A 72,089-nucleotide genomic window follows, 5' to 3' on the forward strand; every position below is an offset into this window, starting at 1 on the left:
TGTCGGGCTGCATCTCTCCCCTCTCCTCTTAGCCTAACCCTCCTACACAGCCCACAAACCCCACCTAGTCCCTCCTCCGTCCGGAGCCGTCCGATCACGATCCGAGGGTCCGAAAACAGACTAAAACCCCCCTCTCCTTGCCCATTCCTATAAATGGATACTCCCTCCTCCAATTTTGGAAACCCTAGCCATCACCCCTTGTTTTCCGCACCCCTCCACAGTGCCGCCGCCACTTGGCGCCTCCTCCTCCTCCTCCAAGCCACCGTAGCCCGTGAAGCCCATCCAGGGCCTGTCCGGGCCCGAAGCGCCGCCACTGCTCCACCCGCAGTGCCCGATCCAATATGGATCGAGGCAACTGCCTCCGCCCCTGAGCTTCGCCCCGCGTCTGCGCCGCCCCCGTCAGCTCGCCGTACGGCCACCGGTGAACTCGTCGCCGGCAAGCCTCGTCGGAGGACCTGCCAGGCCGCCCCGCCTCTCTACTTTGTTCTCCTTCCCCTTCGGCTCTCACTCTCAAAGTCCTCTCTCTCTCTCTCAGGTGCCCGCTACCGCCGCCTCGTCAGCTCGCCGTTGGCCCCGCCTTCGCCAGATCCGGCCGGGATCCACCGGATCCGGGGACCTGCGACCCGTTCTCGGCCTCACCAACGTCATCGGACCCTGTCGTCGCCAGAGCTTCGTCGCGCTGCCGCCATGTTCTTCTGCCCGTCAGGCGCACGGGAGAAGAACGAAGCCAGCGCTCGCCCCCTCTCGCTCACGTTGACCGTGCCCTGGCCCAGCAGCCTCGCTCGGCCTACCTCCACCAAGTGGGCCTCGGCCCATGGTGAGCAGCTCCCTGGCCTTTCCTCTTTTGGGCTAGTCAGTTTCGGCCCATAGGGTTTTTTTCCTGCTGCTGCGATTTTTACATTTTTCCAGAGACTGTGGTTTTTACAAAAAAGCCCCTCATGTTCATGCATATCCTAACTCACAAACCGTGCATCGGTTTAAAATGTTTTATATATGTAAAATGCTTAGAATTATGTGTAGATTAATAATATGCCACTTTCTTGCCATGTTAAAATGTTTAAAATGATGTTTGCATTATTTTGCTCCTATGCCATGTTAAAAATGCTTTAATTCATAACTATTTAACCGTAGCTCGGTTTTAAATAATCTTTATATGTAAATGGGGTAGAAAAATGCCTAGTTTAACATGGTGACTTTACTTTGCATGTTTAACAACTCTAAAATATGGTTTAGGGCAGAACAGTGCCAAACCTAAAATATGCACATGAGGAGTTTTCGGACTTGTTGTTTGTTGTTCCGGCCTCATTTAAACTTGCCTAGATAGGTAGTTTTCATATGCTTCACCTCTTGCCATGCAAACCAACATTTAATATTGTTGAGTACATAAACGGGAGATAACTAAATAAGTCATGTGGTGTTTTGTCAATATGCAACTCGTTGCATATTGAGCTCCACTTAATTTGTAGTATTCTTTGTGCACTTTGTCATGCCATGTATATGTGATGGTTGTTTACTATGTTGTTTGCTTCTTTCCGGTGTTGCTTCTTTGGGTTAGTTCCGATAACTTCGCGTTTGTGAGGATCCGTTCGACTACATCCGTTTGTCTTCTTCAGGGACTTGTTCTCCTTCCTTGCGGGATCTCAGGCAAGATGACCATACCCTTGAAATCACTTCTATCTTTGCTTGCTAGTTGCTCAATCTATTGCTATGCCGCGATACCTACCACTTGCTATATCATGCCTCCCATATTGCCATGTCAGCCTCTAACCCACCTTTTCCTAGCAAACCGTTGTTTGGCTATGTTAGCGCTTTGCTCAGCCCCTCTTATAGCGTTGCTAGTTGCAGGTGATGTTGAAGTTTGTTCCATGTTGGAACATGGATATGTTGGGATATCACAATATCTCTTATATTAATTAATGCATCTATATACTTGGTAAAGGGTGGAAGGCTCGGCCTTATGCCTGGTGTTTTGTTCCACTCTTGCCGCCCTAGTTTCTATCATATCGGTGTTATGTTCCTTGATTTTGCGTTCCTTACATGGTTGGGTGTTATGGGGACCCCTTGAGAGTTCGCTTTGAATAAAACTCCTCTAGCAAGGCCCAACCTTGGTTCTACCATTTGCCTCACCACCACCTACCCTTCCCTCGGGTCGGCCAACCCGAGGGTCATCTTTATTTTAGCCCCCCCGGGCCAGTGCTTGTCTAAGTGTTGGTCCGAACCGAGCTGCCTGCGGGGCCACCTCGGGGAAACTTGAGGTTTGGTTTTACTCGTAGCTAGTCTCATCCGGTGTTTCCCTGAGAACGAGATACGTGCGACTCCTATCGGGATTGTCAGCACATCGGGTGGCTTTGCTGGTCTTGTTTTACCATTGTCGAAATGTCTTGTAACCGGGATTCCGAGTCTGATCGGGTCTTCCTGGGAGAAGGAATATCCTTCGTTGACTGTGAGAGCTTGTGATGGGCTAAGTTGGGACACCCCTGCAGGGTTTTGAACTTTCGAAAGTCGTGCCCGCGGTTATGGGCAGATGGGAATTTGTTAATGTCCAGTTGTAGAAAACTTGAAGCTTAACTTAATTAAAATGCATCGACCGCGTGTGTAGCCGTGATGGTTTCTTCTCGGCGGAGTCCGGGAAGTGAACACGGTTCTTGTGTTATGTTTGAACGTAAGTAGTTTCAGGATCACTTCTTGATCACTTCTAGTTCACGACCGTGCTTTGCTTCTCTTCTCGCTCTTATTTGTGTATGTTAGCCACCATACATGCTAGTGCTTGCTGTAGCTCCACCTCATTACCCCTTTCCTACCCATAAGCTTAAATAGTCTTGATCTCGCGGGTGTGAGATTTCTGAGTCCTCGTGGCTCACAAATACTTCCAAACAGTTGCAAGTGCCGATGATACCAGTGCAGATGACGCAGCTGAGCTCAAGGAGGAGCTTGATGAAGATCGTGTTCGTTGTGTTGTTTCATTTCTAGTTGATCAGTAGTGGAGCCCAGTCGGGGTGATCGGGGATCTAGCATTAGGGGTGGTCTTTCTTCTTTTGGTTCCATAGTCGGACCTTGATTGTATTCTGGATGATGTAATGCTATATTCATGTATTGTGTGAAGTGGCGATTGTAAACCAACTCTTTATCCCTTTCTTATTCAGTACATGGGATGTGTAAAGATTACCCCTCTTGCGACATGCCTACCGTGCGGTTATGCCTCTTAGTCGTGCTCCGACACGTGGGAGATATAGCCGCATCGTGGGTGTTACAGCTTTTTTGGTAGCGTCTCTTGCATCGGGGGACTATGACAGGTCTGCTATGCGTGAACTAAAGATGAAAGCGTTGAGCATCTTGAAGTTGATCAACAATCTTCAATTGTCAAAGATTAGTCGTTCGGCCAATAAGGTGGCACACTTAATCGCTAAGTATAGCTTTGACAATAGATTAGATGGTATTCTTGTAAATAATGTACCGCCCTGTGTGGTGAATATTGTATCGAATGAGTGTACAGGTGCAACTGGTTAATTAATATACGGTGGTGTTCAAAAAAAGTATAAATTTGGTCAAACACTTTGCAAATGGTTGACGGGAGTAAAAAGGACCAGAGGGAGTATCATGCATGCAGAGTAGGCAAAAAAAATTGCTTGTCTAAAAAAAGGCAAAAAAATGCTCATTTATAGCCGGTCAAAGTCTCAAAGGCCGCGAGCGCGCGAGGGAGGCGAAGGCCGTGGGAGGCGCGACGTTTGACGGAATTAAGTGAAGTTACATCCACGCGCCGGCATGGCGTGCGAAACAGGCAGAAGCTATACCGTCAGGCCTACGATATGGGTCTAGTAGACATGACATCTAGTGGGTCCTGCATAGTTCTCTAGAACTCTTTGGGGGCTTGCAGCCGTTTATCCACCAGGCAAGCCAGCAACCCCACGCCGTTTGCATGCCCTACTCGTCCCCGTCTTCTACATTACAACAGTTCGCTCCCAGTCGTCCCGTCCTTTGACATTAGTTTGCTCCCGGTTTTTTTGCGGGGTACAACAGTTCAACTTCTCCTAACCCTCCTCCAAAATCCATGGGCTCCCAAATCTCCATAGTCGCTGCTGAGTACCAGGTTAGAGCCATCACGGGCGATCAGTTCATCGTCATCTACACATGTGGATCTGAGACGGTGAAAGCATGGCTTGCTCGCTTCCTACGTAGTTCAACAGTTCAATGGATGAGTGGGTCGCTGGGCTAGATGTTGAGTACACCACAATCCTGGGACGAGAGAAGGATCTAAAGGACGAAGAGAGGAAGAAGTCCGCCGTGATCCAGGTTTGTGTACATAACGTTTGCTTGGTCTACCACGTATGCCATGCCAACGTTGAGTGCGAGGATTTTAAGAACTTCCTCAAGGACAAAAGAGTGAAATTCGTTACTGTAGGCTTTAAGAACGACAGGGATGTCCTGCGTCGGATAGGTCTCGTTGTAGGCCAGCCCTTCGATCTCCAGAAGGCAAGCCTGGTGTCCTCCTCTCAACCTTCAATGCTGACCCTGGCAGCAGCCATGATTGATCCTTCATACGCTAAACTGAAGAAACCTCATCACGAGTTTCATCATGCATGGGATTTGAAGACATTTGATGAAGATCACATCCTATACGCAGCAATGGAAGCATACCTTTGTTTAAATATCTACAAGGGTTGGATGAAGAAGCAGAGCCCAGTGTCTGGTTCAAGCAAAGAAGCGTCGGCGAAGAGGAAGAGGAAGAGGGACGAGGACGAAGTCGAGGATGTGGACTCGGACTCCGAGTAGGTGGCAACGCCGTCGCTCATGCTGGTTCTATTGCAGTGTCAAGCAGACTAGTTGCTTAGTTTATTTTCAAGGATGTGTTGTGCTGAGGCCCTAGCAGAACTATGTTTATGTTCTTTCTTGTTATTTGAACTCTTTAGTACGTACAGTAGTACTAGTACTATGTCTTACTACTGTTCTTCTTGCAGTTGGTACTACTGCTCGTATCTTCGTGTTCCTATTGTACTTAATACGTTCGTACTAGTAGTATAATTTGGGTCAGTCGATTTGTGAAAGAAGTTCGACGAAGCGAAGGAAGAAGACGGCAGAAGAGCTAGAACAAGCCCTTCTAGACATCCATGGTGCATCAAACGGCTCACATGAGTCGACTGACCCAAATTGCTCCTTCAGATTGCAGGATCCACGTGGCATTCAAGGTCTCGAAGGTAGATTCCGCGTCCGCACCCGATTTGCGGGCTCGATGCGTGCGCGACCGGCTTCCGCTGCGACAGCCACCATGCGCGCCTCCTTCGCGCGGGCGGAGATGACAATGACACGCTAGTTCCTCCTCGCCGGCGTGCTGGAGCACGCGCTCGTCCTCCTCTTCATACGCTGCATGCATAGACGCCACTCCACCAGCTGCTCGCATGCTTGGCAGTGCGGCGGGATCGCGAGGAGGGAGACGTAAGCGGGCGAGCCTTCGGCTTCATGGCACAGGTATGGCGGCGACACGGTGGTGATGGGCGAGAAATTGTTGGCCGGAGCAGGCGGGCGCCGGCATGCGCAACGGCGGCGGCGGCATATTGATGAGTGCGCGTGTGGGAGCTTACTTTAGTTTTTTATATAAGGTTGGTCAAACTTAAAACAAAACCGTACTAGTACACATAAACATTAGACTTAGGTAGCGCTTTTATTAGTTAGTACCACAGCCACGATACAGAATCCTGTGCAAGCGCGTGAACCGCGGCCGCGTGGTCGATCGAACGGTGCGTCACTGTGTCGCGCTCGAAGGACATCCACCGAACCTTTTTGTGTGTGTGAAAACAATCCTCGAATATTACTCAACTTTTTTTTCCTGTGAAAGTTCTTGACGCTGCAATATTTTCATATATTTGAATTTAGCTCCAGTTCGTGTTTATTTGGATTTGGACGTTTTAGGTGCGCCCTAGTTTTTTTAATACTGATTCTGTGTGTGTGACTGAGAGAGAACGTGTGTATGTGTCCATGTGTGTGTTGTGGCGGAAGGGCAATGTGGAGACGGTGTGCATGTGATACAGACATAGAGAGGTGTAAATGTGCAAATGATTATGCATGAGTGAGACATAGACAGATGCCAATACGTTGTGTATACATGAGAGAACGGTCTTCTAGTTTACTTGTGTGTGTGAGAGAGAGAGAGAGGGAGGGAGGGAGAGACAGATAGAGGAGCATCCGTAACACAACAACCATCTCTCTCGATTCGTCCGTCCCTCGGACGGTCGCATGCAACACATGCATCAACGCGCACATTTTGACACCCTCACCCGGCCCCTGCCCACCTCAAGGCCCGCACAATCTCTTCGTGAATACCCATTTCTCTCCTTAGGTTTGTTTTCTCTCAATATCTAACACACACACACAGACACATGCAGCACAACACACACACACACACACACACACACACACACACACACACACACACACACACTCCCTCGAGCACACAATTCATCCCCATCCAAGGTTATACGGCGACCACTCTCGGTTGTGCTTCTTTGCACCCCAACATGCACAACACCTCAATCTTCAAAGAGGGCATCGAGCAGATCAAAGACGGCAACCACACCACGCTAGAGAATGTCGGGTCATTTGGAAGCAGGGTGATGTGACGACGGCTCACTGACTCCTCCCCCACCCTCTCTCTCTCTTGCAAAAAATTACCAATCCCTCTCTCCCCTGCACAAAATTGTCAATCCCTCAACCCACGAGATCCTTCCCCTCTCTTCCATGTTTTTCCAGCTCTCTCATCAAACATGTTGTCTCTTCTCCTTCCACGTATACAGAATCCAGATGCACACGCATCTCATGTATATTACATGTATCCATCTTTCTCACAGACCTAACTTCTTCCTCTCTCTTTCTCTCTCTATCTCTCTCTCTATCTCGTTAGGTTTGTCTCCTACTCTCTCGTCCACATACATACAATCTTTCCCGCCCTATCTGCTCCATCTTCAAAAGCTCTCTCTGCATGTTTCATTCACACATTGGGATATGTCAAAATGTTGCTTCTATAATGGCTGATGTAGTGTTATGGTTGTTTTTGTTGCATCCTACAAAGTAATAAGTATGAAATGCATTTAGATTCTCATTTGACTGGGATTATGTGAGTTTGAGCATGTTGTGAAGTACTATAGACCTTGTATGCATCTTGGGATTCGACAATGATTGTAACTAGTGAATTATATAGACCATTACATTCGAAGTCAATAGCCTAATATATTTATTTCACAATTTCAACAAATGATTAGTTCACTACAAACTAAGAAAACAAATGTGTACTCCCTCCGTTTTTATTTAAGTCCGCGTATTAGCATTGCTCAAAGTCAAGTTTTGTAAACTCTCAGAAAGCTTATAACAAAAAATATAAACATATACAATAACAAATAAATACCATTAGATTCATTATTGAATGTACTTTCACATCATACATATTTGTTATGGTAAATGTTTATATTTTTCTATAAACTTGGTCAAACTTTAGGAAGTTTGACTTCGGTCAAACCTAATATTGTCACAGCCCTAGAATTGCTTGCCATTAGTTGCATTAAAGCATCCATGCACCATGTTAAACTTCATTTAAATATGAAATGGGGATGCTCAAACCCTAGCACCAGATCAAATCAAACTAGGTCCAAATAAAATATTTTTCAATGACCCAGAATGCCCCTTGGAAATGTTCATGATTTCTGATAAAGGTGAAAACCTCTGTCAAAAATGTTGAACATATTTATAGGCCATTCCTGGAATTTTGAATTAAATCATAAAGTATTTGAATTTGGGCATTTAAACACTATAAATAATTTAAATGCTCAAATAATGCTGAAATTAAATGTGGGCCACTAGAATAATCCAGAGTGTCCACAAATTATTGCAGCATTTTACAAAGTGCTTTAGCATTTTTAATTAAGTCAAAACAATTACAGAAAAATAGAAAACAGAAACTAAATAAAAGAGAGAGAGAGAGAGAGAAGGACTAACCTGGCACTTACCTCGGCCCACCTACCTGTTGCCGGCCCAGCCCACCACCGCCTCCTCCCCTGTCGTCTTCCTCCTCTACCAGGAGGACGAGCGCGTGCCCGACGCGCGCGCGCAAGCGCCGGCCACCTCCTGCTTGCCGCTTCACCCTGGCCCTCTCTAGATGATGCCACGCTACCCCCAAGCCCGTGGGGGTCGCTCCCTCTCTTGCTCGTTCTCTCCCGCGCCCACTCCGCACCATGGACGAAGCCACCGCAAGCTCACCGTCGCCGTTCGCATAGCCACCCCATTCCCCTCGACCGCTCGTTGTGTCTGCGAGATCCGCCACATCGCCCTCTTCGTCCATGCCGAGCCATGCTTCATCGAGAGCCGTGCATCATCCTCACCACCGTCGTCTTCAACCTCGGATGTCCGAGATCGCCGGCATCGATTCGCTCCGTCCAAGCCATCCCCGAGCACGAAGAGCTTCTCTACGGGTTCCCTGTGAGCCCCTCTTCCTTCGCCCCTCTCCCCGCCGTCCTTTTCTCCCCCCAGTCGTGGTTTCCACCTCGGCCGGAGCTTGCTGCCGCCGTCGTGAAGCTCACCATCAGTAGCCACCCCGTCTGGCCAATCCAAGCACGCAGTCGTGCTCCGGGTTTTCTTAGGAAGCCGTAGCGTGCCTCAGGTCGTCCGCTCGTGCACCCTAGCCCTCGCGCCCGTGCAAGCCGCAACTGTGCCGCCGTGGAACTCGACACGGTCGACGTTCCCGGCCAACCTAGCATCGCCCGAGGCCACCAACCGACACGCACCCTTGCTATGGTTCCAACACGCCCAGCCCCGCTTGCTCCCGTCGCCGGAGTTGGCCGGACGGGGAACGCCGCCGCCTCTGCTTACGCCGGCGAGTAACCGCCGGCCTAATCCAGCCATTAGGCACTAATTGCCAATTAGGTTAGCACCTGAGCCAATGACAGTCGGGCCCCACAGGTTTATTTAACCTACTAACAAAATTATTTGGACTTAATTTGATTCCAGTGGACCCACACGTCAGCATTGACTTTGCTGACGTGGCCTTTGACCGGTCCCACCTGTTGTTGACTCGAGCCAGCACTATGTGACTGACCAATGGACCCCACTGGTCAGGTTTGACCTGGTCAGCCACAGTTGACTTGTTGATGTCACAGTGATGCACTGCTGTCGTAGTTAATAATTTTCTGGATTTATTCTTATTCAGGAAATTCCAGAAAATGTTGCAAACTTCTAAAATTCATAGAAAATAATCTATAGCTCAGAATGAAATAAGTTATATATGAAAAATGATCAGAAAAATCCAATCTATCCATCTGTACCATTTTCATGCATGTTAGAACAACTCATGGCTGCTGTTTAGGCCAAATCATATAAATGGCATTTAAACCCTCACATATGGAGTTTGAATTTGAACTTAGGATTCAAACCAACTCCATTTGACATGTTGCTAGTTGCATTAGGTCAAAACACAGCATATTGACATGTCATGATCATGCATCATATTGTGCATTGCATTGATTGTGTTTTCCTTCTCTGTTGCTGGTATTTGTCCCCTCTCAGTAGACGAGGTTCCTACGATGAGTTCGATGACACCGATGAAGACCCATTGTTATCTTGAGAAGTGCCAGGCAAGCAAAAACCCCTTGTTCATTCCGATACAATCCCACTCTCTCGCTCCTGCTCGCTTTTACTGCATTAGGGCAACAACGATTCATCTGTTACTTGCTGCGGTAGTTGAACCCCTTATCCTCTGCATGACCTATCATTGCCAAAGTAAATAGATGAAACCCACTAGCATGAGTAGGAGTTGTTTGAGCCCTGATGTGCCTACTCATTCATGCTTGTTTGTCATGCGTGCTACTGCTTAGAGTTGAGTCAGGTCTTATTCATCGGGGATGAATTGGAACGGTGATGAACATGTCCTACTGTGTGTGAGCTAAGTGTGTGAACACGATTTGGTAAAGGTAGCGGTGAGAGGCCATGTAGGAGTACATGGTGGGTTGTATCATTGAAACCGTTCTTAGGAACTGAGTTCTATGTTTGTGATCCATGACTAGCTACTACCACACATTGGGTCCGAAACCAATGGACCCTCTCGGCTTCTTGATCACCCTTGTCCTCTGTCCAGGAGTTGAAACTAGTTTCTGGTGTTTATAGGATAAGTGTTGGCGGCCGTGCGTAGCGCTGACCATAGGGGTGGGCTATGATGCGGTAGATACACCGTGGCCGGGCATGCCGGGCGCCCGTTTGGTGTCTCGGAACCCTGTACATATCGTTCGGGGCCGTATGTGGAAACCTCGGCCGGACTCCCTGCGGATGGAACCTGGATAGGCGATAAACCTGGACTAGAGACTTGAGTGTTTAGGTAGGCTATGGCCGACACCCTCGTTGGGCTTCCGCTTGAAGGTTGCCGAGTACATGTCGTGTAAACGGCGGTAAGTGGTGAGAGCGTGTGTGAAGAAGTACACCCGTGCAGGGTTAACATCATCTATTCGAATAGCCGTGTCCGTGGTAATGGACTTCTAGGTTGCCTATAATAGTTCATAGACAAGTGAAAGTGGATACTCTAAAACTCGCAAGATAAGTGTGAGTGCTATGGATGGCCTTCTCGTAGGGAGACGGGAGCGGATCCATAGTAGTGTATTGAATGGTGAATATGTGGACTCGTGTGCGCCACCTCAAAAGAGTTGCTTGCAATCGTAGTTCAGGTTAGCCACTGAGTCAAAGCAGTCTTGCTGCAGTTAAACTCCACCACCCCCTTTATAGATACCGATGCATATGTAGATAGTTCTGATGTAAGTCTTGCTGGGTACGTTTGTACTCACGTTTGCCTATTTTATGTTTTGCAGAGAGACGTCAGTCTCGCTATTAGTTCCGTGTGGACTTCGAAGTTTAGCTTGATACCTCGGCTACGATCTTGTGCCCTCGGAAGGATCTGATAGATAGTCAGGCTTCTTAGCCTTTTTCATTTATAGATGTTTGTACTCAGACATGTGAAGCTTCCGCATGTGCTTTGATTTGTATGCTATGATTGTTGGGTCATGAGACCCATGTTTGTAATTTCTCGCTCCTCTGAGCCTAATGAATAAATACTTGAGTCGTAGATTTATGTTGTGATTCCATGTTGTATTTACACATATCGAGCATATTGTGTGTATGATTGAAATGCTTGGTATGTGTGGGATCCGACAATCTAGTTGTTTATCCTTGGCAGCCTCTCTTATGGGGAAATGCAGTCTAGTGCTTCCATGAGCCATAGTAGTCCGCTACAGCCCGGTTCACTGGAGTCCTGCTAGCCCAGCACTACTGCTCAGGACACTTGACTGGCCGGCATGTGTTCCACTTCGTTCCTATGTCTGTCCCTTCGGGGAAATGTCACGGGGTGACATCCGGAGTCCTGCCTAGCCTGGTATAGCCCGGGTTCCCAGAGTCCTGTTAGCCCAGTGCTACAGCCCGGATTCACACGCTGCTGACCGACATGCTCGATGTGATTCATGTATGCCTGTCCCCACAGGTTGGTGCCGCTTTGGGTTCACGACTAGCCATGCCGGCCCGGGTTCTCTGTCATATGGATGCTAGCGACACTATCATATACGTGAGCCAAAAGGCGCAAACGGTCCCGGGCCATGGTAAGGCGACACCCGTGGGAATACCGAGCATGAGGCCGAAAGTGATATGAGGTGTTACCGGCTAGATCGATGTGACTTGGAATCGGGGTCCTGACAGCTTTGGTATCAGAGCCTGACTGCCTGTAGGATTACCAAGCCAAACTGGTCGCAGTTGTGTCTATAAATGCTTTAGTTATGTAAGGGAATTGATTGGGGAAGGGCACGTAAGGCTCATTTTACTCCTTTACCTTATGCCCTTCTGATCTGAGTCAACCTCTTCTTTTCTACGGGGATTAAGAACTAGGCCTTCTCATCTATCTATCAGGATGACGTGTTACTAATCCATAGACCTATAGAATTGATAGTTTCAATTCTCAGTTCAGCTTCTACTACTTCCGTATGTTCATAGCTGGCCTCAGAACCTTGATATTGTGATGTTGAGTGGTTATGCCACCATCTTGCATGATGTTTCAGATCTTTTTGAGCATTTACAGCCGTTATGCTGTTCGAGTCATCCCAGGTTTCTAAATAATCCGATGCACTTGCAAATCTTTCCTCCATGTTCCCGATGTCCTTTTGGGCCAGATTAATCACACTAATTGCTGAGTTGAGGTATTCTATTTCCTCGACATATATGTTGGAGTTATTATTATGACCCAGGTGTCTTAGAAGATCACCTAGTAATCTACCATGTTTTGTGTTCCCGTGTGATAATTCTGGCCACCATTCTCGAAAGCATCCTGTGATGCCATTTAGTATGTAGGTATTCTATTCATGGGTTCTTGAACCCGAGATTCACCCCACTTACCTCATGTTGATAGTGTTTGTTAGTTCCTTTAGGATATTAGTAACCTTTGCGATAGTCCTCGAGGTCCGTGGTACAACGTTCTTCCAATACCATGAACCAATATGGCAGGAGTTCTCTTGAACCAAAATATCACAATCAGAGTACTCTTGAGGAGTTCTCCATTCTATATTGTGACTCTGCCAGTTCAACATTTCTACATGGGTTATCCGGAAGAAATAACATGCTAATCCATGCATCCATAACTCAGAAAATTATATGTTCCTTTGAGTTGTCCCTCTTTAGTTGTATTCTGACCCTCGTCCATCAATTGTTGGTCAAGAGTAGTTGTGCATTGGTGTTACCGATACCTATTATTCATGTGATCTGTCAAGCCATTCTATTCCGGAATGACTAGGAGAAACAAACTCCAGTACCTCATCCATATCTAGGATTGGGTTAAAGCAGTTGTATTCTGCAGATCAAAGTGCCAATCCAGCTTTTGTTCTGTTCTACCTTGGAGTGTTGCCTCCTTATGTCAGAATTGTCATGAGAAATGCACCACCTCCTATGAATTCTTGATGAAGTGATACTTCTTGCCATCATGCTTCATTCCTCGGTGTCGTGTTGTCGCAACCGGAATGCCGACAAAGGAATCATGGTGTGTGAAATCAATACTCCTAGCAACTAGTTGCTTGGTAGTAAATGGACAATATTCTCATTCTTAGCGTGTTGGTTATTGAATCATCATTCTAAGATGGATTGTGCTACCTAGTTCTTATTTACAGTGCACTCTTTGATCAATGAGATAGGATTGTGGCAATCCATCACTCTCTTGGTTCCATCGTCTTGCCCTGAAAAGCAAGAACGTTCTCGAGTTTAGTAACATATCGGTGGTTCGTGATTTTCCGAATATCTTCTCGAAAGTATTACCAGTTTGTCACCTGACCGCTATGTTGAGTTTGTGATCAAATTGGTTTCTTATAAACCACCCGTTTCTCCAAGAATCTGTGTTGGATACCCCTGAGCTGGTTGGTTAAGCTAACAACAACTTGGAGAGTTGGAAGAAAAAACTTGTCTAACTTAGTTCATTTCCAAAGGGATATCTTGTGTTTGTGTGTTTGTTGTAGAAAGATGATTTCTTCATCGGTTGCTCCTCGTGATCAGTTGTTGAACCTATCGTCTTGCCCAAACCTTGATTTGAGTGTGGGCCATCGTCAAATCAAGTTAGAACGAATGATATTCATAATGTTGTCTTACTCGTGGTTGATCCCTCGAGCATACACCATTATATCTTTTGGTCTGACCAATACTATCACATTGTTCACATAATGGTGGAAGTCCAGTGATATGGAAATTCCGATGAGTTGATGTTGAGCCCATCAGCAGCATCTTGTCTCCCCCATGATCCATGTTAAACATTGAGCTAGTGTTGGAAATTTTGTAAGCATTGCCTTCGTGTTCCGCTCGTGAGGTATATGTTTTGGATGGAAGAAGTGACTTCCTCTAATTCATGTGCATTTGGTGTAAGTTGCAGCCATGAATTTGAGAAAGGTTTGTTTTTGCTTCCTTTGGAATCATCCCAAGTCAGTCATTCATATGTGCGAAGTATTCTGTGGTTTGGAGACTTGCAACCTTCATTCCATATGTATTCCCTAGCACACCAAGCCACTGATTGATTTGTACAAGGAAAAGAAGTTCCTTCTTAAGACCCGGGGCTTATACAAGGACTTCGATACCCTCAATGATGGTTCCCAACCTGAACTCGGTAGTGTTTTATTATAAGACTACTATGTGGTCATGCTTGTCCGAGACAGCGTGTTCACATGTTGTAGCAAAACCTGCTCATGTTTTGGAGCTTGCTATCGTAGTTCATTCCCTGAAATCTTGCAACGTCATCTCGTCGATTTGTGTTGCAACCCTTCTTTCCAGGCATGTTGTCTGAAATATCATGTTATCAACCAGATCTGAATCTCAGGCAGATATGATGGTTGGAACATTTCCAACATTTGCATTTTGTTTCCAGCTTGCATGGCCATTGTGCCAGTTTCCCATGGGCTGCCATTCTCAATTGCTGAAGAATGATCATCTTCAGAAGTGGTCCTACCATGGGTCCCATCCATTTACGGTGATAAGCAAAAAAATCATCCATTGCGTTGTCTTTAACAAGGTAGTCCACATCATCCATCCTAATTTGAGTAGGCCATTCCTCCGAACTCCTTCAAACGATCATTTGTGATTGCCTTAGGCCGGCATAAAGAGTTCCAATGATCTTTGTATCAAAAGTAATTCTTTTTGCCACTTGAGGGAATAATTCCATGAGTCCCCTTCCCTGAGGTGCCCCATTAGGTAATCATGGCAACTTATCTCCTCGCTGCTTTGACACTCACTCACCATCTCACCTAAGTTTCGGATTGTTGCCTACCAATTTGGACCTTCATCATATGTTCCTCTACATCCCTCGTGATATGTGTTTTGTGTCTCAGTTCGTGAGATGTTTCTATGTCTCACTCCATGAGTTGATCATGAGTTGCTTGATCTTCGAGGAGATCGACTCTTTAGGGTTTCCCTTCCTTCTCATTGTCATGAGAGGATGAGATTCTCAGAGCAAGATGTCAATGCTAGATGATGAGTGGATCAACATCTTCGAGAAGAGCAATTGGATCATGAAGGTCGTGTTAGCTTTGTGTCCCCTCTGTCTTCTTACCTCACATCTTGAATCTCGGGACGAGATTCTTGTTTAGTAGGGGTGAGTTGTCACAACCCTAGAATTGCTTGCCATTAGTTGCATTAAAGCATCCATGCACCATGTTCAATTTCATTTAAATATGAAATCGGGATGCTCAAACCCTAGCACCAAATCAAATCAAACTAGGTCCAAATAAAATATTTTTCAATGACCCAGAATGCCCTTTGGAAATGTTCATGATTTCTGATAAAGGTGAAAACCTCTGCCAAAAATGTTGAACATATTTATAGGTCATTCCTGCATTTTTGAATTAAAGCATAAAGTATTTGAATTTGGGAATTTAAACACTATAAATAATTTAAATGCTCAAATAATGCTGAAATTAAATGTGGGACACTAGAATAATCCATAGAGTGTCCACAAATTATTGCAGCATTTTACAAAGTGCTTTAGCATTTTTAATTAAGTCAAAACAATTACAGAAAAATAGAAAACAAAAACTAAATAAAAGAGAGAGAGAGAGAGAGAAGGACTAACCTGGCACTTACCTCGGCCCACCTACCTGTTGTCGGCCCAGCTTCACCCGCCCAGCCCACCACCGCCTCCTCCCTTGTCGTCTTCCTCCTCTACCAGGAGGACGAGCGCGTGCCCGACGCGCGCGCGCAAGCGTCGGCCACCTCCTGCTTGCCGCTTCACCCTGGCTCTCTCTAGACGATGCCATGCTACCCCCAAGCCCATGGGGATCACTCCCTCTCTTGCTCGTTCTCTCCCGCGCCCGCTCCGCACCATGGCCGAAGCCACCGCAAGCTCACCGTCGCCGTTCGCATAGCCACCCCATTCCCCTCGACCGCTCGTTGTGTCTGCGAGATCCGCCACATCGTCCTCTTCGTCCACGCCGAGCCATGCTTCGCCGAGAGCCATGCATCATCCTCACCACCGTCGTCTTTAACCTCGGATGTCCGAGATCGCCGGCGTCGATTCGCTCCGTCCAAGCCATCCCCGAGCATGAAGAGCTTCTCTACGGGTTCCCTGTGAGCCCCTCTTCCTTCGCCCCTCTCCCCGCCGTCCTTTTCTCCCCCCAGTCATGGTTTCCACCTCGGCCGGAGCTCGCTGCCGCCGTCATGAAGCTCGCCGTCAGTAGCCACCCCGCCTGGCCAATCCAAGCACGAAGTCGTGCTCCGGGTTTTCTCAGGAAGCCGTAGCACGCCTCAGGTCCTCCGCTCTTGCACCCTAGCCCTCGCGCCCGTGCAAGCCGCAGCTGCGCCGCCGTGGAACTCGACGTCGTCGATGTTCCCGGCCACCCTAGCATCGCCCGAGGCCACCAATCGACGCGCACCCTTGCTCCAGTTCCAACACGCCCAGCCCCGCTTGCTCCCATCGCCGGAGTTGGCCGGACGGGGAACACCGCCGCCTCTGCTTACGCCAGCGAGTAACCGCAGGCCTAATCCAGCCATTAGGCACCAATTGCCAATTAGGTTAGCACCTGAGCCAATGACAGCCGGGCCCACAGGTTTATTTAACCTACTAACGAAATTATTTGGACTTAATTTGATTCCAGTGGACCCACACGTCAGCATTAACTTTGCTGACGTGGCCTTTGACCGGTCCCACCTGTCATTGACTCGAGCCAGCACTGTGTGACTGACCAGTGGACCCCACTGGTCAGGTTTGACCTGGTCAGCCGCAGTTGACTTGCTGATGTCACAGTGACGCACTGTTGGCGTAGTTAATAATTTTCTGGATTTATTCTTATTCAGGAAATTCCAAAAAAATTTGCAAACTTCTAAAATTCATAGAAAATAATCTATAGCTCAAAATGAAATAAGTTATATATGAAAAATGATCAGAAAAATCCAATTTATCCATCTGTACCATTTTCATGCATGTTAGAACAACTTATGGCTGCTTTTTAGGCCAAATCATATAAATGGCATTTAAACCTTACATATGGAGTTTGAATTTGAACTTAGGATTCAAACCAACTCCATTTAACATGTTGCTAGTTGCATTAGCTCAAAACACAGCATATTGACATGTCATGATCATGCATCATATTGTGCATTGCATTGATTGTGTTTTCCTTCTCTGTTGCCGGTATTTGTCCCCTCTCAGTAGACGAGGTTCCGACGATGAGTTCGATGACACCGATGAAGATCCATTGTTATCTTCAGAAGTGCCAGGCAAGCAAAAACCCCTTGTTCATTCCGATACAATCCCACTCTCTCGCTCCTACTCTCTTTTACTGCATTAGGGCAACAACGATTCATCTGTTACTTGTTGCGGTAGTTGAATCCCTTGTCCTCTACATGACCTGTCATTGCCACAGTAAATAGATGAAACGCACTAGCATGAGTAGGAGTTGTTTGAGCCCTGATGTGCCTACTCATTCATGCTTGTTTGTCATGCCTGCTACTGTTTAGAGTTGAGTCAGGTCTGATTGATCAGGGATGAATTGGAACAGTGATGAACATGTCCTACTGTGTCTGAGCTAAGTGTGTGAACACGATTTGGTAAAGGTAGCGGTGAGAGGCCATGTAGGAGTACATGGTGGGTTGTCTCATTGAAACCGTTCTTAGGAACTGAGTTTTGTGTTTGTGATCGATGACTAGCTACTACCACGCATTGGGCCTGAAACCAATGGACCCTCTCGGCTTCTTGATCACCCTTGTCCTCTATTCAGGAGTTGCAACTAGTTTCTGGTGTTTATAGGATATGTGTTGGCGGCCGTGCGTAGCGCTGACCCTAGGGGTGGGCTATGATGCGGTAGATACACCTCGGCCGGGCATGCCGGGCACCCGTTTGGTGTCTCGGAACCCTGTACACATCGTCCGGGGCCGTATGTGGAAACCTCGGCCGGACTCCCTGCGGCTGGAACCTGGATAGGTGATAAACCTGGACTAGATACTTGAGTGTTTAGGTAGGCCGTGGCCGACACCCTCGTCGGGCTTCTGCTTAAAGGTTGCCGAGTACATGTCGTGTAAACGGCGGTAAGTGGTGAGAGCGTGTGTGAAGAAGTACACCCCTGCAGGGTTAACATCATCTATTCGAATAGCCGTGTCTGCGCTAATGGACTTCTGGGTTGTCTATAATAGTTCATAGACAAGTGAAAGTAGATACTCTAAAACTCGCAAGATAAGTGTGAGTGCTATGGATGGCCTTCTCGTAGGGAGACGGGAGCGGATCCATAGTGGTGTATTGAATGGTGAATAGGTGGACTCGTGTGTGCCACCTCAAAAGAGTTGCTTGCAGTCGTAGTTCAGGTTAGCCACTGAGTCAAAGCAGGCTTGCTGCAGTTAAACTCCAACACCCCCTTTATAGATACCGATGCATATGTAGATAGTTCGGATGTAAGTTTTGCTGGGTATATTTGTACTCACGTTTGCCTATTTTATGTTTTGCAGAGAGACGTCAGTCTCGCTATTAGTTCCGTGTGGACTTCGAAGTTTAGCTTGATACCTCGGCTACGATCTTGTGCCCTCGGCATGATCTAGTAGATAGTCAGGCTTATTAGCCTTTTCATTTATAGATGTCTGTACTCATACATGTTAAGCTTCCGCATGTGCTTTGATTTGTATGCTATGATTGTTGGGTCATGAGACCCATGTTTGTAATTTCTCACTCCTCTGAGCCTAATGAATAAATACTTGAGTCGTAGAGTTATGTTGTGATGCCATGTTGTATTTACACATATCGAGCATATTGTGTGTATGATTGAAATGCTTGGTATGTGTGGGATTCGACAATCTAGTTGTTTATCATTGGCAGCCTCTCTTATGGGGAAATGTAGTCTAGTGCTTCCATGAGCCATAGTAGTCCGCTACAGCCCGGTTCACCGGAGTCCTGCTACCCCAGCACTACTGCTCAGGACACTTGACTGGTCGGCATGTGTTCCACTTTGTTCCTGTGTCTGTCCCTTCGGGGAAATGTCACGGGGTGACATCCGGAGTCCTGCCTAGCCTGCTAGAGCCTGGGTTCCCGAAGTCCTGTTAGCCTAGTGCCACAGCTCGGATTCACACGCTGCTAACCGACATGCTTGATGTGATTCATGTATGCATGTCCCCATAGGTTGGTGCCGCTTTGGGTTCATGACTAGCCATGTCGGCCCGGGTTCTCTATCATATGGATGCTAGCGACACTATCATATACGTGAGCCAAAAGGCGCAAACGGTCCCGGGCCATGGTAAGGCGACACCCGTGGGAATACCGAGCGTGAGGCCGCAAAGTGATATGAGGTATTACCGGCTAGATCGATGTGACTTGGAATCGGGGTCCTGACAAATATGCAGAGTTTACTACTACTACTCGCTAGTTGCTTAGCCGAATCACTCAACACGCCACACGGGGAGTCCAGTGTCACAAAATTTTGAGGTCGGCGGGAAAATCTCCCACGACCCTGATTCGAGCAGTGGGAAGTTACCATCATAGCCCTCGGAACAGGCCTACGGATGACGCTTGGCAGGGGATTATTTTCGTAATTTCAGGTTCATCCTACCCAGCCAACCCCACCCCGGCACCCAGAGTAGTACACCTGAATACTCCCCATTTTCTATCCCCACTGCAAAATAGACTTCTCCACAGCACCGCAACCTTCGTGCTCCTCCGCTTTACATCGGCGCACTCATCCACCACAGCGCATCTGCCTCATCGACGACCTTGTACGCCGCACTGGAGCCGGTCCACCTTCGTCGTCGTACACGGAGCCTCTTCCCCGGCATCGTCTTCCACGGTCTCGGATCTGCTTCCCGGAAGACGATGCCAAGCGCAGAAGTACCACCATCGTGGACAATGAACTGACTCCCATTGCCGACCATGACTCACAGAGGCCGCTGCGACCATTGTTCTCCTCCTCGATTGGTAATGTGTGTAATGAATCACTTAGCAGTACATGTGCAGTTCCAATTTTGTTCATACCTACCCTTCAAATTTCCTGGGTGCTATTGTTCCCGTAAAAGTAATTGGTTATAGCCTCCATTGTCCAACAGAATATCAGCTTGTAATTGTGTGTCGCTCCTGTATCGCGCTGTGCTTGGGTAGGTTTTTCATCTGCAACCAGTAGTGTAGCAAATGATGGAAAGGTTTTTAGAACTAGCAAGATGCCCATGCGTTGCACGCATCAAGATGCATTTGTATGAGTAGTTTATCTTGTGGGAGAAAAGGATGAACGAGGGAAGGCCTTATTTGCAAATCTGGAGAGGGGTATGGGTATCTTTTTGCAAAATTCCCATTTGTTTCCTTCCTATCTGTCAGATATAAATCGGACGGCCTATATTGCAAGAAAAAAAAGTATAGAGAAAAAAGTAGACAATAAAGGAAGTAGAGATAAATATTAAATATTAAATATAAAATAAATATAACAGTAGAGAAGAGAGTAGAGATAGCATGTTGAGATTTTTAAAGCGCCACGCATTGCGATTCTGTTGGAGATGCTCTAACATGGCAGACGAGTGCTTTAATGTTGCCCACAAGATGCGCGAGTATTACTAGTAGTATATTTTTCTTGCCATGTTGAGATTTTAAAACCACGAGTGCGAACATGCACAGATTTTAAAACCAGCCGCCTCCACACTCCACCAAATCCCCATCGGGATCTTCCCCAATCCAGTTCCTCCTTGTTTCCCTCTCCTGCCAGATCCAACCAGCGGCCCCGACCAACTCCCTTGATCTCCGTCGTCGCCCAACCACAGCAAAGCTGTGCCTCCTTCCCTGCCCTCCTATCTCTTCGTCGTCTCTTTCGGTCTCTCTCGCTCTCTCTCAAATTCTCTCTCTCTCTTGCCAAGTACAGGAGCAACAGGAGGTCGCCCCTGCTGCCATGGCCACCGTTTCCATCGCCGTCTCAGGACCCGCCATGGAGGACCCCGTCGCCCGCCAAGTACCTCGCCGGAGTACCCGACCACGTCCAGGACCAAGTCGCCCCTCTCCCTGCTCTTCCACTCTCCGTTTCCTTCCCTGGCTTCTCTCCTCTCTACCTCACCCCTCGTTCTCTCCCTGTACCAGGTACAGGAGTTCACCTGCAACCCCGCCGGCGTCAAGGAGAAGCTCCGTTGGCGGAGCACTGCCGCCGGTGGCCACCTCCATCAGGGATGCCATGGACGCCCGCCCTGCAGGAGCTTCGTCCATTCCTCTGCCTCGCTGCAGTCGCCCTCTTCTGCGACGAGCACCGTGCGCCGCCGTGTTTCTTCTGCAAGGCCAGCTCCACCGAGCCGAAGAACATCCTCGCGCCGCTGGAGCCGTCTCCGCTTCGATTCGGCAGAGAACGGTACCCCGACGACCTCCACCGCCCAGATCCGGCCATCTCTGGCGCCTACTCGCTGGTTCCCGCCGACCCCATCGCTAGAACCTCCCCGATGCCGTCTTCTGCATCACCGTGAACCTGCCGCTGTTTCTGTTGCGTGTTCTTCAGTAACGAGCAGAGCACCTCGCCTTGTCGTTGCGTTGACCCGCACGCTACTCGCTGGACCGCACCTCCCCTCCTCGATTCGATCCAGCCAACACCAGGCCTCCCTCCTCCCACCGACTGGGCCAGGCCCAGGGTGAGCAGCCCCGAGCGCCCCCTCCTCTTGATTTTTTTTCTCTTGTTGGGCTGCCCAGTTTCGGCCCATGCGTGTTTTTTTTTCCTGTTGTGTTTTTTTCTTTTATCCCAGAGATTGCATAATTGCAGAAAAACCCTCAAACTTCATGCATATCATATATCTCAAACTGTGCATCATATGGAAAACTTTATATATGAAATATGCTCAGAATTGCATCTAGTTTCATAATATGCAACTTTCATCCATGTTTAAAATGTTTAAAATGCTGTTTGTTTAAATTTGTTTAAATAACTGGCTAAAATGCTTTATTTCATAACTAAATAACCGTAGCTCCGAATTAAATAATCTTTATATGTAAATGGGGTAGAAAAATGCCTAGATTTACATGGTAGCCTCATATTGCATGTTTAACAACTCTAAAATAATGTTTAGGGCAGAACAGTACCAAACCTTAAATTATGCATATGAGGATTTTCCGGAATTGTTGTTCGTTCCTTCCGGCCTCATTTAAACTTGCCTAGATAGGTAGTTTTGTTGTGCTTCACCTCTTGCCATGTTAATCAACATTTAATATTGTTGGTTACATAAACGAGAGAGAACTAAATAAGTCATGTGGTGTTTTCTTCAATATGCAACTCCGTTGCATAATGAGCTCCACTTAATTTGTAGGATTGTTTGTGCACTTTGTCATGCCATGCCTCATTAAACCGGACATGCGTCATACTTGTTTGCGCATCGTGCCATGTTGTTGTTGTGGTTGTTTACTGTGTTGTTTGCTTTCTTTCCGGTGTACTTCGTCTTGCTAATCCGGTAACGTCATGTTGTGAGGATTCGTTCGTCTACGTCTGTTTGTCTTCTTCATGGACGCGTTCTTCTTCCTTGCGGGATTTCAGGCAAGATGATCATACCCTCGAAATCACTACTATCTTTGCTTTGCTAGATGCTCGCTCTTTTGCTATGCCTATGCTACGATGCCTACCACTTGCTTTAAAGCCTCCCAAATTGCCATGTCAAACCTCTAACCCACCATGTCCTAGCAAACCGTTGATTGGCTATGTTACCGCTTTGCTCAGCCCCTCTTATAGCATTGTTAGTTGCAGGTGAAGATTGAAGTTTGTTCCTTGTTGGAACATGGAGATGTTGTTCCTTGTTGGAACATGTTTACTTGTTGGGATATCACAATATATCTTATTTAATTAATGCATCTATATAGTTGGAAAGGGTGGAAGGCTCGGCCTTATGCCTGGTGTTTTGTTCCACTCTTGCCGCCCTAGTTTCCGTCATATCGGTGTTATGTTCCCGGATTTTGCATTCCTTACGTGGTTGGGTAATAATGGGAACCCCTTGACAGTTCGCCTTAAGTAAAGCTCTTCCAGCAATGCCCAATATTGGTTTTACCATTTGCCACCTAGCCTTTGCTTTTTCCTTGGGAGTCGCGCTCCTGAGGGTCATCATTATTTTACCCCCCCGGGCCAGTGCTCCTCTGAGTGTTGGTCCAACTGAGCGATGTCCGAGCCTACCAGGGGCAACTTTGGGCTGGCTTACCCAACGTCTTGCTCATCCGGTGTGCCCTGAGAACGAGATATGTGCAGCTCCTATCGGGATTTGTCGGCACATCAAGGTGGTGTTGCTGGTTTATTTTTACCCTATCGAAATGTCTTGTAGAACCGGGATACCGAGTCTGATCAGAATGTCTCGGGAGGAGGTCTATTCCTTCGTTGACCGTGAGAGCTTGTGATGGGCTAAGTTGGGACACCCCTGCAGGGATTGAACTTTCGAAAGCCATGCCCGCGGTTATGGGCAGATGGGAATTTGTTAACGTCCGGTTGTAGAAAACCTGAATTTGACCTTAATTAAAATGAATCAACAGCTTGTGTTACCATGATGGTCTCTTTCCGGTGGAGTCCGGGAAGTGAACACGATGTTGGAGTTATGTTTGACGTAGGTTGTTCTAGGATCACTTCTTGATCATAGTTTCTCGATCGTGCTTTGCCTTCTCTTCTCGCTCTCATTTGCATATGTTAGCCACCATATATGCTAGTCGCTTGCTGCAGCTCCACCTCATACCTTTTACCTTACCCATAAGCTTAAATAGTCTTGATCGCGAGGGTGCGAGATTGCTGAGTCCCCGTGACTCACAGATACTTCCAAAACAAGCTTGCAAGTGCCGATGAGTCCGTGCAAATGACGCAAACAAGCTCAAGGAGGAGCTCGATGAAGATCTTGTCCTTTATGTTGTTCCACTTCTAGTTGATCAGTAGTGGAGCCCAGTTGGGGTCGATCGGGGACCGTGTCGCATTTGGGGTTCTTCTTTTATTTTGGTTCTGTAGTCGGACCTTGTTTGTATCTGGATGATGTAATGTTTTATTCATGTATTGTGTGAAGTGGCGATTGTAAGCCAACTATGTATCTCTTTTCCCTTATGTATTACATGGGTTTGTGTGAAGATTACCTCACTTGCGACATTGCTTTCAATGCGGTTATGCCTCTAAGTCGTGCTTCGACACGTGGGAGATATAGCCGCATCGAGGTCGTTACAGGTGGGGGCCGGTGGTCCGGCCGGCGGCCCGTGCGGTGTTCTGTATGGGAAGAATCAGAGACGAGGAGGAGGAAGAGTTAGGAGACGTAGGATCTTCATCCAACCGCCTGAAATGGTCGAGAGACAGCTGGGAGTTGCATTCTTAATGCGCTCTGGTTCATCATGTGTGGGCACTGCGCAACCAACATTTTATTATCCAAAATCTGCTTGCTCTTCTTTACCATGTTCCTCTTCCGTTCTTCTTTAATATGTACTCTCTCCTTTCCTAAATACAAGTATTTGTATAGATTCCACCATGGACTACATATGGAGCAAAATGAGTGAATCTACACTCTAAAATCTAACTGGATACATCTGTATGTGATCCATAGTGGAAATCTCTACCGAGACTTATATTTTGGAACGGAGGGAGTATGATAGTAGTACAGTATATTCCTTGTACTGAAGATGAGCAGGGACATTTGCAGTGTAGAGGTCTATACGGTCGATTGTGATGGACACTTTGAGCGTCTTTGATTCGTAGGATCTTGTAAACATAGGAATAGGATTTGTAGTGGCCTGCCCACTTGAATCCTATAAGAATAGCAAGGAAATGCGGGGAGCTGTGTCGCCTTTGAGAGTTACACTGATATTAACTGTACCGCACCTTCACTTGAAGAGAGCTGGTATCCGAAGCCTTTCTAGCCGTACCGGCAATACTAGCACATATATTCCGCAAGTTCCACTTTGCTGATTTTACTCTGATGCTTAAGGTTTTCCCATTATATCTGCACTATGATCTGTGTAGCTGCTTTGTGTCGCACTAGCAACAGTCCACTCTTGAAGCTAAACACTGCAATGACTTACAAAATTGGCACCAAGGCATTGAGTGCCATTCTAGATGCAATGAAACTCATATGCTCCCCACCTGTTGATTCTTGTTCAGAATATGATCCTAATGACTATTCTAACCTCGAGGAGTCAAAGGCAGATGGCATGTCCTATTCACCCATCAAGGTGCCTATTCTAATTTGGCAATGTTTTATTGATTGTGGGTATCTTGCATATGTTGTCTTGCATTTCTTCTACTTTGTTGCACCGCCATCTGCTTAGTTTACTCATCATATATGTCAAGATGCCATGCCCATCCATTATCAATACATATTTCATCTGTCATCATACCATGTTTTTCGACTCAAATGCTGTTCTTGTGCATCAGACATCAAAAAGGAAGAGGGTGATTGCCGAACCTGAAGGGGCACCAGCAAAGTCCTTGAAAAACATGGTGGTGCCGGAGAAATCAGACAGCACCCCACTTATATTGGCTGTACAACCACTGACACAAAACGTAGGACCGACTCCAGTAGACTGTGCCCATACTTCACTGGCCACACCACTAGCCCCACCACACAGGACCTGCACTCCAGCAAAAGGTATACCGATTTCATTTGCCATAGCACTAGCTGTTCCACAGAAAAATCCCACTCCAGCAAAAAGTGCAGCAAGTCCACCGGCCGAAGACCTATCCCAACTGCAGAGATGGCCAATTCCTGCAGATTGGAACCCCATTCCATTCATTCCCAGTTTAAAAGACAATGCTTTCAATGTTGTTAGGGAAAAGGTGCATATATTTCCATCATGGGAAGATTATTGTCAAGACAAACACCATTTTCACATATTCCTGTCCAACTTACGTGTCAGTGCTATTATTCATGGTTATTATTTTCCTGTTTTCTGCTGATTGAACACATCAATGATTTACATTACATTGTTGTAACTAGGCGAGGGTCAATCTGGATAGTCATGACGAGCAAAGCTTGCTTGTGCTTTTCAAGGAAGCATTGCAGTAGTATCGGTGTTGGTGTCAAAACCGGCGGATCTCGGGTAGGGGGTCCCGAACTGTGCGTCTAAGGCGGATGGTAACAGGAGGCAGGGGACACGATGTTTTACCCAGGTTCAGGCCATCTTGATGGAGGTAAAACCCTACGTCCTGCTTGATTATTCTTGATAATATGAGTAGTAGAAGAGTTGATCTACCACGAGATCAGAGAGGCTAAACCCTAGAAGCTAGCCTATGGTATGATTGTATGTTGTCCTACGGACTAAAACCCTCCGGTTTATATAGACACTGGAGGGGGCTAGGGTTACACAAGGTCTGTTACATAGGAGGAGATATACATATCCGTATTGCCTAACTTGCCTTCCACGCCAAGTAGAGTCCAATCCGGACACGGGACGAAGTCTTCAATCTTGTATCTTCATAGTCCAACAGTCCGATCAAAGGATATAGTCTGGCTATCCGAAGACCCCCTAATCCAGGACTCCCTCAGTAGCCCCTGAACCAGGCTTCAATGACGATGAGTCCGGCGCGCAGTGTTGTCTTCGGCATTACAAGGCGGCTTCCTCCTCTGAATACACCACAGAAGAGTTTGAATACAAGGATAGTGTCCGACCCTACAAAATAAGTTCCACATACCACCGTAGAGAGAATAATATTTCCACAAATCCAATTTGCTGACACGTTTTGGCAGCATGACATCATGCCATGGCCCGATAATTATTCGAACCGTTTTTCCTTAACCAGCCCCGCACATAACGCGAGCTGGTTTCTTGACACGTCTTGTCAAAGCAGAGATCATGTTCCCCTTATTACGGGATTCTCATTAATACGGACGTGGGTAACCCAACCGTGCCTAGGACTCCTAGATTTTAGGCAAGTCCCAAACGGCCACGAGGAGGACGCTTGATATTCACCCTCTTTATAAAGGGACAAGGCTTTTACTTTTTCCCTCCCGTGCTCAATCGAATCCTTCCCCGCACCGAGTTCTGACACCCAAAGCCCAGGTCAGGTGCTTCAGACCTTCAATCATGTCCGGATCCAACCTTCAAGGCCGGTGGATGCCCTCCTCTGTCACGGAGGAGGATATCAAGAAGTTGAGGGAGGCCAGATACCTGACCGCCGAAATTTCGCATAGGCTGCCCGCCGGAGGGCAGGTCATCCCTACTCCTGAACCCAACAAGAGCATTGTGTTCGTCTCCCACTTCCTCCGAGGACTAGGCCTCGCTCTGGATCCCTTTGTTAGGGGTCTTATGTTCTATTACGGGCTGGATTTTCACGATCTGGCCCCGGACTCCCTTCTTCACATCTCGTCATTTATTGTTGTCTGTGAGGCCTTCCTCTGCATTACCCCTCACTTCGGCTTGTGGCTCAAGACCTTCGATGTGAAGCCGAAGATGGTCGAGAGACAGTACACAGCGTGTGGAGGCGCTTTAATAAGCAAAATTGCTGATACTCCATGGCCAAAGGGTTCCTTTCCAGAGGTGTCCAGATTGTGGCAACGGGAGTGGTTTTACGTCACAGCTCCCCGAAGTGCCAAGTGGGTAGCTGCCCCCACCTTTCGCTCGGGCCCTCCACCATAACTGATGTCATGGATCAGCAGGGGACTGAGATGGGGTCCAGCCAAGGACGTGCCAATATTGCATAGCCGCATCCGAGATCTCTTCGAGGGAGATTTCATTTTGGTTATGGTAATGCAAGTCATGCTGGTTCGTCGAGTCCAGCCTTGCAAACGCCGGCCCCTCCGCATGTGGGAGTTCAACCCAGAAGGACCGCACGCTATTCAGAATTTCCTCGGCATGACGCACGAGGAGATGTACAAATCGTTCTTTGGACCCCAAATAGAGTGTCCGGACACTACCGAGGACGTGGGCCTGAGTAGCAACCGCACCGCTGCCCAAGTAAGTAATCCCATGGCCGAACACACCTCCTTTTATTTATCACGACATTATTCTAAAGAATCGCTCTTTGACCAGGACTAGATAACAAAGGCGAAGATGATCCGGTGTTTGGCCCCCCTTCCTGAAGGCTTGGACAATCCGGTGCTGGAAAAGATGCTCGAGCCAGCACCTTGTCTGGTGCCCTCAAAGGAAGATGAAGGGGGAATAAAGAGGGTGAAAAGTAGGCCTCCGTCGCTACCTATTCCAACCGAGGGAATGAGCGCCTCCGCGAAGGAGGATAACCGAGGGGAAGAATCTGACATTCTATCTCCCGGGGAAGGAAGAGGACTACCTTCTAAGATTCGGAAATCAAGGTTTCCAAATGGGAGAAGAAATCTCCGCCAGAGGGTCCTGCCTCGGAGGGTGTTCTTGCCACACAATGTCTGTGCGGGGATCAGCCCTCTAACGAGCTGTAAGTAATCAAAAGGTATTTAATAGTGAAGATATCCTACCTTACTTCTGAGGAGAATATCCGAAGTATTTATCTTGCAGTTCGGATCTTAGCCCTTCTCAGCTGAGCTCGTCTTGGGGGATCTTCTTCCGGAGATGATGGAGAGCGAAACGCCTCCCCCTGCCACCCCGCCTTATGAAGTGGCGACCCTGAGGTGTCGTCGTGGAGGGCTTCTCTCAATCCAACAAGACCATAAGGTAATCCTATGGCCACCCGAAGTCCTCAGTATCCGGCTCTCAAAGAGAGCAATCAAAGGAGTCCGACACCGTCTGGTGCGCGGTCGGATGTACAGAGGGATCTGCTGGAGAAGGCGGTTATCTTAGAAGAGCACCGCACATTGATGGGTATGGTGATTGAAAGGATTTCGTCTGCCGAAAGCGGGCTGCATGAAGCCTTTATGAGTCTACTGATGGGTTTTGAGGTACGTGAAATGATGCATTTTTTTGAAAGTACCGCACATTTTTAGATGTGCCCTGTGTAGATAGTAGCTCCTGAGACTCTGGTTGTCGTCGAGAATGGCGGCAAACAGAGGATCATAGTCCCAGGCAATAACCAGACTGCCTTTATGTGCAGGTGGTCGAGGCTCCGGTGGCTAGGCGGACAGATGGGTATGCCAAACTAAAGCGGCAGCTGGATGCGGCAGATGCCAACATCGTGCTTGTCAACGAGCGGCTTGACGAGGCACAGGGTGAGTGGCCTTTCTAGTGATCTTCACATAATAAGAGCAGCATGATGCCAGTATCTTTAATATGTTGTGACTGCAGATGGAGCGGCTACCATGGAGGCCCTTTGGGCGGAGCTTGCTCGATCCAAGGAGCACGCAAGGAGTAGCAATGCGGCTGCTTTGCAAGAGGTCGAAGAGTTAAGGGCCGAACAAGCCGCGCATTGCGAGAGCAAAGAGAAAATGGCCAAGATGGCTGTAAAGTTAAAAGATACTGCCGACCGTTGCCAGCTTCTTGAAGAAGAAAACCGGGGCGAAGGCGACAGACCTGGAAAACGCCACGATGCGACCAAAGATACCCGCTCTGCGATGAGAGCGAAAAAGGAGGAGCTGCGTCAAGCCGGGGATATCGCGGCTGGGAAACCCTTCATGCTGCGGAGGAAGTTTGGAGATCCTCAGTATGCCCCTCTAGACCGGATGTGGAGTTCGGCGGACGCATATATGGACTTGGCGGCGAGTGCTGTCGATGCGGCCGAATACTTCCGAGATCAAACAGATTGTGAAGTGGACAAGCTATTCTGGTCACAATTTATCGTTCCAGAGCATCCGCTTCCATTGACTGATCGGCTTGCCGAATGGGCCGAGCTGAATAGATTGTCCGGACTCGCCATGAGGTTTGTTGTGGACCATCTGTGGTCGGAAAGGCCAAAGACGAACAGCTATTTTAGTTTGGTGCAGCAGTTACTTGGTGCGGTGCCGCGCATTAATGTGATGAAGAGGTCGGCGTGCATAGAAGGCTCGCGAATGTCCCTTGCCCGTGTCAAAACATACTGGGCGGAGATGGATGCCACCACTGTTGCGGTGCAGGGTTCGGCCATAGGCCGAGTGGCTGCCGAGCACTATTTTGAAGAAGTTCTTGAAGGCGCTTGTTCGATAGAGGCCTAGTGCTCGAAGAATATTATGTTTGAGTGACATGTATTCCCATTGTAAAAACAATGTTTTATTAAATTTATCAAGGTCGTATTAATACGTTTGCCCGAAAGTATTATGATGCCTCCTGTGCGGCCGTTTATGTATATATGTATATAACCTGAAAGATTGCAGTCATTGGCTTCAGCCCCCATGCGTATAATGCGGGGGTGTTCGCAGAAGACGCGTGTTCACACTTGATCCAACGTCTTGGTCCATTAAGGAGGTGATAGCGCAGCGAACTAGGCAACTGGACTATAATGCTTTAACACTTTCACTTAGCCAGAGGAGTTTGACAGTGGGGCTACTATATAGCCCCTGGTGGCCCCGCACTCATCCGAATTCGGGGTGAGTACATGCCTGGCCGGGAGACGGCCCTTCGTTAACGCGGAGGAATCCTGAAGATTCCGATAGGTCATCGAGTGGTTGACGAGTCTCACGCTATATCATGACAGTCAGTTTTCGGCTTTCTCTACTGAGGTGCTCGTCCAGATGAACCAGGGCACAATCGTAGTAGTTCTCCTGGTGCCGCCTTAGCCGATAGAGCGGAACGTAAGGCAGCAAAACACAGGAGCCGGGCAAACCCAACATTTGACCAAAGACATGATTCGGAGATGATGCATATAAGGCCAAACTCGCGACGCCGAACACTCCCTAAGGTATTCGGTCTTTATGTTGTAAACCGGGCCTAAACACTGCCCTTTGTAATAAGCCCCTGGTGTCCAGGTACATGCATTATTCTGACGTGGCCACATGCCAAGACGTCAGCATCCTTCTCAATTGTACTGAGAATCTGAGGGATGTGTATCAACAAGAGACAGTAAAAAAGGTTTACGCAGGGTCTTAATCTAAAAAGAATCCTTGGAACGGGTCCCTGCTGCACGTCTGCGCCTGTGTCTCCGTTGTGCCGTATCCTGGACGGGTGTAGCACGATGGTCATCTGTAAATGAGAGGAACTTAGTTGAAAAGTTGTCGTGCAAAAAGGTAGGTTATACTAAAGAAACCATGTAAAATTCAAGATGAGTAAAATTGAGTATGATTGCCACTTGTGCGCGCACGTTGAGCCCCTTGTATTATAATAGGGGTATAGCCATCAAACCTGTATCAATTACATATAGCTGTACCAGACTCGTCCAACTGTGTCCATGGTCTTAATGACCTGTCAGATGCTTTAGTTGGTGAGGCCGCTTAGTGTGCGGCTGCCAAGGCAGCCGCACGGTCTTCCGCGCGCAGGGAGCGCTCAATATTTCCATTTATTGTAATGATGCTGCGTGGACCGGGCATCTTAAGCATGAGGGAAGCGTAATGCGGTATTGCGTTAAAGCGAACGAAAGCTTCGCGTCCGAGTAGTGCTTAATAACCACTTTGGAACGGAGCGATGTGGAAGGTTAAATTTTCGCTGCGGAAGTTATCGGGGAAGCCGAATATAACCTCTAGTAGCAGGGAGCTCGTGCAATGGGCTTCTGGGCCTGGTGTTACTCCTTTAAAGGTAGTATTGCTATGGCTAATTTTTGCTGGGTCTATCCCCATGTTGCGGACTATGTCCTGATATATCAGGTTTAAACTGCTGCCGCCGTCCATCAGGACTCGTGTGAAGTGGTATCCGTCAATTATTGGGTCTAATACCAAGGCAGCCCATCCTGCACGCCGGACACTTGCTGAGTAATCCCGATGGTCAAAAGTGATCGGTTGGGACGACCAGTGGCAGAACTCCGTGGTGATAGGCCCTAGGGCATGTGTCTCTGGGAGTGCCGCTTTGTTTCTCCCCTTTATCACGTATAACACGTTGACTGTTTTGACTTCTGGTGGGAATTTCTTCTATTCCCTGGTGCTTTGCTTGTGAGGCTCGTCCTTGTCTTCACTTGGTGTATCCTGCCCCTTATGTTCGGCGTTGAACTTGCCGGACTGCTTGAAGACCCAACATTCTCTATGGGTATGATTTGCAGGTTTATCGGGGGTACTATGGATCTGACATATTTGGTCCAGAATCTTGTTTAGGCTGGACAGTTCGTCTCTGTTGTCTTTGGAGGGCGGCTTTTGCTGACCTGGCCGAGAGCTTCTGAATCTGGCCTTTACCGCCGTGCTCTTCGGGCTGTCTTCTTTATTCCGGTGCTTGTTTTTGCTGCGTCGTGATTTGTCGTTTCCGTCCCTGACTTCGGATGTACTTGGGTCGCTGGTGCTGCATCGGGCTAACCAGCTATCCTCGCCCGCGCAAAAGCGGGTCATGAGGCTTGTTAATGCTGCCATTGTTCTCGGCTTTTCTTGGCCGAGGTGTCTGGCGAGCCATTCGTCTCAAACACTATGCTTGAAAGCCGCTAAGGCTTCAGCGTCCGGACAGTCGACTATTTGATTCTTCTTAGTGAGGAACCTGTTCCAAAGCTTTTGCGCTGACTCTCCGGGTTGTTGAGTTATATGACTTAAATCGTCTGCATCCGGTGGTCGAACATAGGTCCCTTGAAAATTTGCCCGAAAGGCGTCTTCGAGCACTTCCCAGCTTCCAATGGAGTTTTCGGGGAGGCTTTTAAGCCAGTGCCGAGCTGTCCCTTTGAGATTGAGGGGTAAGTACCTGATGGCGTGGAGATCGTCTCCTCGAGCCATGTGGATATGGAGGATATTGTCCTCAATCCAGACCCCAGGGTCTGTTGTTCCGTCATACGCCTCTATGTTTACGGGTTTGAATCCCTCTGGAAATTCATGGTCCAGCACCTCATCGGTGAAACATAGGGGGTGTGCGGCACCCCTGTATTTGGGAGTACCATGGTGTTCGGATGTTTGTTGTGTTGTATTGCATACTGGAGCGCGCTTACGTGGCCCGTATATGGATCTGGTTGCGCCATCCTTTTGATGCGAGCCCTCGCGTGGATCGTGTACTGGCTTATGTGCGGCGTCGTTTGCCGCTCTATATTGACCACGAGGTCGTCTATCCGACCAGATGGTCGTTTTGTTTTCTAATTGCGGGGGATCTAAGGCCTCCTCATCGAATTCAGCTAGGAACTTTCGCTTCTGGTAGCTCTTTGTGTGGCGATTACCGCCGTACTTTGCTGCAGTGTTGAGTACTTCACTCCATCTGATTCTGAGCGTGTCTTGCGCAGCCCTGAGCCTTTGCTTCTTCTTTTTCAGACTCCTCGCAGTGGCAACAAGCCTTTGAATGGCACTCTGTTGCTTCGGACGCCTGTCCGGTGTGATGTCGTCCAGACTGTTATCTTCGACGGAGTCGGGTTCTTCGGTTTGATTCTCCGTGTTGCCCTGGTTGGGCGATGGTTCACCCTGCTCTATCGTTGGGTCTATATGACCGTTGTTTCTGTCGAGGCGGGATTTGGAGCGGCGCTTACGCCGCCGCTTTGACTGCTTCTCGAGGGAACAACCCTTCGTTGCATCCTTCCGTTCCTCGTCGTCGTTTTCTTTGGGTGTGTCCACCATGTATACATCATATGATGAAGTGGGCGTCCAGTGCCCTGTGGGCAGTGGTTCCTATTCGTCTCCTGCATCGTCATCCATACCATCGATGTCTTCGGAGTCGAGGTCGAGCATGTCGGTCAAATCGTCGACAGTGGCTACTAAGTGGGTGGTGGGTGGGTGGCGAATTTCTTCGTCATCCGCATCCCAATCCTGCCGGCCATAGTTCGGTCAGGACTCTCCTGACAAGGAGAGAGACCTTAATGAGTTTAGTATGTCGCTGAAGGGCGAGTGCTGAAAGATATCCGCGAAGGTAAACTCCATGATCAGCGCCCAGTCGGATTCGATAGGCACGGGCGCAGGCGGTTCGGAGTCCGTGGCCGGGGAGGAATCCGGTAGTTCGGCCTCACGTCTCTCGTGAAGGGTAAGGTCGATACTCGGCTCGATCGCCGATGAGAGTGCGGACTCCGTGCCGGGGTCTATCCACCGGCCCATGGATGGCGCAGCTGGCTCCGAATTGAGGGTCGGAGCGGTTGCCGGTGCGATCTCCTGAACACTATCTGATGGTAGAGCTAAATCATACTCATCATGACCGTGTAGCGCACAAGGCAGGGGCTCGAATCTGTCGAAGATCAAGTCTCCGCGGATATCGGCCGTGTAGTTTAAGCTTCCAAACCTGACCTAATGGCCAAGGGCGTAACTCTCGATCTGCTCCAGATGGCCAAGCGAGTTGGCCCGTAGTGCGAAGCCGCCGAATACAAAGATTTGTCTGAGAAAAGTCTCACCCTGGACTGCATCGCTATCGATGATCGAAGGAGCCATCAAGCCTAACGGCGACGACACAGCGGAACTCTCAATGAAAGCACCAATGTCGGTGTCAAAACCGGCGGATCTCGGGTAGGGGGTCCTGAACTGTGCGTCTAAGGCGGATGGTAACAGGAGGCAGGGGACACGATGTTTTACCCAGGTTCGGGCCCTCTTGATGGAGGTAAAACCCTACGTCCTGTTTGATTATTCTTGATAATATGAGTAGTACAAGAGTTGATCTACCACGAGATCAGAGAGGCTAAACCCTAGAAGCTAGCCTATGGTATGATTGTATGTTGTCCTACGGACTAAAACCCTCCGGTTTATATAGACATCGGAGGGGGCTAGGGTTACACAAGGTCGGTTACAAAGGAGGAGATATACATATCCGTATTGCCTAGCTTGCCTTCCACGCCAAGTAGAGTCCAATCCGGACACGGGATGAAGTCTTCAATCTTGTATCTTCATAGTCCAACAGTCCGGCCAAAGGATATAGTCCAGCTGTCCGGAGACCCCCTAATCCAGGACTCCCTCAATCGGTGTTACCTGAGGAAATCACACTTTGATGGCAAGTCTATAAACGAATTTCCGGTGAAGTCTCCTGTGCTAAATTTAGAATACATTGAATGGAAAAACCTTGTTATGCACTAGTCTCGTTCCCAGGATGAGGTACTGTCTATGAAATCACATGAAAATTTGAACTTCTACTTTTCCGCATGTGCCTTACATATCTTTTTTGCAGGAAATCTGCTCGAAGAAGAATTCCGGTTTGACAAGAACGACAGGATATCTCAAATATGCTGCCCGCTGCTTTGCTCTTGTTAGTACCTGTTGTCCTGTATCACTGTACTTGCATACTTACCTGGTTCATTATGTGACAGCAGTATGCATGATAGCTTGCTTATCAATTGTTCGCTCCAAATTATCTGATCCGTATGAATTGTTACATTAGTGTACAATATATCCAATGCCAATGTTTTTTAGCTTTGCATTGTTCTTGTAAGTACATGCTGTCCTTTATCAGTGTACTTATAATGACAGGTAGTTGTTCATGTACCATCACTCTGCAGCTTATTTTCCTTTGCCCTCCATTTTCTACACATCAGATCTATATTTACTCTTACCATAAGGTTGGTACTGAACAAGTTTAGCTGTGCATTGCTCTTGGCTGTACCTTTTGCCTGTATCGCTGCACTTACATTTATAGCTACTTGGTTATGTAGCATCACTCTTCATCTTATCTTAAATATTCTCCATTTTTCGTATATTATCACATCTATATTTACTTTTAATAAAATGTAGAATAAAGGCAATGCTTTTGAAGAAGATTCTATGGTAAACTTCTTGAATTGCCCCCCCCCCCATCAGCATGGATAAGGCCTTTATAGAGCCTGTCTTCACCAATAATGTAAGTTTGTCCATCTCAAGCCTTCAAACTTTGTTGTATATATTTGGTTAGGCATGACTGCAATAGCTGTTTATTTTTGGTGTTTGCATCAAATTGCTTGTTTAAAGTTTATTATGTAGTTCATAAACAAAAGTTTGTCCTTTCTCAATTTAAGTTTTCAGTTGTACAACCAAGTTCCTTCTTCATACCATGTAAATTAAACTATACAGAGCAAGTGATCTTCTTTTGCACTTCATGTATGCTTCTGTTCTTCATCCGTAATCCAGTCGTGTGGTGAACCTACCCACTATAGCACAATGTCATATTTTGCAATGTCTTAACTATGAACAATGTCATATCATTCTACTATTATTTAAACCGTCTCTTTATTTGTTAGTCTGAAATGGTATAAATTGACAGCACACTAACCATAGGTACTTATGAGTTCTTGATCTGTAATCCAGTGGTGTCGTGAGGCTGCCAACTCCATCACAATGTCATTTCATGCCATGTCTTGACCTGAACAATACCATATTGTGTTCAAGCAATTTTAAACTGTGTCACTTTATTCGCTAGTAAGAAATATGATGAATTGTCAGCACTGATACTTTTATGTGCAAAACCTGTCATCTGTCTGCTTGTTTATCTTTCAGAGTGAGGAAGATATAAGTGTTGAACAAGCGCAGTCTCATCATATTGCTCAGCTGCTTGCACTGCAGCTCCCCAGCAGGGCTAACCTTTCTTGAACTCTATTGAAGTGCTGTCGGTTTTGTATATTATTTTGTCGGCGTGTTTATTTGCACTGGTGGCGATCTTTGATGCCCAGTGTATGTAATCTGTTGTCTGCTTGTGCTTTATTACCATAATGGCGAACTTTGATGCCCAGTGGATGTAATATGTCGTAATTTCATTATTGTATAGTCTAGGTTTTTTCTTATTCACGATGCTGCAATTATTTTATTGTATATATATATATATATCCTATCTTTGCAGTAAACCGGCCAATCAGTAAAATTACGGTACATAATTGGGTCATCATGCAATCACGATGTAGGTTGGGCCTGAAATGTGCCGAACAGCTCATGGGCCAGCAGCAGCCCGAAATGAACCCCAACCCATGACTGTGCGAATCAAATCACGAGCTTTTAACAGGCCAAAATTATCTCGGTCCTTGTTTGGCCCAATCAGATATCTGCCGCGAGCAGGCCGGATGCAAACCGTGCAGTAGTTAGGCCCAACTATATGACAGGCTTTTAACAGGCCGAAATTAATATAGGGCCGAAATGTTAAAAGGGCCCTTAACAGGCCAAAACTAATATCAGGCCAAATTACTAAGTGGGCCTTTAGCAAGTGGGCCCAAAAGCATAGTGTCCAGTTGATGGGCCATAATTGAGCCCAAAGCCTCTTAAAGGGTCGGACCTGATCTAGGCCGTAATTTGGCCCAGAACATGGTAGGCTTTTAATGGGCCGGATCTCATATGGGCCACTATTAGGCCCGGAGCATGGCAGGCCATTAATGGATCGGATCAAATATGGGCCGGCATTTGGCCCAAAACATGGCAGCCAGTTAATGGGCCGGCCTACTAGGGTCCTCAAAATCTTATGGGCCTATAGCTGGGCCGGCCCATTAATGTCAGCGAAATCTCGTGGGCCTTTAGCTGGGCCAGCCCATTATGATCCACAAGAATCTTCTGGGCCTTTACCTGGGCCGGCCCATTATGACACACAAAAATCTGATGGGCCTTTACCTGGGCCGGCCCATTATGGCCCACAAAATCTTGTGGGCCTTTAGCTGGGCCAGCCCATTATGGTCCGCAAAATCTCGTGGGCCTTTAGCTGGGCCGGCCCATTATGGTCCGCAAAATCTTGTGGGCCTTCAGTTGGGCCGGCCCATTTAAACTTGATGGGCCGGTCCACGTGTCAACATATCATAGGCGCGTCTCGCCCATTGGATGAGTGACACCTGTGCCAACGCGGACCTGACACGTTTCTCCTCCAGCCAATGATGATTTTACACGTGGAAAATCCCCATTGGTCGGGGCTTTTAACGGGTTATCGGATCCAAAACCCAACCCGATAGCTTAATGGCGTTCCGTTACGGTGGATGCCACGTGTCGGTCACCCTTGACAAAAGCACTTCTATGACGCGCGATTTATCGTCATGGAAGTGGACACATCCGTGATGAAAATTTTGGTAATGTCATGGAACACTTCTACGACAGCACATGTATGACTATCTTAATTCTGTCATAAATTTGCCATGGATGTACATGCATGACAAAAAACGCGACCTACTGTGACAAATACGTATCATCACGGAAGTGTATTTTTTTTGTAGTGTTGATGTGTATTTTACTAGTGTTCGAAGTAACCCCTAGGTATTTGATACCGGTTCAGTTGCTAAGATTAGTAACTTGAAACAGGAGTTATAGAGACTAGTTAAAAGCGAGGTGACGATGTGTGTTGGCAATGATTCCAAGGTTGAGATGATCACCATCACACACTCCCTCTACCTTCCGGATTAATGTTGAATCTAAATAAATGTTATTTTGGTGTTTGCGTTGAGCATGAATATGATTAGATCATGATTATTTCAATACATTTATTCATTTAAGTTAGAGAATAGTTGTTGTTTTGTTTACATGAATAAAACCTTCTATGGTCATACACACAATGTGCACGGTTTATTGAATCTCGATCATAGTGATACACATATTCATAATATTGAGGCCAAAAGATGCAAAGTTGATAATGATAGTGCAACACATTTGTGGCACTGCCATTTAGGTCATATTGCTGTAAAGCGCATGAAGAAACTCCATGCTGATGGACTTTTGGAATCACTTGATTATGAACCATTTGATACTTGCGAACCATGCCTCATGGGCAAGATGACTAAAACTCATTATCCAGAACAATGGGGCGAGCTAATGACTTATTGGAAATAATACATACCGGTGTATGCGGTCTGATGAGTGTTGAGGCATGCGGCGGGTATCGTTATTTCCGGACCTTCATAGATGATTTAAGTAGATATGGGTATATTTGCTTAATGAAACACAAGTCTGAAACATTTGAAAAGTTCAAAGAATTTCAGAGTGAAGTGGAGAATCATCGTAACAAGAAAATAAAGTGTCTATGATCTAATCGCGGAGGCGAATATTTGAGTTACGAGTTTGGCATTCATTTAAAACAATGTGGAATAGTTTCACAGCTCACGCCACCTAGAACACCACAGCGTAATGGTGTGTCCGAACGTCATAACTGTACTTTATTAGATATGGAACGATCTATGATGTCTCTTACCGATTTGCCACTATCATTTTAGGGTTATGCATTAGAGACAGTTGCATTCACATTAAATAGGGCACCGTCTAAATCCGTTGAGGCGACGCTGTATGAACTATAGTTTGGCAAGAAACCTAAGCTATCGTTTCTTAAAGTTTGGGGTTCCGACACTTATGTCAAAAAGGCTTCAGCCTGATAAGCTCAAACCCAAATCAGAGAAGTGCGTCTTCAGAGGATACCCTAAGGAAACAATTGGGTACACCTTCTACCACAACTCCAAAGGCAAGATCTTTGTTCCAAGAATGGAACATTTCTAGAGAAGGAGTTTCTCTCGAAAGAAGTGAGTGGGAGGAAAGTAGAACTTGATTAGGTAATTGTACCTTCTCTCAAATTGGAAAGTAGGACATCATAGAAATCCGCTCCTGTGATGCCTACACCAACTAGAGAGGAAGCTAATGATGATGATCATGCAACTTCAGATCAAGTTGCTACTAAACCCCGTAGGTCGACTAGAGCACGATCCACACCAGAGTGGTACAACAATCATGTCCTAGAAGTCATGTTGTTGGACAACAGCGAACCTATTAACTAGGGAGAAGCTATGATGAGCTCAGATTCCGATAAATGGTTTGAGGCCATGAAATCTGAGATAGGATCCATGTATGAGAAGAAAGTATAGACTTTGGTGGACTTGTCTGATGATCGACAAGCCATAGAAAATAAATGGATCTTCAAAAAGAAGACTAATGTTGATGGTAATGTTATTGTCTACAAAGCTCGACTTGTCGCGAAAGGGTTTTTTGACAAGTTCAAGGGGTTGACTACAATGAGACTTTCTCACCTGTAGTGATGCTTAAGTATGTCCAAATCATGTTAGCAATTGCCGCATTTTATGAAATGTGGCAAATGGATGTCAAAACTACATTCCTTAATGGATTTTTTATAGAAGAGTTGTATATGATGCAACTAGAAGGTTTTGTCGATCTTAAAGGTGCTAACAAAGTGTGCAAGCTCCAACGATCCATCTATGGACTGATGCAAGCATCTCGGAGTTGGAATATATGCTTTGATGAGGTGATCAAAGCATATGGTTTTATACAGACTTACGATGAAGCCTGTATTTACAAAAAAGTGAGTGGGAGCTTTGTAGCATTTCTGATATTATATGTGGATGACATATAATTGATTGGAAATGATATAGAATTTTTGGATAGCATAAAAGGATACTTGGATAAGATTTTTTCAGTGAAAGACCTCGGTGAAGCTACTTGCATATTGAGCATCAAGATCTATATGGATAGATCAACACGCTTAATAGAACTTTCACGAAGCACATACCTTGACAAGATTTTGAACAAGTTCAAATGGATCAGTCAAAGAAAGGGTTCTTGCCTGTGCTGCAAGGTGTGAAGTTGAGTAAGACTCAAAGCCCGACCACGGCAGAAGATAGAGAGAGAATGAAGATCATTCCCTATGCCTCAGCCATAGGTTCTATAAAGTATGCCATGTTGTGTACCAGACTATTGTGTGCCTTGCCATGAGTTTGGCAAGGGGGTACAATAGTGATCCAGGAGTAGATCACTGGACAACGGTCAAAATTATCCTTAGAGAACTAAGGAAATATTTTCTTGGTTATGGAGGTGATAAAGAGTTTGTCATAAAGAGTTACGTTGATGCAAGCTTTGACACCGATTCAGATGATTATGAGTATCAATCTGGATAATATTGAAAGTGGGAGAGATTAGCTAAGAATAGCTCCATGCAGAGCATTGTAGACATAATTTTTTTGCAAAATAGATACGGATCTGAATGTGTCGGACCTGTTGACTAAACTTATCTCACAGGCAAAACATGATCACACCTTAGTGCTCTTTGGGTGTTAATCACATGGCGATGTGAACTAGATTATTGACTCAAGTAAACTCTTTTGGTGTTGGTCACATGGCGGTGTGACCTATGGGTGTTAAATCACATGGTGATGTGAACTAGATTATTGACTCTAGTGCAAGTGGGAGACTGGAGCAAATATGCCCTAGAGGCAACAATAAAGTTGTTATTTTATATTTCCTTATTCATGATAAATGTTTGTTATTCATGCTAGAATTGTATTGATCGGAAACCTAAATACATGTGTGAATTCATAGACAAACACTATGTCCCTAGTGAGCGTCTACCTGACTAGCTCATTGATCAAAGATGGTTAAGGTTTCCTAACCATGGACATGAGTTTTCATTTGATAACAGGATCACATCATTAAGAGAATGATGTGATGGACAAGACCCATCTGTTAGCTTAGCATTATGATCGTTTAGTTTTATTGCTATTGCTTTCTTCATGTCAAATACATATTCCTTCGACTATGAGATTATGCAACTCCCGTATACTGGAGGAATGCCTTATATGCTATCAAACGTCACAACGTAACTGGGTGATTATAAATATGCTCTACATGTATCTCCGAAGGTGTTTGTTGAGTTGGCATAGATCAAGATTAGGATTTGTCACTCTGAATATCAGAGAGGTATCTCTAGGCCCTCTCGATAATTCACATCATAAGCTTGCAAGCAAATGACTAAGGAGTTAGTCATGAGGTGATGTATTATGGAATGAGTAAAAAGACTTGCCGGTAACGAGATTGAACTAGGTATGAAGATACCTATGATCGAATCTCGGGCAAGTAACATACCGACACACAAAGGGAATAACATATGTTGTCATAACGGTTCAACCGATAAAGATCTTCATAGAATATGTAGGAGCCAATATGGGCATACAGGTTCTGCTATTGGTTATTGACCGGAGAGGTGTCTCGGTCATGTCTACATATTTCTCGAACCCGTAGGGTCTGCACACTTAACGTTCGATGACGATATTGTATTATATGAGTTGTGTGATTTGGTGACCGAATGTCGTTCGGGGTCCCAGATGAGATCACGGACCTGACGAGGAGTGTTGAAATGGTTCAGAGGTAAAGATTGATATATAGTACAATAGTATTCGGACATCGAAAGTGTTCCGGAGGGTACCGAGTACATATCGGGTCACCGGAAGGGGTTTCGGGCACCCCCGGCAAAAGATATGGGCCTTATGGGCCAAGAGGGGAAACACACCAGCCACCAGGGGCTGGTGCACCCCCCATATGGGCCGAACCAAAGGGAGAAGGAAAGGGGAAAGAGAAAGGAAAGTGGGGATTCGGCCTCCCCCTTCCCTTTCTCCCCTCTCCTCTTTCCTTCCCCCTCCGGTAAATAAGGAAGGGGGGCAAGCGGCCAAGGAGGAACCCAAGTAGGATTCGGTCCTACTTGGGGCACCTCCTGGCCTCTCCCCTCTCCCTCCCACCTATATATATGTTGGGGCGCCCCCTAGCACACCCCAGACAATTGTTAGTCGTGTGCGGCACCCAGCTCCACCGTTTACTCCCACGATCATATCTTCATAGTGCTTAGGCGAGGACCCGCGAGGATCACTTCACCATCACCATCACCATGCCGTCGTGCTGACGGAACTCATCTACTACCTCGACAACTTGATGGATCAAGAAGGCGAGGGACGTCACCGAGCTAAATGTTTGCAGAACGTGGAGGTGCCGTGCGTTCGGTACTTCATAGGTTGAAGCGCGAAGAAGGTCGACTACATCAACCGTGTTGAGAAACACTTCCGCTTACAGTCTACGAGGGTAAGTAGACACACTCTCCCCCTCATTTCTATGCATCTCCATGGATAGATCATTGTGTGTGCGTAGAATTTTTTTGTTTTCCATGCAACGATTCCCAACAGTATGTATCATTGCTATTAAGTATAACAAGATGGGGTCTATTCCTACATGAATAGATCTTGTCTACATTATGTCATCATTATTATTGCATTACTCTGTTTCTCCATGAACTTAATACACTAGATGCATGCTGGATAGCGGTCGATGTGTGGAGTAATAGTAGTAGATGCAGGCAGGAGTCGGTCTACTAATCTTGGACGTGATGCCTATATAACGATCATTGCATGGACATCGTCATAATTATTTGAAGTTCTATCTATTTCCCAATAGTAATTTGTTTACCCGCCGTATGCTATTTTTCTCGAGAGAAGCCACTAGTGAAATCTACGGGCCCCGGGTCAATTCTTTATCATATTTGCTTTGAGATCTATTTTTATTCGCTTTTATTTTCAGATCTATTATTCCAAAAACCCAAAAATACCTTGCTGCAATTTTTTGTTATTTATTTTATTTTGCATTTCCGCGAGATCTATTTATCCAATTTACTACAAACCAATCTATCTTTTACCCAGGAGGGATTGACAACCTCTCGTACGTGTCGGGTTGCAAGTATTTGTTCTTTGTGTGCTGGTACCATTTACATAGTCTTGTGTGGTTCTCCTGATGGTTCGATAACCTTGGTCTCATCACTCAGGGAAATGCCTACCGTAATTGTGCTGCATCATCCCTTCCTCTTTGTGGAAATACCGACGTAGTTCAACCCGCATCAGTCCCCAACGTACCTATAATTTATGAAGTGTCCATGCCATGTTTACAACAATTTTATATGGTTTTGGTATGATTTGCATGGAATTAACCCAGAATGATGTTGTTTTTAGCAGAACTACCATGGTGTTGTTTTTTGTGCAGAAATGGAAGTTCTCCAAATGAGCTGAAACTTTTTGACGATTTTTTTGGAACAAAAGAGGCACTAGAAGCTTCGTGGGAGGGCCAGAAGAGCCATGAAGTGGGCACAACCTACCAGGGCGCGCCTGGAGCCCAACCCCTGTACACGTGGGTTGTGCTCACCTCGAGGCCCATCTTCGCATGAAACCAACGCCAAAAAATATTATAAATACAGAAACCTCCAAAAATAACCCTAGATTAGAAGTTCCGCCGCCGCAGGCCTCTGTAGCCACGAAAAACCAATCTAGACCTTGTTCTGGCACCCTGCCGGAGGGGGAAATCACCACTGGTGGCCATCTTCATCATCCCTATGGCCACCATGATGAGGAGGGAGTAGTCCACCCTCGAGGCTGAGTGTTTGTACCAATAGCTATGTGTTTAATCTCTCTCTCTCTCTCTCTCGTGTTCTTGATTTGGCATGATCTTGATGTATCGCGAGCTTTGTTAATATAGTTGGATCATATGGTGTTTCTCCTTCTCTATCTTGTTGTGATGAATTGAGTTTTCCCTTTGAGATTTTGTTATTACCGGTTTGAATACTTTTGTGGATTTGAGAACACTTGATGTATGTCTTGCTATGAACACCCATGGTGACAATGGGGTATCATATTGATTCACTTGATGTGTGTTTTGGCACTCAACTTGCGGATTCCCAAGGTGACATTGGGGTAATCTATGCATAGGGGTTGATGCACGCTCTCGTCTTTGTTTCTCCGATAGAAATCTGGGGGTACTCTTTGACGTTCTTTGTGTTGGATTGAGTATTATGAATCTAAAATTGTTTGATGCATATCGTATAATCAACTCACGGATACTTGTGGTGACATTGGAGTATCTAGGTGACATTAGAGTTGGTTTATGTGTATTGCATGGTGTTATTTTAGAATGAACTCTTGGTAGATCGATCGGAAAGGATAACTTGGTGTTACCTTAGTGAGAACTCTTGGAAAGGTTGATCAGAAAGAATAACTTTGAGGTGGTTTCGCACCCTACAAACAATTTCTTCTTATGATCTCCGCTAGATAGGAACTTTGGAGTGATTCTTCATCACATGTTGAGGGATTGTTATGTGATCCAATTATATTAGAATTGTTGAGATATTGCACTAGCGAAACTACGGACCCTAGGCCTCATTTTCAAGCATTGCAATACCGTTTGTGCTCCGTTTTGTCAATCGCTACCTTGCTGTTTTTATTGTTCCTATTACAAAAATCAATATCTACTATCATTACTACACTTGTATCACCATCTCTTCGCCGAACTAGTGCACCTATACAATTTACCATTGTATTTGGTGTGTTGGGGACACAAAAGACTTTTTATTATTTGGTTGCATGGTTGTTTGAGAGAGACCATCTTCATCCTACACCTCCCACAGATTGATAAACCTTAGGTCATCCACTTGAGGGGAATTTGCTACTGTCCTACAAAACTCTGCGCTTGGAGGCCCAACACGAGTCTACACTTGCGAGGGGGTTAATCATAAGAGGGAGGCTTGTTCAAGTAAGAATTACACCCAAGCACCGGTCCACCCACATATCAAATTATCAAAGTAGCGAACGTGAATCAAATAACATGATGAAAGTGACTAGATGAAATTCTCGTGTGCCCTCAAGAACGATTTGCTTATTATAAGAGACCGCTTTGGCCTATCCTTTGCTACAAAAAGGATTGGGCTACCTTGATGCACTTTATTTACCGTTACCGTTACTTCCTAGTTCGTATTATCTTTCTATCAAACTACCTATTACCGACAATTTCAATGCTTGCAGAAATTACCTTGCTAAAAACCACTTGTCATTTTCTTCTGCTCCTCGTTGGGTTCGATGCTCTTACTTATCGAAAGGACTACGATTGATCCCCTATACTTGTGGGTCCTCAACATGCTGCCATGTATGGCCTGTGAATCAACTCCTTCGGTATGTTTGCGGGGGGGTGAGAAACTCCTTTTGATGTGTCGACGTGACTTTTCGGGCTATCCCATTGAAGGAAATATGCCCTAGAGGCAATAATAAAGTTATTATTTATGTTTCCTTATATCATGATAAATGCTTATTGTGCAGCTAGAATTGTATTAACCAGAAACTTAGTACATCTGTGAATACATAGACAAACAGAGTGTCACTAGTTTGCCTCTACTTGACTAGCTCGTTGAATCAATGATGGTTATGTTTCCTAACCATAGACATGAGTTGTCATTTGATTAACCTGATCACATCATTAGAGAATGATGTGATTGACTTGACCCATCCATTAGCTTAGCACGATGATCGTTTAGTTTGTTGCTATTGCTTTCTTCATGACTTATACATGTTCCTATGACTATGAGATTATGTAACTCCCGAGTACCGAAGGAACACTTTGTGTGCTACCAAACGTCACAACGTAACTGGGTGATTATAAAGGTGCTCTACAAGTGTCTCCAATGGTACTTGTTGAGTTGGCATAGATCGAGATTAGAATTTGTCACTCCGATTGTCGGAGAGGTATCTCTGGGACCTCTCGGTAATGCACATCACTATGAGCCTTGCAAGCATTGTGACTAATGAGCTAGTTGCAGGATGATGCATTACGGAACGAGTAAAGAGACTTGACGGTAACGAGATTGAACTAGGTATTGATATACCGACGATCGAATCTCGGGCAAGTAACATACTGATGACTAAGGGAACAACGTATGTTGTTATGCAGTTTGACCGATAAAGATCTTCGTAGAATATGTAGGAGCCAATATGAACATCCAGGTTCCGCTATTTGTTATTGACCGGAGACGTGTCTCGGTCATGTCTACATAGTTCTCGAACCCGTAGGGTCCGCACGCTTAACATTCGGTGATGATCGGTATTATGAGTTTATGTGATTTGATGTACCGAAGGTAGTTCGGAATCACGGATGAGATCGGGGACATGACGAGGAGTCTCGAAATGGTCGAGACATAAAGATTGATATATTGGACGACTATATTCGGACATCGGAAAGGTTCCGAGTGATTCAGGCATTTTTCGGAGTACCAAGGAGTTACGGGAATACAGGGAAGAAGTATTGGGCCTCATGGGACAAGTGGTGGGTTAGAGGAGGCAGGGCACACGGCCCCCCTAGCCCAAACCGAATTGGACTAGGGGGCCGGCCCCCCTTTCCCCGTTTCCTCCCTCTCCTTCCTTCTCCCTCTCCTCCTTCCTTTCCTCCTCCTAGTAGGAGTAGGAAAGGGGAGTCCTACTCCTACTAGGAGGAGGACTCCTCCTCCTGGCGTGCCCTAGGAGGGCCGGCCAGCCTCCCCCTTGCTCCTTTATATACGGGGGCAGGGGGCACCCTAGAACACACAAGTTGATTGTTCCAAGCCGTGTGCGGGGCCCCCTCCACCATAATCCACCTCGATCATATCATAGCGGTGCTTAGGCGAAGACCTGCGTCGGTAGCAACATCATCACCGTCATCACGCCATCGTGCTGACGGAACTCTCCCGTGAAGCTCTGCTGGATCAGAGTTCGTGGCACGTCATCGAGCTAAACGTGTGCTGAACTCGGAGGTGTCGTGCGTCCGGTACTTGGATCGGTCGGATCGTGAAGACGTTCGACTACATCAACCGTGTTCTCATAACGCTTTCGCTTACGGTCTACAAGGGTACGTAGATGATACTCTCCCCTCTCGTTTCTATGCATCACCATGATCTTGCGTGTGCGTAGGAATTTTTTTGAAATTACTATGTTCCCCAACAGTGGCATCCGAGCCACGTCTGTGCGTAGATGTTATATGTACGAGTAGAACACAAAGGGTTGTGAGCGTGGGTATATACATATTGCTTGTCGTCACTAGTTGATTCTTGATTCAGCGGTATTGTTGGATGAAGCGGCTCAGACCGACATTACGCGTACGCTTACGCGAAACTGGTTCTACTGACGTGCTTCGCACACAGGTGGCTAGTGGGTGTCTGTTTCTCCAACTTTAGTTGAATCGGATTCAATACCAGCCCGTAGCAGTCACGTAAAACTTGCAACAACAAAGTAGAGGACGTCTAACTTGTTTTTGCAGGGCATGTTGTGATGTGATATGGTCAAGTTGTGATGAGATATAAGTTGTTGTATGAGATGATCATGTTTTGTCGAAGTTATCGGCAACTGGCAGACGCCTTATGGTTGTCTCTTTATTGCATAAGATACAAGAGCCAAATAATTGCTTTACTTTATTGCTATGCGATAGCAATAGTTGCAAGAGCAATAGTTTGTGAGATGACCATGTGATGACACGTTGATAGAGATCAAGATGATGGAGATCATGGTGTCATGCCGGTGACGATAGAGATCATGACGATACTTTGGAGGTGGATATCAAAGGCGCAAGATGATCATGGCCATATCATGTCACATATTTTGATTGCATGTGATGTTTATCCTTTATGCATCTTATTTTTCTTAGTTCGGCGGTAGCATTATAAGATGATCTCTCACTAAAAAATTCAAGGTACAAGTGTTCTCCCTGAGTATGCACCGTTGAAAAAGTTCGTCGTGCCGAGACACCACGTGATGATCGGGCGTGATAAGCTCAATGTTCTAATACAACGGGTGCAAGCCAATTTTGCACACGTAGAATACTCGGGTTAAACTTGACGAGCCTTGGAACACTGAGACCGAAAGGTCAAGCATGAATCATATAGTAGATATGATCAACATAGTGATGTTCACCATTGAAAACTACTCCATTTCACGTGACGATCGGTCATGGTTTAGTTTATTTGGATCACGTGATCACTTAGATGATTAGAGGGATGTGTATCTAAGTGGGAATTCTTAAGTAATATGATTAATTGAACTTTAATTTATCATGAACTTAGTACCTGATAGTATTTGCATATCTATGTTGTAGATCAATTGCTCGCGTATAGCTTCCCCGTTTTATTTATGATATGTTACTAGAGAAAACTAAGTTGAAAGATGTTAGTAGCAATGAAGTGGATTGGATCTGTGATCTGAGGATTATCCTCATTGCTGCACAGAAGAATTGTGTCCTTAATGCACCGCTAGGTGACAGACCGATTGCAGGAGCAGATGCAGAAGTTATGAACGTTTGGCAAGCTCGATATCACGACTACTTTATAGTTTAGTGCACCATGCTTTATGGCTTAGAATCGGGGCTTCAAAGACGTTTTTGAAACTCCACGGAGCAACTGAGATGTTCCAAGAATTGAAATTAGTATTTCAGACTCATGCCCATGTCGAAAGGTATGAGGCCTTTGACAAACACTTTGCCTACAAGATGGAGGAGAATAGCTCAGCTAGTGAGCATGTGCTCAGAATGTCTGAGTACTACAATCACTTGAATCAAATGGGAGTTAATCTTCCAGATAAGATAGTGATTGACAGAGTTCTCTAGTCACTATCACCAAGTTACTAGAACTTCGTCATGAATTATAATATGCAAGGGATAACGGAAACGATTCCCAAGCTCTTCGTGATGCTGAAATCGACGAAGGTAGAAATCAAGAAAAGCATCAAGTGTTGAGGTTGACAAGACCTGTAGTTTCAAGAAAAGGGCAAACGGAAGAAGGGGGACTTCAAGAAGAACGTCAAGCAAGTTGCTGCTCAAGTTAAGAAGCCCAAGTCTAGACCTAAGCCTGAGACTAAGTGCTTCTGCTGCAAAGGGACTGGTCACTAGAAGCAGAACTGCACCAAGTATTTGGCGGATAAGAAGGATGGCAAAGTGAACAAAGGTATATTTGATATACATGTTATTGATGTGTACTTTACTAGTGTTTATAGCAACCCCTCGGTATTTGATACTAGTTCAGTTGCTGAGATTAGTAACTCGAAACGGGAGTTGCAGAATGAACAGAGACTAGTTAAGGGTGAAGTGACGATGTGTGTTGGAAGTGGTTCCAAGATTGATATGATCATCATCGCATACTCCCTATACTTTCAGGATTAGTGTTGAACCTAAATAAATGTTATTTGGTGTTTGTGTTAAGCATGAATATGATTTGATCATGTGTATTGCAATACAGTTATTCATTTAAAGTCAGAGAATAATTGTTGTTCTGTTTACATGAATAAAACCTTCAATGGTCATACACCCAAGGTGAATGGTTTATTGAATCTCGATCGTAGTGATACACATATTCATAATATTGAAGCCAAAAGATGCAAAGTTAATAATGATAGTGCAACTTATTTGTGGCACTGCCGTTTAGGTCATATTGGTCTAAAGCGCATGAAGAAAATCCATGCTGATGGGCTTTTGGAATCACTTGATTATGAATCAGTTTATGCTTGCGAACCATGCCTCATGGGCAAGATGACTAAGACTCCATTCTCCAGAACAATGGAGCAAGCAACAGACTTGTTGGAAATAATACATACTGATGTATGCAGTCCGATGAGTGTTGAGGCTCGCGGCAGGTATCGTTATTTTTTGACCTTCACAGATGATTTGAGTAACATATGGGTATATCTTCTTGATGAAACATAAATCTGAAACATTTGAAAAGTTCAAATAATTTCAGAGTGAAGTGGAAAATCATCATAAGAAGAAAATAAAGTTTCTATGATCTGATCGTGGAGGAGAATACTCGAGTTACGAGTTTGGTCTTCATTTGAAACAATGCGGAATAGTTTCACAACTCACGCCACCAAGAACACCACAGCGTAATGGTGTGTCCGAACATCGTAACCGTACTTTATTAGATATGGTGCAATCTATGATGTCTCTTACCGATTTACCACTATCGTTTTGGGGTTATGCATTAGAGACTGATGCATTCACGTTAAATAGGGCACCATCTAAATCCGTTGAGACAACGCCATATGAACTGTGGTTTGGCAAGATACCAAAGTTGTCGTTTCTTAAAGTTTGGGGCTGCGATGCTTATGTGAAAAGGTTTCATCCTGATAAGCTCAAACCCAAATCGGAGAAAAGTGTCTTCATAGGATACCCAAAGGAGACAGTTGGGTACACCTTCTATCATAGATCCGAAGGCAAGACATTCGTTGCTAAGAATGGTTCCTTTCTAGAGAAGGAGTTTCTCTCGAAAGAAGTGAGTGGGAGGAAAGTAGAACTTGATGAGGTAACTATACCTGCTCCCTTATTGGAAAGTAGTTCATCACAGAAATGTGTTCCTGTGACTCCTACACGAATTAGTGAGGAAGCTAATGATGATGATCATGTAACTTCAGATCAAGTTACTACCGAACCTCGTAGGTCAACCATAGTGGTACGGTAATCATGTTCTGGATGTCATGTTACTTGACCATGATGAACCTACGAACTATGAGGAAGCGATGATGAGCCCAGATTCCGCAAAATGGCTTGCGGCCATGAAATCTGAGATGGGATCCATGTATGAGAACAAAGTTTGGACTTTGATTGACTTGCCCGATGATCGGTGAGTCATTAAGAATAAATGGATCTTCAAGAGGAAGACGGACGCCGATAGTAGTGTTACTATCTACAAAGCTCGAATTGTCGCAAAATGTTTTCAACAAGTTCAAGGTGTTGACTACGATGAGATTTTCTCACTCATATCGATGCTTAAAAGTCTGTCCGAATCATGTTAGCAGTTGCCGCATTTTATGAAATCTGGCAAATGGATGTAAAAACTGTATTCCTTCGTAGATTTCTTAAAAGAAGAGTTGTATATGATGCAACTAGAAGGTTTTGTCAATCCTAAAGGTGCTAACAAAGTGAGCAAGCTCCAGCGAACCATCTATGGACTGGTGCAAGCATCTCGGAGTTGGAATATATGCTTTGATAAAGTGATCAAAGCATACAGTTTTATAAAGACTTGCGGTGAAGCCTGTATTTACAAGAAAGTGACTGGGAGCACTACAACATTTCTGACAAGTATATGTGAATGACATACTGTCGATCGGAAATAATGTATAATTTTCTGGAAAGCATAAAGGAGTGTTTGAAAAGAGTTTTTCAAAGAAAGACCTCGATGAAGCTGCTTACACATTGAGCATCAAGATCTATAGAGATAGATTAAGACACTTGATATATTTTCAATGAGTACATACTTTGACAAGATTTTGAAGTAGTTCAAAATGGAACAGTCAAAGAAGGAGTTCTTGCCTGTGTTGCAAGGTGTGAAGTTGAGTAAAGACTCAAGACCTGACCACGGCAGAAAATAGAAAGAGAATGAAAAGTCATTCCCTATGCCTCAGTCATAGGTTCTATAAAGTATGCTATGCTGTTTACCAGTCCTATTGTATACCTTAGCATAATTCTGGCAAAGGAGTACAATAGTGATCTAGGAGTAGATCACTGGACAGCGGTCAAAATTATCCTTAGAGGACTAAGGAAATATTTCTCGGTTATGGAGGTGATAAAAGAGTTCGTCGTAAAGAGTTACGTCGATGCAAGCTTTTTGCATCGATCTAGATGACTCTAAGTCTCGATATGGGTACATATTGAAAGTGGGAGCAATTAGCTAGAGTAGCTCCGTGCAGAGCATTGTAGACATAGAAATTTGAGAAATACATACGGATCTGAATGTTGCAGACCCATTGACTAAATTTCTCTCACAAGCAAAACATGATCACTCTTTGGGTGTTAATCACATAGCGATGTGAACTAGATTATTGACTCTAGTAAACCCTTTGGGTGTTAGTCACATGGTGTAGCGACCAGACCTCAAACAGTCTGATCTCTATGCTCCGGTGTCATCCCTGGATCAGTAATGCTGACACCACACAGTACTCGGAGGATTTATAGCAGAGTAGCAATCACACACTTATTACATTGAGTGTCTCAAGAGAGAACTTATTACAATAAATATGGCTTAAGGTCATCTAGTGACGATAACAGCGGAAGGCTTGGAAGATAAGTGAGTCCATCAACTCCAACGGCATCACTGATTATAGAACCACGACCTAAAACTCCTTAATCGTCGTCTGAAAAGTCTGCAACATTAACGTTGCAGCCCGAAAACGGATCAGCACATGGAATATGCTGGCAGGGTAACACATAGAGAATAATGGAATGCAACAGCTATACTATATGCATATTTGGCTGGTGGAAAGCTCTATGGTTACTGTTTTTGCGTAAAGCCAATTTTTCCCTACTTCAAAGGAATAAAATTAATTACTATCATGGTGGTTGTTAAACATTGAGAATGGTTGACAGCATTCTCAATCCCAATTAAATAACATCATTAAAATCCCACAAAATTAATTTTAGAGTAACATGTTGAGATTCACATGATAATCCAAGGTACTAGATACTCAAGATGTCCATAACCGGGGACACGGCTAACCATGATTAGTTTATTACACTCTGCAGAGGTTTGCGCACTTTTCCCCACAAGACTCGATCGCCTCTGTTTGGTTTCTCGCACTGCAGGGTGTTTGAGAGAGACACAGTCTTTCAAAAGCGCTAGCACCTTACGACGGGTAGACCGGTACACCTACTTTCCCCTACATCTGCTAGTCTACCACTGTAAGAGTTCGCACAACTTAGTCAACTATGCCAGAGCCCATAATGGCTTGTGGCTGCACACGGAAGTTTCTAGTATGAATAATCTCATGATCCCTTTGGGCCTGGGTGGCGGTCCAAGAAAAACAGGCAAGTCCTGGTAACCCCAGGTGCCTCAATCCACCCAGATGTGTGTTAGGTTACCACCTTAGATAAACCCTTAATTATCAATCTCACATCTATCATGGATATCACTCACCCAATCCACGTCTACTAGCATAGCATGGCATAATGAGGCAAACGTAGAAGTAACTCCCAAAGGTTTGGTAATAAACAGGTAATAGGTACTACCTCATCTACTTCCCATCCCACAATTTAATTACATCCTAATCATGCAATGTGTGAGGATTGATCTAATGCAAGAAAACTGGGTTGTAGAAAAGGTATGATCAAAGTGTTACTTGCCTTGCTGATGATCCGCGAAACCTAGAGATTCGAAGTAACAAGCGGCGCACTCCGGGTATTCTATCGCAGACAAACAACAAGCATACAATAAGTACTCATCTAATGCACAGGTAAAACTCAAATAGAAGATCTAACCAGAAAGTTCAACTTAAGAACCCTGGTTGGCAAAAAGAATCAAATCGAACGAAGCAAAAGAAATCAAACGGCGAAAGAAAACAACTTCGTTCTAGTAATCTGGATCTAGGGCAAATTTTACAGTAGCAAAAACTTGTTTAAGTTGATTATTCGGAAAGAGGGTTCGAGGCGAAACTCCAGGCGCTTGAATCGCCTGATTCCAATAAACGAGCGAAAAGTTATACTAAAACGAAAATCGGATCAGGAATCGCGATCAGAAAATAACCGCGGAAAATCTGACGAAAAAGAAAAATGACGAACAGAATTTTTTTTTTAAAAAAAACTGCACGGAAAACGAGGCAGCGACGAACCTCGAAAGGCGCGCACTCCGGCGGCGGCGGCAGTGGCGGCCTGGGGCTAGGGTTAGGGTTCGGTTCGGTGGGCTGGCTCTCTCCCTCGGGCACTATATAAAGGCCCCCGGCCGGCGGTGTCCAGGCCGAATACGGCCCGTAGTCGGTTCGCGTTTTTTTTCCGCTCGGAAGAAAAATAAAAAGAAATACTAAACGGACTCCAAAAATCACGAAATAAATTTTGCCGGGTTCCTAAAATCAAGCCCGATAAAGTGAACATTTATCTGGGCCCATACTACAATTTTGAAAAACGCACATTTTTCCTAAATTCAAATAAAAATATCGAAAAACTCCGAAATAAATCTTATTTGATTTTTTTATTAAATCCTCAATATTTCTATATTTTGGGAAAGTCATTTTATTCCCTCTCTCATATTTTTGTAATAGAAATAATTGATGATAAAATAAATAAAATCAAATGATCCTGTTTACATAATTTGAAAAAAACTCAAATATGTAAATAACGAAATCCCCAACTCTCTCCGTGGGTCCTTGAGTTGCTTAGGATTTTCTAGGATCAAAACCAAAAGCAAAATAAAATATGATATGCATGACGTCCTAATGTATAACATTCCAAATTAAAAATTTGGGATGTTACAAACCTACCCCCCCTTAAGATGAATCTCGCCCTCGAGATTCGGGTTGGCTAGAAAATAGGTGAGGGTGGTCCTTGAGCAAATCTTCCTCTCGCTCCCAGGTGGCTTCATCCTCCGTGTGGTGGCTCCACTGAACTTCACAAAACTTGATAACCTTGCTGCGAGTAACTCGGCTGGCAAACTCAAGAATCTTGATTGGTTTCTCCTCATAGGTCAAATTGTTATCCAACTGAATTGCCTCTAATGGCACTGTGTTTCTCAAAGGTATGTCAGTCATCTCCGCGTGACACTTCTTCAACTGAGAAACGTGAAACACATCATGCACTCCGGCCAATCCTTCTGGCAATTCCAACTTGTAGGCCACTTCTCCCATACGCTCCAAAACTCGATATGGCCCTATAAATCGTGGCGCTAACTTCCCCTTAACTCCAAATCGCTTAATCCCTCAAAGTGGGGATACTCGAAGATAAGCTCTATCTCCGACTTCGTAAATTGTCTCCTTGCGATTAGAATCTGCGTAGCTCTTCTGTCTGGACTGGGCTACCTTGAGCCTATCGCGAATCAACTTTACCTTCTGTTCAGACTCTTTAATCAGATCTGGTCCAAACAACTAGCGGTCTCCAACTTCGTCCCATGACAACGGTGTCCTGCACCTCCTTCCGTACAAAGCTTCGAAAGGTGCCATCTTCAAACTGGTCTGATAGCTATTATTGTAGGAAAACTCTGCATATGGCAAATTATCGTCCCAACTAGATCCATAATCTAGCGCACAAGCTCTCGGCATATCCTCCAAAATCTGATTGACTCTCTCAGTCTGTCCATCTGTCTGCGGGTGAAAAGTTGTACTAAACTCTAGCCTGGTACCTAAAGTCTCATGCAACTGCTTCCAGAACTTTGAGGTAAACTGGGTTCCTCTATCTGATACGATACTCCTCGGAACTCCATGCAAACATATGATCCTGGTCATGTAAATCTTTGCCAACTTAGCACTGGTGTAAGTGGTCTTTACTGGGATGAAATGAGCTACCTTCATCAATCGATCAACTACGACCCAAATCGAGTCATAGCCTGAACGAGTCCTTAGCAACCCCATGATAAAATCCATGCCTAGCTTATCCCACTTCCATTTGGGTATCGGCAATGGTTGCAACAATCCTGCTGGCTTCTGATGTTCTGCCTTTACTCTCTGACATACATCACAAACTGCTACATACTCTGCAATATCCTTCTTCATTCCGGTCCACCAGAAAATATCCTTCAAATCCAAATACATCTTGGTATTTCCTGGGTGAATCGAATATGGTGAGTCATGTGCCTCTTGCAGAATCAGCTTCCTGATCTCCGGGTTATTTGGCACATAAACACGGTCTTCAAACCATAGGGTGTCGTGCTCATCCTCACGAAATCCTTTAGCTTTTCCTTTGCTCAGTTTCTCCTTTATAGCGGCAATCTCTTTGTCAGTTTTCTGAGCTTCTCTGATTCTATCCATCAAAGTAGGCTGAATCTCTAGTGCTGCTACATAGCCTCTCGGAACTATTTCCAAACATAGTTCACGAAAATTTTCTGCTAACTCCTTGGGTATTTCTCCCGTCATTAGCGTATTGACATGACTCTTACAGCTTAATGCATCCGCTACTACATTAGCTTTTCCGGGATGGTAATGTAATTTCATATCATAATCCTTGATAAGCTCCAACCATCTCCTTTGTCTGAGGTTCAACTCCTTCTGCGTGAAAATGTACTTCAAACTCTTGTGATCCGTGTACACCTCACAATGATTTCCAATGAGGAAATGTCTCCATGTCTTCAATGCATGCACTACGGCTGCTAACTCCAAATCATGCGTAGCATAATTCAATTCATGGGGCTTCAGTTGTCGTGAAGCATACGAAACAACTCTTCCTTCCTGCATAAGCACTGCTCCAAGTCGTCGACGTGAAGCGTCGCAATACACCTCATAATCCTTGGTTTGATCTGGCAAAATCAACACTGGTGAGGTAACCAAACGGTTCTTCAACTCCTGGAAACTTGCCTCACACTCCTCGGTCCATTTGAACTTAGTATCCTTCTTCAACAACTCCATCATAGGTTTTGCAGTCTTTGAGAAATTCTCAATAAATCTCCAGTAGTATCCTGCGAGTCCAAGAAAACTCCGGATCTCTCCAACTGTTGTTGGTGCTTCCCACTTGGTCACGGTTTCGACTTTAGCGGGATCTACTGCTATACCTTCTCTAGATATAACATGTCCGAGGAATCCTACTTCCTTCAACCAAAACTCACATTTGCTGAATTTGGCATATGACTGATGTTCCCTGAGCTTTCCAAGTACCAAACGCAAATGCTCCTTATGCTCCTCTTCATTCTTCGAATATACAAGGATATCATCAATGAACACTACGACAAACTTATCCAAAAACTCCATAAACACTTTGTTCATCATGTTCATAAAATAGGCAGGCGCGTTAGTCAGTCCAAATGACATAACGGTATACTCATATAGTCCATATCTTGTGGTGAATGCTGTCTTCGGGATATCCTGTTCTCGAATCTTCAACTGGTGGTATCCTGATCGCAAATCGATCTTGGAAAACACTTTATCTCCTTGCAATCGGTCAAACAAATCGTTGATCATTGGTAGTGGGTTCTTGTTCTTGATCGTTACTTCATTCAATCCTCGATAATCAACAACCATCCTTAACGATCCATCCTTCTTCTCCACTAAAAGTACTGGCGATCCCCAAGGCGAAGAACTTGGGCGAATATATCCCTTATCCAGTAACTCCTTAATCTGCTTCTTAATTTCCACCAAATCTTTTGCTGGCATCCTATATGGTCTCTTTGATATTGGCCCAGTGCCTGGCAATAGCTCAATCAAAAACTCAATGTCTCTATCCGGTGGCATGCTTGGAAACTCTTCGGGAAATACATCAAGAAAATCCTTTACCACTGGTACTTCCTCCTGCACAACTCCTGATAAAGAATTTACTTGTGTCCTGTTTGGCGCATGTCGGGATACATACTTGATCCTTCTTCCTTCTGGCGTTGTGAGCAAAATTGTCTTACTGGCGCAATCGATGTTTCCTCCATACATCGACAGCCAATCCATACCAAGAATCACATCCAGACCTTGGGATTCCAAAATAATGAAATCCGTTGGGAAAACATGCCTTCCTATACTTAATGGCACTTGAAAACATCCTTGACTGGCCATGTACTCCGCTCCTGGTGAGCTTACTAGCATAGGTGTTTGAAGAATCCTAGTGGGCAAACTATACTTTTCCACAAATCCCCTTGATATGAATGAATGTGATGCACCAGTATCAAAAAGAACGAGTGCAGTAAATGACTTAACCAAAAACTTACCTATTACTGCATCGGGCTGAGCTTCAACCTCCTCCACATTAACGTGGTTCACCTGTCCCCTATTGAAAGGGTTCGGCTTCTTTCCAGAACTTCCATTTCCGTTTTGTCCTTCAGGACAGTCATTTGCATAATGTCCTGACTTCGAACACTTATAGCAAGTGACGTGGCTCAAATCCTTCTTGGCTGGGGTTGAGGGGGTGCTGCGGTTCTGTCCATTACTTCCTCCATTCCCATTACCATTCTTGGTGCCATTGTGATTGTGCGAGCTACCTACTCCATGGGTATGCTGAAAATGTCCTCCTGGTCTAGGGGTAAAACGGGGCTTCTGCTGAGCTCCTGAATTATACTTTCCTTGTCCATACTTCCTCTTGCGGTTCTCAATTTGTTGCTGCTTCCCTTCAATCATAAGACCACGATCTACCAACTCCTGGTAGTTGTTGAAGGTGGCTACCATCAACTGCATACTCAACTCATCATTCAGTCCTTCCAGGAATTTCTCCTGCTTAGCTGCATCTGTAGCAACGTCATCTGGGGCATAACATGCTAGCTTACTAAACTCCTCCACATACTGGCCAACTGTCCGTCCTCCTTGGCGCAAGTTACGAAACTCACTCTTCTTCATGGCCATTGCTCCTGCTGAAACATGGGCGGTACGAAAAGCTTACTGAAACTGGTCCCATGTGACAGTGTCGACTGGGAAGGTGGCTATGAAATTCTCCCACCAAGATGCTGCGGGTCCTTCTAACTGATGTGCGGCAAACTTAACCTTCTCCACATCTGTGCATCCTGCTGTGGTCAACTCCCTAGATATCTTGCGGAGCCAATCATCTGCTACTATCGGCTCGGTGCTACTGGAAAACACCGGCGGATTCAGCCTAAGAAAATGGGCTAAGTGGTCAACAGGTGGTGGTGGTGGTGGTGGGTTGTTGTTGTTGTTCCCCTGATTCTGATTCTGAACTAGCAACCGCATCAAGGTGTTCTGCTGCTGGATCAACTGGGTGAGCTCCGGCGGAAAGGCAAATCCGGGGTCATGTCTCGGAGGCATCTAAGGGTTTAGAAAAGATGAGATATAAGAATAGAGGGGGTCTAAAGGGAAAACACTACCCATATGCACATGAGGCAAAAGCACACAATTCACTTCAATCAATCAAACAAAGGCATACAATCGATCTAGCTATCGCAAAAGTGCTCGGACTACTATATTTACATGGTGGACTACTACTACTGATGAGGTGGTCTACTAGAAATATTCTACGGTTGTAGACTCCATGATATATGCCCCTGCTTCATCAACATAGTCATCATTGCTACTATCTTGTTCCGAGTCGGTGGCGTCAATGATGATGTAGTCCTCTGGGCTAATCTCCTTGGGTTCCTCGTCTTCATCTACTGGTGTCGGGCCTCCCATAAATATTCCAATCTTCTTGATCAGATCGTCATTCTTCTCCACCAATACTTCAATTTCTTCTTCATAACCTTCGCGTGTAGCCTTGAGTTCTTCCTCCAGTTCCTTGATTCTAGTCTTAGCCTTCTTCAGATCTATCATGTCGGCGCACATCTGATTCTCCTGTCGTCGAATGTGCTGGTTTAACTCCTGAATAAAAGCTGCAATTGATCTATCCTTCCTGGTGCTGATCATCTCCCAGTGTTCATCTCGACGCCCACAAATCTGGTAGATAGTATCCTTGAGATCCTTGCGGTAGACTTCTCCAATGCGTCCCATGGCAATGTGAGCTGCCATGCTCTTTCCTAGACTCCAAGTTGGTGCATCAAAAGAAAACTCTATGGGCTCAGTGACTGGCATGAACGTCCTTCCTGGAACTTGAACTTGTATCATCCAGCGCTCTTCTTCAGGTAAAGTGGCGTTGTAGGTTCCCGTGAAGCTTGGTATTCCTATGTTCAGGTATCTAGTGACTTCCTTCAAGTGGCGTCCAAAGGGTGTATCTTCATCCGGTTGGGTGAACTTGTTCCTTGCATCCGCCATCCTAAGAGTAGAAAAGATGAGAAGTCAGAAGAGAGGAGAGTGAGTAGTGATCTAGGTCTTCAGCTTAGTGGTCGTGTCCTACAGTCAGCGTGTGCTCTGATACCATCTCTGTAGCGACCAGACCTCAAACAGTCTGATCTCTGTGCTCCGGTGTCATCCCTGGATCAGTAATGCTGACACCACACAGTACTCGGAGGATTTATAGCAGAGTAGCAATCACACACTTATTACATCGAGTGTCTCAAGAGAGAACTTATTACAATAAATATGGCTTAAGGCCATCTAGTGACGATAACAGCGGAAGGCTTGGAAGATAAGTGAGTCCATCAACTCCAACGGCATCACTGAGTATAGAACCACGACCTAAAACTCCTTAATCGTCGTCTGAAAAGTCTGCAACATTAACGTTGCAGCCCGAAAACGGGTCAGCACATGGAATATGCTGGCAAGGTAACACATAGAGAATAATGGAATGCAACAGCTATACTATATGCATATTTGGCTGGTGGAAAGCTCTATGCTTACTGTTTTTGCGTAAAGCCAATTTTTCCCTACTTCAAAGGAATAAAATTAATTACTATCATGGTGGTTGTTAAACATTGAGAATGGTTGACAGCATTCTCAATCCCAATTAAGTAACATCATTAAAATCCCACAAAATTAATTTTAGAGTAACATGTTGAGATTCACATGATAATCCAAGGTACTAGATACTCAAGATGTCCATAACCGGGGACATGGCTAACCATGATTAGTTTATTACACTCTGCAGAGGTTTGCGCACTTTTCCCCACAAGACTCGATCTCCTCCGTTTGGTTTCTCACACTGCAGGGTGTTTGAGAAGGCGGATGACCGAGACACCGTCTTTCAAAAGCGCTAGCACCTTACGACGGGTAGACCGGTACACCTACTTTCCCCTACATCTGCTAGTCTACCACTGTAAGAGTTCGCACAACTTAGTCAACTATGCCAGAGCCCATAATGGCTTGTGGCTGCACACGGAAGTTTCTAGTATGAATAATCTCATGATCCCTTTGGGCCTGGGTGGCGGTCCAAGAAAAACAGGCAAGTCCTGGTAACCCCAGGTGCCTCAATCCACCCAGATGTGTGTTAGGTTGCCACCTTAGATAAACCCTTAATTATCAATCTCACATCTGTCATGGATATCACTCACCCAATCCACGTCTACTAGCATAGCATGGCATAATGAGGCAAACGTAGAAGTAACTCCCAAATGTTTGATAATAAACAGGTAATAGGTACTACTTCATCTACTTCCCATCCCACAGTTTAATTAGATCCTAATCATGCAATGTGTGAGGATTGATCTAATGCAAGAAAACAAGGTTGTAGAAAAGGTATGATCAAAGTGTTACTTGCCTTGTTGATGATCCGCGAAACCTAGAGATTCGAAGTAACAAGCGGCGCACTCCGGGTATTCTATCGCAGACAAACAACAAACATACAATAAGTACTCATCTAATGCACAGGTAAAACTCAAATGGAAGATCTAACCAGAAAGTTCAACTTAAGAACCCTGGTTGGCAAAAAGAATCAAATCGAACGAAGCAAAAGAAATCAAACGGCGAAAGAAAACAACTTTGTTCTAGTAATCTGGATCTAGGGCAAATTTTACAGTAGCAAAAACTTGTTTAAGTTGATTATTCGGAAAGAGGGTTTCGAGACGAAACTCCAGGCGCTTGAATCGCCTGATTCCGATAAACGAGCGAAAAGTTATACTATAACGAAAATCGGATCAGAAATCGCGATCAGAAAATAACCGCGGAAAATACGACAAAAAAGAAAAACGACAAACAAAATTTTTTTAAAAAAAAACTGCATGGAAAACGAGGCGGCGGCGAACCTCGAAAGGTGCGCACTCCGGCGGCGGCGGCGGCGGCCTGGGGCTAGGGTTAGGGTTCGGTTCGGTGGGCTGGCTCTCTCCCTCGGGCGCTATATAAAGGCCCCCGGCCGGCGGTGTCTAGGCCGAATACGGCCCGTAGTCCGTTCGCGTTTTTTTTCCGCTCGAAAGAAAAATAAAAAGAAATACTAAACGGACTTCAAAAATCACGAAATAAATTTTGCCGGGTTCCGAAAATCAAGCCCGATAAAGTGAACATTTATTTGGGCCCAAACTACAACTTTGAAAAACACGCATTTTTCCTAAATTCAAATAAAAATACCGAAAAACTCCGAAATAAATCTTATTTGATTTTTTTATTAAATCCTCAATATTTCTATATTTTGGGAAAGTCATTTTATTCCCTCTCTCATATTTTTGTAATAGAAATAATTGATGATAAAATAAATAAAATCAAATGATCCTGTTTACATAATTTGAAAAAAAACTCAAATATGTAAATAACGAAATCCCCAACTCTCTCCGTGGGTCCTTGAGTTGCTTAGGATTTTCTAGGATCAAAACCAAAAGCAAAATAAAATATGATATGCATGACGTCCTAATGTATAACATTCCAAATTGAAAATTTGGGATGTTACACATGGAGATGTGAACTAATCACATAAAGATGTGAACTATTGGTGTTAAATCACATGAGGATGTGAACTAGATTATTGACTCTAGTGCAAGTGGGAGACTGAAGGAAATATGCCCTAGAGGCAATAATAAAGTTATTATTTATATTTCCTTATATCATGATAAATGTTTATTATTCATGCTAGAATTGTATTAACCGGAAACTTAGTACATGTGTGAATACATAGACAAATAGAGTGTCACTAGTTTTCCTCTACTTGACTAGCTCATTGAATCAATGATGGTTATGTTTCCTAACCATAGACATGAGTTGTCATTTGATTAACAGGATCACATCATTAGAGAATGATGTGATTGACTTGACCCATCCGTTAGCTTAGCACGATGATCGTTTAGTTTGTTGCTATTGCTTTCTTCATGGCTTATACATGTTCATATGACTATGAGATTATGCAACTCCCGAGTACCGAAGGAACACTTTGTGTGCTACCAAACGTCATAACGTAACTGGGTGATTATAAAGGTGCTCTACAGGTGTCTCCAATGGTACTTGTTGAGTTGGCATAGATCGAGATTAGGATTTGTCACTCCGATTGTCGGAGAGGTATCTTTGAGCCCTCTCGATTATAAAGGTGCTCTACAGGCTCGCAGGCATGCGGGGTGACATGCTGGGCCAGAGGCGGGAAGCAGGGGGAGAGGCCATGGCCGGAGCAGCAGCAGGACGCAAGCACGGCTGAGCGGAGCCACCACGGGGCTGCGAGCTGGATGGGGCCGCGGCGGCACTGGCCAGCGCGGCGGGCACGCTGGCATGCGACAGCAGCGAATGCGAGTAGGGGCGGTAGGGAGTGCAGAGCATGCGGGTGGCAGCGGTGAGGCCGCGCAGGGCAGGGCGCGCCCGTGGGCGGAGCAAAGCGGGACAACGGACACGTGCGGAACGAGGGCGTGCGCGCGAGCGTGTGGGAGACAGGGGAGAGAGAGGAGGGGTGTGTGCTCACGGTGGCTGTAGGGGAGTGGCAGTGGGGCGCGAGGAGGAATACGGGGATGACGCGTCGCAGGGGAGGCAGACCGTCATGGTGGCTCCGGGCGGCGATGGACAGCGACGGGCCGTCGGGGGCGACGCGACAAGCGCGGCGAAGGGCGCCGCTAAGGGAGAGGGGAAGGGGCGCGAGGATGAGGGCGGGGCCGGTGAGGCGGCTTCGAGCGATGGCCACGGGGTCAGCTGTGATCCGATCTGGATCAGGAGGGAAGAGGGAGAGACGAGGAAGTGGGGGGGAGTGCGGGGTGGTTAGGGTTACGGTGGGAGGGGGAGTGGGTTACTAGGCAGGGGGTGGGCCGGCCCATTCGGGCGGCTGAGGCCAGCTGGGCCACTTGGCCTAGCCGGGGGGCTTTCTGTTTTTTTTTCTTTTCTATTTTGTATTTTCCTTTTCTTTGATTTATTTTTCTTTTCTGTTTTGGTTAATTGTTTGGGCACCAAATGAGTTTTGTAAAATACGAGAGCTGGCCCCCAAATCACAGCACAATATATCCTACCACCAAATACTACTTTGTGGTAAATATCATTTCATATTTATTTTGTATTAATAAAAAGGTTATTAAATAATGTTTTCAGCCACTGTTTGAGGTTGTTTAAGTCACTTATCAAATTTCAGTAATGTTGCTTACAATTTTATCATAGCCTCTGACTTATCTACTATTTATTGAACATTTTAGTTTTAATATTTGAAAACTTTTATTGTTTGCTTGATTTTGAATTTGAATTTGAATCGGTTTCAAACTAAAGCGAGATTAGCAACTATAATCGAGGTGACGTGGCATCATTAGCAGAGGATCACTGTAGCTTAATTACTCGGGCGTCACAGAAACCACCTCAAAGCTATTCTTTCTGTTCAATCTATTCAAGAGTTCATACTAAAATAACACAAAGCTATTCTTTCCGTTCGATCTATCCTGGGGTTCGTACTAAAATAGCACCAAAGCAAATTCATATTCATAATACACAATCCAACACAAAGAACTTCAAAGAGTGCCCCAAGATTTCTACTGGAGAAACAGACAAGAACGTGCATCAACCCCTATGCATAGATTACCCCAATGTCACCTCGGGAATCCATGAGTTGAGTGCCAAAACATATATCAAGTGAATCAATACGATGCCCCATTGTCACCATGAGTATTCAATTGCAAGACATATATCAAGTTTTCTCAAATCCATAAAATTATTCAATCCAATAAAACGAAATATCAAAGGGAAAGCTCAGTTCATCACAACAAGATAGAGATGGGAAAACACCATATGATCCAACTATATTAACAAAGTCCCCGATACATCAAGATCATTGCATCTAAAGAACACGAGAGGGAGAGAGATTAAACACATAGCTACTGGTACAAACCCTCGGCCCCGAGGATGGACTACTCCCTCCGCATCATGGTGGCCGCTGGGATGATGAAGATGGCCACCGGAGATGATCTCCCCCTCCGGCAGGGTGCCAGAACGGGGCTAGATTGGTTTCTCGTGGCTACAGAGCCTTGCGGCAGCGGAACTTCTGATCTAGGTTAACCCCAAGGGTTTCTAGAATTTTTGGGAATTTATAGGGTAAAGAGGGGGTGCGGGAGGCCACCGAGGTGGGCACAACCCACCTAGGCGCGCCTGGCCCCCCAAGCGTGCCCTGGTGGGTTGTGCCCCCCTCGGGGCACCCCCCAGGTGCTTCTCTGGCCCGCTGTGGTCTTCTGGTCCATAAAAATGCACAAAAACCTTCACAGTTTATGGACTCCTTTTGATATTGATTTCCTGCAATGTAAAAAACAAGCAAAAAACAACAACTGGCACTGGGCACTGGGTCAATAGGTTAGTCACAAAAAATGATATAAAGTTGCTATAAAATGATTGTAAAACATCCAAGAATGATAATATATCAGCATGAATACTTCATAAATTATAGATACGTTGGAGATGTATCATGCCCCTCCAGGTCGGCCGCCTCCTCCCCTCCTCCTTTATATACGGGGGCAGGGGGCACCCCAAAGCACAATAGTTGTTCTCTTAGCCGTGTGCGGTGCACCCCTCCACAGTTTACTCCTCTGGTCACAGCGACGTAGTGCTTAGGCGAGGCCCTGCGTGGATCGCATCACCATCACCGTCACCACACCGTTGTGCTGACAAGACTCTCCCTTGACCCTCTGCTGGATCAAGAGTTCGAGGGACATCATCGAGCTGAACATGTCCTGAACTCGGAGGTGTCGTACGTTCGGTACTAGATTGGTTGGATCGTGAAGACATTTGACTACATCAACCACATTAACCTAACGCTTCCGCTTTCGGTCTACGAGGGTACCTGTACACACTCTCCTCCTCTTGTTGCTATGCGTCTCCTAGATAGATCTTGCGTGATCATAGGAATTTTTTTGAAATTGCATGCTACGTTCCCCAATAGCACGCCCTATTGCCTTGTTGTCTCTTGTAGGTCTTCTGGTCCTCCCCAAAGCTTCTAGGGTCTCTTATGTCCAGAAAAAATCATCAAAAAGTTTTGTCGCGTTTGGACTCCGTTTGGTATAGATTTTCTGTAAAATAAGAAACAAGCAGAAAACGGCAACTCGGACTAGGCACTGAGTTAATAGGTTAGTCCCCAAAATGATATAAAATTTCATATAAAGTGTCTAAGAATGTTAATATGATTGCATGAGACAATCAAAAATTATAGATACGTTGGAGATGTATCAAGGTATCAAAATATACATCTCCAGTACATTTTAATTTTACAGCATATTGTAGCTGCACTACATTGGTGTTTAAGTACACTTTTGACTTTCATACAAGATAGGAGAAGCAAAATGATGCTACTGTTCGTCCAACTCCATTACGTACAAGAACTAGAGCAGCCATAGATGATTCCCTATATGATTCCCAAATGGCTGCACATCATGATGACGAGGATATGATACAAGATTTCTAGCTCACGCCAGTAGATAATCTGACCTCTCGACATATCACCCCCTGTAGACATTTTAGATAAAAATCATGAAGCAGTTGATCCCGAGGAAGAAAATGAGCCTATGAACATCTGCACACAACATCTAGTAGAAAGAACAAACGTTCCAAGGAGAAGAAGAGGCGAGGTGAGCATGGACCTACTTTATTGCATGGTTTAGAAAGAGATATACAAAGGACCGGAGCTAGGATGATGAGTTGACTCCATGGAGGGAGCAAACATGCCTATTGACCCTCTACAATCAGCAAAACTTAGTTCAAAGGTTGATTATCAAGTCAGAAATAAGATCCTTGATACGTCTCCAACGTATCTATAATTTATGAAGTATAAATGCCATGTTTGAAACAATTTATATGGTTTTGTTATGATTTTATAAGAACTAACCCGGACTGACACTGTTTTCAGCAGAACTACCGTGGTGTCGTTTTTTGTGCAAAAATATAAGTTCTCAGAATGGGATGAAAATTTACGGTGATTTTTATGGACCAAAATAGACCCCGAAGCACCGGAGCTGGACCAGGAGGTGATCGAGGAGGCCACAAGCCAGGGGGTACCCTACCCCCCAGGGCACCAGATCCCGGCTTGTGGGCCCCTAGGGCACCCCCTTGACATGGGACTGACGCCAAAAATTCTTATAAATACCCAACCCTCCGAAAAGAACCCTAGATTGGAAGTTCCACCACCGCAAGCCTCTGTACCCATGAAAAACCAATCAGGAGCCCGTTCCGGCACCCTACCGGAGGGGGAAATCATCACTGGAGACCATCTTCATCATCCCGGTGGCCACCATGATGAGGAGGGAGTAGTTCACCCTCGGGGTTGAGGGTATGTACCAGTAGTTATGTGTTTGATCTCTCTCTCTCTCTCTCTCTCTCTCTCTCTCGTGTTCTTGATTTGGCACGATCTTGATGTACCGCGAGCTTTGTTACTATAGTTGGATCATATAGCATTTCTCCCCCTCTACCTTCTTGTGATGAATTGAGTCTTGCTCTTTGAGGTTCCGTTATGTTGGATTGAGTATTGGATTAACACTTGATGTATGTCTTGCGATGGGATATCTATGGTGACAATGGGATGTTCTATTGATTTACTTGATGTATGTTTTGTCACTCAACTCGCGGATTCCTGAGGTGACATTGGGGTAATCTATGCATAAGGGTTGATGCACGTTTTCGTCCTACATTCTCCGATAGAAACTTTGGAGTGATTCTTTGTTGCACGTTGAGGGATTGTCATATGATTTAATTATGTTATCATTTTTGAGAGAATTTGCACTAGTGAAAGTATGAACCCTAGGCCTTGTTTTCAAGCATTGCAATACCATTTATGCTCACTTTTGTTACTAGTTACCTTGTTGTTTTTATATTTTTAGATTACAAAAACCTATATCTACTATCCATATTACACTTGTATCACTATCTCTTTGCCGCATTAGTGCACCTATACAACTTACAATTGTATTTGGTGTGTTGGGGACACAAGAGACTCTTTGTTATTTGGTTGCAGGGTTGTTTGAGAGAGACTATATTCGTCCTGCGCCTCCCATGGATTGATAAACCTTAGGTCATCCACTTGAGGGAAATTTGCTAATGTCCTACAAAACTCTACGCTTGGAGGCTTATACGTCCATTTTGCATCATGCTTTTATATAGATATTTATTGCATTATGGGCTGTTATTACACATTATGTCACAATACTTATGCCTATTCTCTCTTATTTTACAAGGTTTACATGAAGAGGGAGAATGCCGGCTGCTGGAAATTATGGGCTGGAAAAGGACCAAATATTAGAGACCTATTCTGCACAACTCCAAAAGTCCTGAAACTTCACAGAGGCACATTTTGGAATATATAAAAAATACTGGAGAAAGAATCAACCAGAGGGGGCCCACACCCTGGCCATGAGGGTGGGGGCGCGCCCCCTGCCTCGTGGGCCCCCTGGCAGGCCTCCGGTGCCCATCTTCTACTATATGAAGTCTTTTACCCTGGAAAAAATCATAAGCAAGCTTTCGGGACGAAACACCACCGCCACGAGGCGGAACCTTGGCGGAACCAATCTAGGGCTCCGGCAGAGCTGTTCTGCCGGGGAAACATCCCTCCAGGATGGGGAAATCATCACCATCGTCATCACCATCGATCCTCTCATCGGGGGGGGGGGTCAACCTCCATCAACATCTTCACCAGCACCATCTCATCTCAAACCCTAGTTCATCTCTTGTATCCAATCTTTGTACCAAAACCTCAGATTGGTACCTGGGGGTTGCGAGTAGTGTTGATTACTCCTTGTAGTTGATGCTAGTTGGTTTATTTGGTGGAAGATCGTATGTTCAGATCCTTTATGCATATTAATACCCCTCTGATTATGAACATGAATATGATTTGTGAGTATTTACGTTTGTTCCTGAGGACATGGGAGAAGTCTTGCTATAAGTAGTCATGTGAATTTGGTATTCGTTCGATATTTTGATGAGATGTATGTTGTCTCTCCTCTAGTGGGTAGATGATGGGTTGCTAGAGTGACAGAATCTTAAACCCTAGTTTATGCATTTCTTCGTAAGGGGCTGATTTGGATCCATGTGTTTCATGCTATGGTTAGGTTTACCTTAATAATTCTTTTGTAGTTGCGGATGCTTGCAATAGGGGTTAATCATAAGTGGGATGCTTGTCCAAGGAAGGTCAGTACCCAAGCACCGGTCCACCCACATATCAAATTATCAAAGTAACGAACGCGAATCATATGAGCGTGATGAAAACTAGCTTGACGATAATTCCCACCTGTCCTCGGGAGCGTTTTCCTTCAAATAAGAGTTTGTCCAGGCTTGTCCTTTGCTACAAAAAGAATTGGGCCATCTTGCTGCACCTTATTTATTTTCGTTACTTGTTACTCGTTACAAATTACCTTATCAAAAAACTATTTGTTACCGATAATTTCAGTGCTTGCAGAGAATACCTTACTGAAAACCGCTTGTCATTTCCTTCTGCTCCTCGTTGGGTTCGACACTCTTACTTATTGAAAGGACTACGATAGATCCCCTATACTTGTGGGTCATCAAGACTCTTTTCTGGCGCCATTGCTGGGGAGTGAAGCGCCTTTGGTAGGTGGAATTTGGTAAGGAAAATTTTATATAGTGTGCTGAAATTTACTGTTACTTGTTACTATGGAGCAAAATCCTTTGAGGGCCTTGTTCAGGGTATCTTCGCCCTGACCAGTAGAGCAAAGAGTTGCTCCTCAACCTACTGAACCTACTGAAAATGTTTACTTTGAAATTCCTTCGGGTATGATAGAGAAACTGCTAGCTAATCCTTTCACAGGTGATGGAATATTACATCCCGATTTGCACTTAATCTATGTGGATGAAGTTTGTGGATTATTTAAGCTTGCAGGTATGCCCGAGGATGTTATTAAGAAGAAGGTCTTCCCTTTATCTTTGAAGGGAAAAGCATTTACGTGGTTTAGGCTATGTGATGATATGGGATCATGGTACTACAACCGATTGAAATTGGAATTTCATCAGAAGTTTTATCCTATGCATCTTGTTCATCGTGATCGCAATTATATATATATTTTTTTGCCTCGTGAAGGAGAAAGCATCGCTCAATCTTGGGGGAGGCTTAAGTCAATGTTATATTCATGCCCCAATCATGAGCTCTCAAGAGAAATTATTATCCAAAAAAATTATGCTCGGCTTTCTCTCAACAATCGCTCCATGCTCGATACTTCATGTACTGGCTCTTTTATGATGAAGACTATTGAATTCAAATGGGATTTATTAGAAAGAATTAAACGCAACTCTGAAGATTGGGATCTCGATGAAGGTAAGGAGTCAGGTATAACACCTAAGTTTGATTGTGTTAAATCTTTTATGGATACCGATGTTTTCCGTGAATTTAGCACTAAATATGGACTTGACTCCGAGATAGTAACTTCTTTCTGTGAATCCTTTGCTACTCATGTTGATCTCCCTAAGGAGAAGTGGTTTAAATATAATACTCCCATTGAAGTAAAAGTAGTTGCACCTATTAAAGTTGAAGAAAAGACTATCACTTATAATGTTCATCCTATTGTTCCTACTGCTTATATTGAGAAACCACCTTACCCTGTTTGAATAAAGGATCATAGTAAAGCTTCAGCTGTGGTTTGTAAGAGTAATACTAGAACACCTACACCCCCTGAGCAAATTAAAGTTGAACCTAGTATTGCTATGGTTAAAGATCTCTTGGTTGATAATATTGATGGGCATGTTATTTAGTTCTGTGATGAAGCTGCTAGAATTTCTAGACCTGATACTAAAAGTAAACATAGACCTATTGTAGGCATGCCTATTATTTTTGTTAAAATAGAAGATCATTGTTATCATGGCTTATGTGATATGGGTGCTAGTACAAGTGCAATACCTCAGTCCTTATATAAAGAAATTATGCATGATATTGCACCTGCTGAGATAGAGGAAATTGATGTTACAATTAAGCTTGCCAATAGAGACACTATTTCACCAGTTGGGATTGTTAGAGATGTTGAAGTCTTGTGTGGGAGAGTTAAATATCCTGCTGATTTTCTTGTTCCTGGTGCCCACAAGATATCTTTTGTCCCATTATATTTGGTAGACCCTTCTTGAATACTGTTAATGCTAGGATAGACTGCAAAAAGGATGTCGTTACTATTGTTTTGGGGGATATGTCCCATGAGTTTAATTTTGCTAAATTTCATAGACAACCCCATGATAAAGAATTGCCTAGTAAAGATGAAATTATTGGTCTTGCTTCTATTGTCGTGCCTCCTAATGATCCATTAGAACAATATCTGCTCGACCATGAAAATGATATGTTTATGAATGAAAGAAGGGAAATAGATGAAGTATTCTTTAAACAGGGATCTATTTTGAAACACAACTTGCCTATTGAAATCCTAGGGGATCCTCCTCCACCCAAGGGTGATCCCGTGTTTGAGCTTAAACCATTACCTGATACTCTTAAATATGCTTATCTTGATGAAAAGAAGATATATCCTGTTATTTATTGAAAACTCTGAAGAAGCACCGTGCTGCTATTGGATATACTCTTGATGATCTTAAGGGCATTAGTCCCACTTTATGCCAGCACAAAATAAAATTGGAGAAAGACGCTAAACCAGTTGTTGATCACCAATGACGGTTAAATCCTAAGATGAAGGAAGTGGTAAGAAAAGAAATACTAAAGCTTCTGGAGGCAGGTATAACCTATCCCGTTGCTGATAGTCAGTGGGTAAGTCCTGTCCATTGTGTCCCTAAGAAGGGAGGTATTACCGTTGTTCCTAATGATAAAGATGAATTGATCCCACAAATAATTATTACAGGTTATAGAATGGTAATTGATTTCTGCAAATTAAATAAAGCTACTAAAAAGGATCGTTACCCTTCACCTTTTATTGATCAAATGCTAGAAAGATTATCCAAACCGACACATTTTTTCTTTCTAGATGGTTATTCTAGTTTCTCTCAAATACCTGTGTCAAAAGAGGATCAAGAAAAGACCACTTTTACTTGCCCTTTCGGTACCTTTGCTTATAAATGTATGCCTCTTGGTTTATGTAATGCACCTACTACCTTTCAAAGATGTATGACTGCTATATTCTCGGACTTTTGCGAAAAGATTGTTGAGGTTTTCATGGATGATTTCTCCGTTTACGGAACTTCTTTTGATGATTGCTTAAGCAACCTTGATCGAGTTTTGCAGAGATGTGAAGAAACTAATATTGTCTTGAATTGGGAAAAGTGCCACTTTAT

Source organism: Triticum dicoccoides, chromosome 1A (genome assembly GCF_002162155.2).
Source record: "Triticum dicoccoides isolate Atlit2015 ecotype Zavitan chromosome 1A, WEW_v2.0, whole genome shotgun sequence".
Lineage (NCBI taxonomy): Eukaryota > Viridiplantae > Streptophyta > Magnoliopsida > Poales > Poaceae > Triticum > Triticum dicoccoides.